The 65,305-nt window shown below is 37.0% G+C and overlaps 2 pseudogenes; one reads left to right on the forward strand and one right to left on the reverse strand.

Moving 5' to 3' along the window:
- Positions 1-15,659: 15,659 nt before the first annotated feature.
- On the reverse strand, positions 15,660-48,844 carry LOC117978681 (glucoside xylosyltransferase 1-like; annotated as a pseudogene).
- A 1,251-nt stretch (positions 48,845-50,095) lies between these two features.
- Positions 50,096-51,965, forward strand: LOC100970372 (calponin-2-like; annotated as a pseudogene).
- The last annotated feature ends 13,340 nt before the right edge of the window (positions 51,966-65,305 follow it).

Below are 65,305 nucleotides of genomic sequence, written 5' to 3' on the forward strand. Positions count from 1 at the left end.
TTGGCTTCAAGCCATCTGCCATCTTTCATTGCTCATGTGGATCATTTCCGATCGGGGCTAAAAGGTAATGCATTCATGGGCCCTGAAATCCAGAAAGTGAAACCCCGGGTCAGCTACTTAATTTGCAGGATCCCTTTTACAAACAAAAGAAAATATAATAGAATTTTTCTTCCTATGGTTTCTTTCTTGACCTGTCATGATGTTTTTTCTTTGCTCTTAATTTCACTCTGCCTTAGAAACAGGGATGCTCACAGAGCGCTCAAAATTACTCAGGATATGACCCTGAGTCTCCTTGTATTTGGCCTCAGACCCCTGCTGGGTAAGAGGGGGTGTAGTGGTCTCTAGGTATCAGTGGGGGAGCAAGATGGCAAAAGGTGAGATCACATGTGAGCTGAGGCCCCATGCTCCCGGCTCATGCTCCATTGTCCCAACAGAGTTCACTTACAAAACACAAATTCAAAGATAAAAAATTATTAAGGATTTCAAGACAGTAACAGTAAAGTTTTGAAGGATCCACTGAATGTGGGTTCTTATACAACTACAGTGGTCACAAACCCATGAAATTGACAATCTAAATGTATTAGCAGCTGTTCTTTAATTTACCAGCAAAACAGCTTATCAGCCTTTGTCTTTTACTCTTACAATTCTGGAAAATAATTAATTAAACATCAGACTCCTGTGCCACTCCTAAATTTTGGAGATATTCATCGAGCTTTATAAATACTCTCTCCTCACCTGAGTGGAGAAACATTGCTACCCTCCCATCCGATGTGGCTATTCTAGAACACCTTTCCCAACTAAACTTTTCATAAGAAAGAAAATTCTTATTTTCCTCAATTCTGGCAATTATTTGTGGTGTTTTGCGTTGTGTCATCTTGAGTAGGCAAAAAAGTACATTTTTTTTTCAAGATGTCCTTCTCTGTATTATCCAAAAGAGGAACTTGTACATAACTGGGAAGAAGGAAGTAAGGTGGTGGCCCTTATTCTCTGAAGGTCATCATAATCAAATGCAGTATCCGATCAATGCAGAGGTTCCAGCCAGCTTGCAACCTGTCCTAAATCTGCTCTATTCCACGTTCAACACCTTTGCCAACTGTTGCCTCTGTCCATCAACAGCAGCCCAAGACTCACCAAAAGATTCTTAGATGTGAATCCACAGAGGTTGTAGCTACACAAAATCACAGCCTCTCAAAGGGCATCCCAGGAGCAACCCTTACATAAAGAGATATGTTTGGTATTTCATATTGACTTGTTAGTGAAAGGTCCTCTGATTCTTGAACTTCCCTTTCAGACCTTGAGTTTCCCAGCTACTTGTACAGCTCTACACATCTACTTCCTTTAATAAGTCCTTTATCCCATAAAACACATTATTAACTTTGCTCCCCTGTCTGACTCCTGTCTGATATATCATTTTGTACTTGTATTTTGAGTTAAGCAAGTTCTTACCAAGTAATTTTAAAATCTACATCTTGTAATTCTATTGATTTATTTCCTATGGTCTTAGTCAAATTTTTGATTTTATAATCTAACTATACTGGCACTAATTCTTTATGCTGTGGTCATTGTATCGGGGACAAAATCAAAGTGTCATTCATTAAAAAAGCAATGTGGAAAGGAGTAAAGAAGTCCCTGGAAATACTAGGTGCTCATATTGTAAAAATTTACCTTGGGCAGTTATCCCTAGGCTTTCTATAAAAAACAGGTTGACATTAGATCTAGCAGTTTAATCTGTATTGTCTTTGATTTGTCACAAACGTGTGTCATGCCTATAATTCCCAGAAATTACACTGCTTCAGCCTCACTGATAGTAAACCTGTGTGCTCATAGCTCTTATGATATATATCTAATTAGTGCCTGCAGGGAAAATACCCCTAAAGGTTCTGTCCTATGTTCTGATAACGGATTCTTTCACTGTTACTTCCATGAAAGACGTTTTCTTCTCTTACAATAAGAAGACCAGGATATTCTGCCTCACTATCAGTTTGTGTAGAGGTTGATCTGTTCTCCATTTTAGAAAATCAGCAGTTGGACCAATATTGCTTCTGAAACTGTGATATATGCACTTTGCATTTTATAATTTTATTCATTCTGAGAACATCAGACATAAAGATTTTGCTTCATCTTATATCCCCTGACTTTCTCCCCATTTTTTTTATTCCTTCCTTCAGCTTGACTCAAGCTATGCACACTCTGGGCTTTGAAGACATGGCCCAACTTTGGTCTCTGGGGACTGGTTGTGCTGTGCCAAACATTTCTTGTGCCATGGTCCCTCTTTCCAGAATAACTTGTTTTTTACTTTTATTATTGGAAGTGATTGTGCAGAATCAATATAATTTCCTGATTAAATGTTTGGTAAGATTTAGCAGTGAACTTATCTAGCCCTGGTGCTTTCTGTTTAGCAGGGTATTAATTATTAATTCAGTTTCTTTAATAGATAAAGGCCTGTTCAGATTATCTATTTCTCCTCATGTGAGTTTTGGTTGATTGTGTCCTTCAAGGAATTGGTACATTTCACCCTCGTCATTAAATTTTTGTGCATAAAGTTGTTCATAATATTCCTTTACTATCCTTTAATGTACATGGGATCACTAATGATGTCCTCTCTTTCATTTCTGGTATTAATAATTTATGTCATCTCTATTTGTTTTAGTTAATCTTGATAGAAGTTTATCAATATTATTGATGTTTTCAAATAACTAGCTTTTTTCTTTCATCAGTTTTTTTTCTATTTATTTTTTGGTTTTAATTTTATTGATTTCTAATTCAACACAATTTTGAAAATGCATAAAGGAAAGCACAGTATTATAAAAGGTACCAATTCTATTGAAACATACTTAAATATTTTTAAATAATTTTTATAATTATACTAAAAGGTTTTTTCTAATGCATTAATAAGACAACATGTATGAACTATAAGCAATAAATTTTATTTGTTAAAGGCAGATTAGTGTTAAGGTATTCTCTTTAATTTGAAGAAATTATTAAACCATGAGGTAAAATTTGATAAATCCTCATATATATCATGTTAGATATCTAAATGATTTATTTTTGTTGTTTCTTTATAATTTAATTTTATTGCTTGTCTGTTTACCAATGTTAAATATATTGATTTGTAAGGATTTACTCTTCCAAGTGTAACTAAGGTTTTCATAATTCACACTAGATGAAGGCAGGTGTCTCTCAAGAAAACTTCAAATTTTACAAGATTTTTTGGTGAAACTCCAACTAGAGTAATTTTTTTCTGCTAAGTTTTAAAACGGAAATTCTTAATATTTTGCACCTTGGAAGAGTCATTTCTAAAACCTCAGTGTGATTTTCAGCTTCCGATTAGGATGTAGAAAGGTGAAAAGAATGATGCTCCCACCCTTAAGGTGGGAAATATTTGAATTATCTACAAAGTCATAAGTTGTTTTCAGCCCATCAGAGATGAAGTTGCATGGCAACCAAGTAAACTGATTCCAGAGAGGGACAAGCCCTCAAGGATGGAAAGGACACACACAAGTTTCATCTTTGACCAATCAAAAAATGAAGAGGAAGTCACCATATAATCATATAAGAAATCAGCTAAACTTTAATAAATTCTTAAAGGCTAAATGTGGGTAAATTGTAAGTTTAGAATAGCAGGAGGCCTCAGGCACAAGAAATGGTCATTTCTTAAACTCTTTTACACGGACCTTTGTCTGTTGAAGGGAAAGACTGGGAACTGGGCAGAAGATGAGAGAGACCCTGCTGCGTAGTGCAGGCTTCGGGTAATAATCAGTTGCTGCTGGGGGACAGGCAAAAAGCCTTGCCCACTACCCCAGAACATTCTTTCTTAGGAAGCAAAAGCTTTAAGCCACTATAGAAGAGACAGCACAACTGTCATTTCCACTAATCACAGGCAAAGATGCACTGAGGCTTGGCAACAAGTGGAAGAATGCATCCTATATCTTTGGAAGAGTGCTAGGAAACAGTTGTGGCTAAGATTCTATACCAATAACAAGAAGAAGCCTTTAACTACTATAGAGTGGTAAATATTTCCACCCAAAACCAACCACAGATCCAAGACAGAGTTTTATTGTCGTAGATGAGTTGGACACAAGGCAAGAACACTAAGAATGCCCCATTTTGAGAAAAAAAAAATTCAGCTTAATTCAATGACAGTAGTCTAAAACCAACACAACAAAAAGACAGAAAAAGGAATGAAAACTTGGACTTTTTTCACACAGGACATACCTAAGATTGAATGAGGCTGAGCCAGGGCAACATAAAACACCCCACTTTTTACCCCTATGCCAAGCCTGATACCAAATAATAAGCACCAGCTGTCTACGTATTGAGTAAGGGAAAGAAGAAAGACAGAGAACACCTCGGCGGTGCAGGAAGGTAAGGATGCTGAAAGCTGAGAGGGGAACAGAGGTACTAAACAAAATCCTCCAGCACCCCAGGACCCACCTTAAACCCAGCCAACATCAGCCATTCCTGTGGGAATTTGAAACCTGTGTGGACTGAAGGTAATGATAATCACAATAGAATCTATATCTAGCTCAAACCCCTTACTCTCGCTCTCTCATACAAATCATCGGACAAAATGATGTGCTCTTTTGCTGGCATAAATATTATTTTACAAATAATTACTGCTACCTACTTGATTTTGGAATAAAACATATGCTAGCCTTAGCTAGGCAATTTGTTTTTCTATATTCAGAAGTAGCATAATAAATAACAGATTCTTAAAATTCTGATAGAATTTACTTATCTGAGGATTTGAAGGAATGATCTTTAATAGACTAAGAAATAATTATTGAAATGATTGTTAGATACTGCCTGTAAAATCCTATATTCTTTATCTTTAGTTCCTATTATTAATATTTCTTAGTTGTTACAGTCCTTACATCTTTCTGTCTCTAGCATTCACATTTATTACAATGAAGCTATTTTAATACTTAAAATTTTTTAATTGTGCATATTACACAGTCTCTCTTATTGTCTTGATTAACCTTCCACAGGTTTCTGTATCCTAAATGTTTTCTCAAAAACTAACTTTTGGTTAGATTAACATTCTTTGTTGTTGCTTTAAAGATTTTTGTTCATTAACTATTTCTATTGGGTTTCCTCCACTGCTCTTTCTCCAATTTTTAATTGAAAAATAGAGCTCATATAATTTTAATCTTTAATAATAAATATATTTCAATGTACATATTTTTACCTTAAATTATATTATGTCATGTTGTCATGTAAATATTGCCCCTCTAGTTTTTTAGTATTTAAGCCTGGTGTGTTATAAAATAATTTTAATGTTAGTAGTTATATACATATATATCTTCTTTTAAATTTTTACTTATGTCAACAACATCTTTTGGCTCTTAATTATTAAAAAATTTATAAAAGTCAGGATCTTTTAATTACTGCTTTTAACTCATTTGCATTTATTGTCATTATTGTTACATTTAACTTAGGCCAATTTATATCATATTATACATTTACTCACATTTTTTGTTTGTTTCCTTTCCCCATTTCTTCTATTTTTTGTCTATAGAATAGCTCACTATATTAGTTTAACAAGTATTTAAATTTATCTCTGTGGTAATTATCTTAACATTTTAAATAAGAAAATAAATATTACTTTCTTAAACTATTCATATCTGCATATTGTATCTAAAGATACATTTGCTTTGTCATAGTCATGTGTTTCTTAGATTTCAATTTCATCTTTCTCATTATATAGATAATTTCTATAATTTCAATTCTGAATTGCTTTTGTTTTAAAATTTGCATTCTCTTTACTTTTTTCCTTGTTTTTCTCTTTTCTCTGAACTATAAACTGACTCTCTACTCAGCTCTCTTCTTATGAAAATTGTATAAAATATGCATGGAAGTATCAAAAATATTCCAAGGCATTAAAGATTACAGGGCTAAAATACCGAAGAAAACAGCACTTCAGAGAATTGAGAACAATATTGACTATTCCTTGACCCATGAAAGATTTTCTCACATGTATGTGGCTATTGATAGACCAAAAACCTAAGCAGAAATATTCATAGTCTTATAGTTTTAAGAGAATAAAATATATGGCTCAAGACTTATCAATGAGAAAGGCCGATTTCTACACCCCAGGCTTCATTTGACACTTCAAAGGTTTAGGAATATTAATGGAAATAAATAGATTATCATTCACAATAATTGCAGTTCGGTCTCAAACCAGCTTAATCACTGATTTTATGAATATGATCTGTAACACACCTTGGATAACCCTCCAAAAAACAGAGTTAACCAGAATTAACTATTAGCTGCAATTTCATTAGAATATTAGAAATATTAAGGGCAAAAGCCACATTTAAATAGGTAAACTTAACATTTTTCAAAAATGTTGGAAGCCAGGCATGGTGGCTCATGCCTGTAATCCCAGCACTTTGGGAGGCTGAGGTGGGCGGATCGCCTGAGGTCAGAAGTTCCAGACCAGCCTGACCAACATGGTGAAACCCCGTCTCTACTAAAATACAAAAATTAGCCGAGCGTAGTGGTGGGCACCTGTAATCTCAGCTACTTGGGAGGTTGAGGTGGGAGAATTGCTTGAACCCAGGAGGCGGAGGTTGCAGTGAGCCGAGGTCATGCCACTGCACTCCAGCCTGGGCAACAAGAGTGAGACTCTCTCAAAAATAAATAAATAAATAAATATTTTTTAAAAAGATGGAAAAACTATAAGTCACAGTCTCAGGAAGTGCCAGAGTGAAGCATGATAAATACGGAGACAACTACATAGCTCATATTAGAGAATTAATGACAAAGAGACTATCTCAAAAATAGTTCTAGAAAAAGGCATATTACCTTAAAAAAGGGGCAATATGACTCAGGGATGACTTCTCAAATGGAAGCCAACTGGTAACTAGAATTTTATTCCTAATAAAATATTATGGAATATAAGAAAAAATAAATTCATGTTCAGGAAAACAAAAAATAAGGGAACTATCTATATCATCTATACATTACACCAAATGAAATAATAATGTCAAGCAGAAGAAAAATTATTTTAGATGTAAATGTAGAAATTTAGAAATGAAATCAAGAAAAGGAAGGACAAAACATCTGGATAAATCTAAATAAATAGTGACTATATAAATAAAATCTGTCATATAAAATTTAAAATAAATATCAACAAAACTACCTAAAAAAATATCAAAATTATTATAAGATCTTCATAGTCTAAGAAAAGTAATGAAAATTTTACTTTATACTCAGACACTAATAAGTCAAGGAATCATGAAATAATATCTAGGGCAAAATCAAAAGATACTTAAACTTATAGGAGATTATAAGGGCATATTGGAGAAAAAAATGCTTAATTGCGAAAAAAGGCAAGAAAGAGCAAGTCGAAAATACAACAGATGGAAAAATAGCAAAGTGGTAGACCACAATCAAAATATCTTGAGCTAAATATAAATGATTTTCATACTTCCGCTAATAAAAATATCTAAAATGAATTTTTAAAGTAATTAAATGTTTTTTATTAAAAATAAGAACTGAGGAAGTCTGAAAAAAAAATGTAAAAATGGTCTGTTAGGCTGACATAACCAAAAGAAAGCTGAGATAGATGTACTAATATCAGATGAAATAAATTTAGTGGCAAGAAGCAGTACTAAGACAAAAGAATACCTTTCAAAATGATAAAATGAGCAGTATTCCATGATGTGACAATTTAAAATTTGTATGCATGTAACAATGGGAGAAATATATGCATCCATATCATACTGGGGACCTCTGCCCACTTTTCTTACACTGTTGGAAGAAGTAGAAAAAAATGTAACTACGAATAATAAAGAATTAGATATCTCTGTTAGCAAATTTGATCTAATTGATATATATAGCATAATATTAAACTCGATAAACTTAAAATTGAATGTAATGTGAATGAACATTTAATATTTATTCAAATGCTCTATGTTGTGTCATAGATCAAGCCGTGACAAATTTTCATAATTAGAAATAATACATTTTCTGACATCAGTTAAACTGTTAGAAATCATTTACAAAAGGACAACTTAATCCACAAATATTTTAAAATCAAGCAACATATTCCTAAATAATTCACAAGTCACAAAATTAGTCTCAATGGAAATTAGAAAATATTTTAAGAAAATGAGAAGAAGCCGGGCACGGTGGCTCACGCCTGTAATCCCAGCACTTTGGGAGGCCGAGGCGGGTGATCACGGGGTCAGGAGATCAAGACCATCCTGGCTAACAGGGTGAAACCCCGTCTCTACTAAAAATACAAAAAATTAGCTGGGTGTGGTGGCGGGCGCTTGTAGTCCCAGCTACTCGGGAGGCTGAGGCAGGAGAATGGCGTGAACCCAGCGGGGCGGAGCTTGCAGTGAGCCGAGATCGCGCCACTGCACTCCAGCCTGGGGGACGGAGTGAGACTCCGTCTTCAAAAAAAAAAAAAAGAAAGAAAAAGAAAGAAAATGAGAATAAATGTATGACATATTGAAACTCAAGAAAATGGATATCCTTGGTTACACAAAGTCATACAGATGGTAAAATGGTCATTGGAGACTCAGAGCGGGGAGGGTGACAGGGGAGTGAGGGATGGAAACTTGCCTAGTGGGTACAGGGTACACTATTCAGGTGATGACTATATTAAAAGCCCAGACTTCACCACAATACAATAAACCATGTAACCAAAAACCCTTTAGCCCTAAAGCTATTGATTTTTTTTAAAAAACTATAGCCTTAATGGTGATATTGCAAAGAATAAAAGATTAAATGCCAGTAGTCCAAATACCCACAGGTTGAAAACAGAACATGCTTAAAAATGGTACATTTAAAGAAGCTGAAAACCAAACAGTAAACCAAATCCAATGAAAATAGAAGTCATACAAGAGATATTAATGGAAAATAATACATTTATAGAAGCTGAAAACCAAACAGTAAACCAAATCCAATGAAAATAGAAGTCATACAAGAGATATTAATGGAAAATAATACATTCAAAAAGAATCACATAATCAAGGGGATCAAAAAAAAGCCAAAAGTTTTTCCTTGTAATAATGTTAAAATAATCTTTTACAAAATTCAGAGACCAAAAAAAATTGTGAGAGAGAGAGAGAGGGAGGGAGGGAGCACAGTAATATAAAAAGAAAAGGTATTACTACTGATCCTACAGAAGAAAGAAATTCAAAGTTGCGAGCTACATTATTGCAGTACATATTTGACAGTTTAAATAAAATTTGTAAAAAACTTGAAAAAGTCACTTACCAAAACTGACATGAGAAGACATAAAAATCGGAATATTCCTGTAACTATTTTTAAAATCCATAATAAATAACTTTTTCTCATATATGTACAAAAGTTCTAGGTCCAGATGTTTCACTAGAGAATTCTCCAAAACATATTAACAGGAAAGAAAACTAACATTACTTACATATTTCCCCTATTGAAAAATTTCTCAGCTTGTTTTATAAGGTTACCGATAATTTTAACATAGTAATGTGACAAGGACATCAGAAGAAAAGACAGTAACAGTCCAGTCTCTCTTACAACCTAGCTAAAAATAATTTAAATATTATACATAAAACTCCGCAATATGTAAACCACAAACATAGGTTGGGCTTGTTACAGGAATGAACGTGTTTTAATATTCAAAATTTTAAAACTGCAGTGTGTTTTTCTTAACAGAATAAAAGCCAAAAATCATATGACATTCTATATAACTAAAAAAAAAAAACTCCAAAGTCTATGAGTGACAAAACCTATTACCTAAGTTGCAATGATGAAAAAATATTTAAATTATTAAAGGCTACCTCCAAAATGACTTGGATGAACACCTCTGTAATGGCAAAGTGTTGAACATTTTCCTACTGACATTGGGAATGAGAAAATGATACTGACTATGATCAACTTTGTTCAACCTTACACCTGAAAAAATTGCTAGTGAGAAAGTGAAGAAGAAATAAAAAGGATATAAGAACTTGAGGAGAAGTAATTAAGATAATTTTTCACCAACAAAATGAACAATTTACAGATAAACTCTTATATGAATACATTTACAAGGTATGTGCCTGTAAGATCATATTTGAAATCAATTGCATTTCTTTTTTAAGGAAAGAAGAACTTCTAAAATTGAAATTTGAAAAAAAAGATACCTCTAACAATAACATCAGAAACATCAATTATACAGGAATTAATTTACTAACTAGAATACAAAATCTGAAAATGAAAACCCAGAAAGCATTATGAGAAAATTGTTGAAAGTCGGGACATTAGTTACCTGGAAAAGGTAGGCAAGTATTATCCTAGGAATGAGTTTAGGAGAATTCTGGGTTGTCAGTAATAGCTAATTCCCTAACCTGCATGGTTATTTATGTTTATTGCAAAATAGTAGCTTACTTTTTTTAATTTTATAATATCCATTGAATGTTTATTATGATATACTCATTGAGATCTACGTTTATGATTTGTATATTTTTTAGGGGTGTGAAACAACAATAAAACATTTATTTAAAAGAAAATTAATGAATAACAGTAAATTTTATTATGACATCAGATGATTTGTACATCCGATAGTTCTTGACATATCATCTATATTTGACTTTCTTGTTTGAATAATTTCTCTAAAAATGTTTTTAGTACCCTGCTTTGGGTAGCAAACCACTTGAGGGAGGATGAGTCTGGGAATATTTTTTAAAATGCTCTCAATGTTCAACAGCATTTTATTTGGATATAAAATTCTACATTATAGCTGTTTTCCTTCTATAATTTTTTTATAAAATATATTTCCATAGGTTATTGGGGAACAGGTGGTGTTTGGTTACATGAGTAAGTTCTTTAGTGGTGATTTGTGAGATTTTGGTGCACCCATCACCCGAGCAGTATACGCTGCACCCAATTTGTAGTCTTTTATCCCTCACCCCCTTCCCACCTTTTCCCCTTGAGTCCCTAAAGTCCATTGTATAATTCTTATGCATTTTCATCCTCATAGCTTAGCTCCCATTTATGAGTGAAAACATACAATGTTTGATTTTCCATTCCTGAGTTACTTCACTTAGAATAATAGTCTCCAATCTCATCCAGGTTGCTGCAAATGCCATGAATTCATTCCTTTTTATGGCTGATTAATATTCTATTGTGTGTGTATACACACACACACACACCACAGTGTCTTTATGCACTTGTTGATTTATGGTCATTTGGGTAGGTTCCAGGTTTTTGTAATTGCGAATTGTGCTGCTGTAAACACACATGTGCAAGTATCTTTTTCTTGTAATGACTTATTTTCCTCTGGGTAGATATCCAGGAGTAGGATTTCTGGATCAAACGGTAGTTCTACTTTTAGTTCTTTAAGGAATTTCCGCATTGTTTTCCATAGTGGCTGTACTAGTTTACATTCTCACCAGCACTGTAGAAGTGTTCCTTGATCACCGCATCCATGTCAACATCTGCTGTTTTTTGATTTTTTGCTTAGGGCTATTTTTGCAGGAGTAAGGTGGTATCGCATTGTGGTTTTGATTTGCATTTCCCTGATCATTAGTGATGTTGAGCATTTTTTCATGTTTATTGGCCATTATGTATATCTTCTTTGGAGAATTGTCTATTCATGTCCTTAGTTCACTTTTGATGAGATTATTTTTTTTCTTACTGATTTCTTTGAGTTCCTTGTAGGTTTTGGATATTAGTCTTTTGTCAGATGTATAGATTGTGAAGATTTTCTCTCACTCTGTGGGTTGCCTTTTTACACTGCTGACCATTCCTTCAGCCTTGCAAAGGCTTTTTAGTTTAATTATTTCCCACCTATTTATCTTTGTTTTTATTGCATTTGCTTTTGGGTTCTTGTCATGAAATCCTTGCCTAAGTCAATGTCTAGAAGTGTGTTTCCAATGTTCTCTTCTACAATTTTTACAGTTTCAGGTCTTAGATTCATTTATTTATTCATTTATTTATTTTTGAGATAGAGTCTTAGAGTCTTGCTGTAGCCCCAGGCTGGAGTGCAGTGGTGCAATCTCAGCTCACTGTAACCTCTGCCTCCTGGGTTCAAGCGAGTCTCCTGCCTCAGCCTCCCAAGCTGGGATTACAGGCACATGCCACCACACCTGGTTTACTTCTGTATTTTTTTAGCAGAGATGGGGTTTTGCCATGTTGGCCAGGCAGGTCTTGAACTCTTGACCTTAGGTGATCCGCATGTCTCAGCCTCCCGAAGTGCTGAGATTACAGGCGTGAGCCACAGCGCCCAGCCAGATTTAATTTCTTAATCCATTTTGAGTTGATTTTTGCAGAAGGTGAGAGACGAGGATCCAGTTTCATTTCCTACGTGTAGCTAGCCAACTATTCCAGCACAATTTGTTGAATAGGGTGTCTTTTCCCCACTTTGTGTTATTGTTTGCTTAGTCAAAGATCAGTTGGCTGTTAGGTATTTGGGTTTATTTCTGGGTTCTTTGTTAATATGCCATTACCTTCTTGCAATCCAGTTGCAGTAAAAGTTTGATAGAATGCTTTGGTCCTCTGCAGGTGACTATTTATTCTCGGTTATTATTATCTTATAGTTAGAATTTTGTTTTGACTTAACCGAATTGGCTTAGAAACAGAAGGCACATTCTTTTCAAGAGCATATAGGATATTTTACAAAATAAAACAACCATATGCTGGCTGTATAGCAAGTCACAGTCAATTTCAAGGAATTTAAATCATTCAGATTATGTCCTCTGGCCAAAACATCTGGAGAAAAGCACCATATTTTGTTTCTTTGTTTAAAATTCTGTAGCGCATATATGTATAATTTCTGTTATTTCTGATAAATGTAAGATAGTGTTAAAGTGGTTTAGTACTTCTTTTCTGTCCTCCTTGCACAGTCACCCTTACTGTTTTTGGATTTCTTGTGGTTTGTGTTGTGACACAAGCCTAATTTTTCCTCAGGTTTTAAAGCCTGCTACTTGTTTCTGAAGTACTGAGTCATTGCTCAAGTGAATATTTTAATATATATATCCATATCTTATCATTTCACCAAATTTAGATAGTTAAAAATTTTCAAAGATGACATTGATACATTTCTTCCAGTAGTTACATTTATTATGCCTTAGAAAGTAATAAGACAAGGACTAAAAAACAGACTGGGATTTGGCAATTCAGGAATCAAATAATTATGTTTTAAAAATATATTGTCGATTCTCCTGCCTCAGCCTCCTGAGTAGCTGGGACTACAGGTGCCTGCCACCACGCCTGGCTAATTTTTTGTATTTTTAGTAGAGATGGGGTTTCACCGTGTTAGCCAGGATGGTCTCGATCTCCTGACCTCATGATCCGCCCGCCTCAGCTTCCCAAAGTGCTGGGATTACAGGCATGAGCCACTGTACCTAGCAGAGCTTACAGTGAGCCAAGATCGCGCCACTGCACTCCAACCTGGGCAATAGAGCGAGACTCCATCTCAAAAAAAAAAAAAAAGAAAGAAAAATAAATAAAAAGATATTGTCTAAAGAAATGTAGACAAGCATGACATTTGTCACTACAATGCTTATTCTTCACAATTTAGACATTGATTAGGTAAGGGTTATGAGAGCAGGAATGAAATAGAGACAAATTAAAATAATATGAATGTAAACTTAAGGTTGACTGTAGATTTCCAAACCAAAGAAACTGTTATTTATTATAATGAAAAATGAAGAAAAGGTGCAAATTGTGAGTGAAGTGAATTTACAATAGACGAAAACACTGAGCCAAGGGAATGTCTCCCAGACTCAAAATAATGAAATAAAATGAGCCAGTGAATATAACAGTGAAAACTTCAAAAATTTGAAGCAGAGCTGTAAACCTGCAATGTCACAGAAGACAAAGGCTTCCATGAGTATTGGCTATAGCAAATAAGCAATTACTTATGAACATAAAGAATAACTGACTTGGGAAAGTAATGACTATTATTTCCTAGTTCCTGAATATTTCTGACAAGAAAAGCAATAATTTGGATCAACCGTTATATTTTGATAAATACTTTACTTTCTAATTCTACATATTTCTGCATTTCAATTTAGGTGGGATGGCTATAGTAATTTTTAAATTACCTATTATTTCCTTTCTATCTAGTTGAATTGTTTTTGAAGTCAAAGTCAAACCTCTTTTCACTTTATGTATGCCATCTAGTTCTTACTGAGGAGCATCAGCATGCTGCTGAAACCTCTATTTAAATTACCTATTTTTAAAGTTTTTCTAAAATCCTTTCATGAATATTATTTCTTTTACTAGAAGTAAAAGAAATATATAGAAGTGTAGAAGTGTTACTACATCACACTTATGTAGAAGTGTTACTACATCACACTTCTCAAAAAATTATATACCAAGAAATACAGCTGGGCACATGCACAAAGCAATGCAGTAGTATCAAGGAAGGAAATTGAGGAAGAAATACATATATCTAAAACAATCCTTCATTAAACCAAGATAATTAAAAGATAGACTAAATTTAATGAAATTTTAAAATCACATATTACTAGATGATGACTGGAAAAGAAAACCTTTTGAAAAATAAAGACTCATAATTTTGAACTACTTTATATTGAATTAGAAGTTCGGTTAACAATAACCAACCAAGTAAATTTTAGTAATTGAAATGAAGTACCAGAAGGAATAAGTCAAGAAGGAAAGCAGAGAAAATTTAGGATAATTAAAGAAAATTATGATTCAAAGTTAAATAAAATTTAGGCATTGAGTCTATGTAAATGGAATAGAATTAAATAGTAAAGAGAATAGAATGTAAGCAATAACAGGTAAAACAGGCACAAGGCCGGTCGCGATGGCTCACGCCTGTAATCCCAGCACTTTGGGAGGCCAAGGCGGGCATATCACGAGGTTGGGAGTTCGAGACCAGCCTGGCCAACATGGTGAAACCCCATCTCAACTAAAAATACAAAAATTAGTCGGGCACGGTGGCATGAGCCTGTAATCCCCACTACTGTGGAGGCTGAAGCAGGAGAATCATTTGAACTAGGGAGTGGAGTCTGAGGTTGCAGTGAGCCGAGATTGTGCCACTGCACCCCAGCCTGGATACAGAGTGAGATTTCATCTAAAAAAAAAAAAGTAGCTTAATGTTATATTTTAATATCAAATGGAAGATACAGAAAAGAAGGATTTTTTTAAAGAAAAAATAGTTTTATGAGACCTCTTTATAGCCCACTTACAGAGTAAATATGTCAAAGAAATGTTTGCCATTTGGTTGTTTTTATGTTTTGGTCCTATTGTTCAACACGAAAAAGGAAAATAACATTTGCACAAAACAATTGTACAAGTCATTTTACATGAAAATTCAAATTATAGTTACCAATTGGTTTTTACTTACAGAAAAAGAAGTTTAGAGTAGTATAAAGTTTTGATAATATGGGAATATAACTGTAAGTAAATGTGTTGGTTAAGCTCTATAGAAGTGGTTCATCCTTTGAGAATGTCAATAAATGCTCCAGGAAGAACTTTTTTATTTAGGGAGATAAAATATAAATAAACTAAAATACTAAAATATGAACTAAAAACAAAAGTGTGAAACAACTGAAAAGTTGAAAGGAGTAGATTAGTAAGTGGAGAGGGAGGCAATTTGATGGGGATATTTGAAAAAGTTGGAGGATACATGGATTGAGAGAAAGAAAATCCAGGTTGGAGGAAAACTTTAAAACACTTGAAAACCACATAGAAAACACGCAAGAAAAATACGAAAGAAAATATAAAACCACAACTGAGAACTATAACTGAAATTATAATCATTTTTCACAATATAATAATTATGTTTTTACCAACCCTTGGAATAAAGTTTTTTAAAATTTGAATTTATTTATATAGAGAATAATACACAACCTTACAACAAAATATATAATTTAAAAATCCTACCTATTTGATTTGAAAGACTTGTAGAAATTAACAAAATTATTACATAGGTTTGATTTCTCATATTTTTTACTTAACATTAAACTCAATTATTTTCTAACAGTTTTGTACATCAAAAGTCCAGGCAGACTCCACCGGTTTTTTTACTTAGGAACTCACAGGGTGATACTGAAGATATGGCTAACTTTAAGTTTTTATCTGGAAACTAGGGGAAAAGTCACCTCTAAGCTCATTCACGTTGTTGGAAGAATTCAGTTTCTTGTGATTGTAGCACTGAGGCTCACATTTCCTCTGGATGTCCACTTGGGATTGCACAAGCTGCTAGAAGACACCCTTTGGTTCTTGCATGTGGCCCCTTTCTGTCTTCAAAGGCAGCAACAATACACTGAACCCTTCTTGTGATTCAAATCACTTTGACTTCTCGGGCTGCAAGCCAGGTAAGACTCCTTTTTTCCTTCTTTTAACTTTTATTTCAGGTTCAGTGGTACATGTGCAGATTTGTTATATAGGTAAACTCGTGTCACGAGGCTGTGGTATACAGAACATTTCATCACCCAGGTACTAAGCATAGTACCCAGTATGTATTCTTTCTAAATCCTCTCTCTCCTTCTGCCTTCCACCTTCTAGTAGGCCCCAGTGTTGGTTGTTTCTGTCCACGTGTTCTCCTTATTTAGCTCCCACTTATAAGTGAGAACATGCAGTCTTTGGTTTTCTGTTCCCGCATTAGTTTGCTAAGAATAATGGTCTCCAGTTCCATCCATCTTGCTGCAAAGGACATGATTCCATTCTTTTTATGGCTGCATATATTCCATGGTGTATATGTACCACATTTTCCTTATCCAATATACTGTTGATGGGCCTTTAGGTTGATCCATGTATTTGTTATTTTGAATAGTGCTGCAATGGACATATGTGTGCATGTATCTTTATGGTAGAACAATTTGTTTTCTTTTGAATATATATCCAGTAATGGTGTTGGGTCAAATGGTAATTGTGTTTTTAGTTCTTTGAGGAATCACTACACTGCGTTCCACAATAGCTGAACTAATTTACACACCCACCAGCAGTAAGTGTTCCCTTTTCTCCACCACCTTGCCAAAATCTGTTGCTTTCTGATTTTTTAATAATAGCCATTCTGACTGGTGTGAAATGGTATCTTGCTGTGGTTTTGATTTGCATTTATCTAATGAGTGGATGTTAAGGTTTTTACATATGCTCATTGGCAGCATGTATGTCTTCTTTTGAAAAGTGTCTGTGCATGTCCTTTATCCACTTTTTAATTAGGTTGTTTTTATTTTTATTTTTTGGCTTGTTAATTGTTTTAAGTTCCTTATAGATTCTAGATATTAGACTTTTTTCAGAAGGCTACTTCGCAAAAATTTTCCCCCATTCTTTAGCTTGTCTGTTTACTCTGCTGACAATTTCTTTTGCAGTGCAGAAACTCTTTAGTTTCATTAGATCCCATTTGTCAGTTTTTGCTTTTGTTGCGATTGCTTTTAGCATGTTCATCATGGAATCTTTGCCAGTTCCTATATCCAGAATGGCATTTCCTAGGATATCTTCCAGAGTTTTTATAGTTTTGGGTTTCACATTTAAGTATGTAATTCATGATGAGTTGATTTTTATATATGGTATATGGAAGGAGTCCAGTTTCAATCTTCTTGCATATGACTAATCAGATATCCCATCACCACTTATTGAATGGGAAGTTCTTTCTTTATTGCTTGTTTTTGTTGGTTTTGTTGAAAATTAGATGGCTGTAGATGTGTGGCATTATTTCTGGGCTCTCTATTCTGTTCCATTGTTCTATGTGTCTGTTTTTGTACTAGTGTTATGCTACTTGGGTTACTGTGGCCCTGTAGAAGAGTTTGAAGTCATATAATGTGATGGCTTCAGTTTGGTTCTTTTTGCTTAAGATTGCCTTGGCTATCCAGGGTCTTTTTTGAGGGCTAGGTGAATTTTAAAAATAGTTTTTTTCTAGTTCTGTGAAAAATGTTGTTGGTAGTTCTATAGTAATAGCGTTGAATCTGTAAATTGCTTTGGGCAGTATGGTCATTTGAATGCCTAAATTTATTGAAGGTTATTTAACATGTAGCAGTGTTGAATGCATCTATTGTGATAATCATGTGGTTTTTGCTTTTTTGCATCTATTGAGATAATCATGTGGTTTTTGTCTTTAGTTTACATGATTAATCACATTTATTGATTTGCATATATTGAACCAACCTTTCGTCTTTGGGATAAGGTCTACTTGACCATGATGAATTAGCTTTTTGATGTCCTGCTGCATTCTGTTCACTAGCATTTTATTGAGGATTGTTGCATCTATGTTCATCAAGGATATTGGCCTGAAGTTTTTTTTATTTTTTTATTTTATTTTTTATTTTGCTGTTTCTCTGCCAGGTTTTCATATGAAGATGATGCTGGTCTCATAGAGGATGATGCTAGTCTCATAGAATGAGATGGAGAGGAGTCCCTCTTCTTCAATTTTTTGGAATAGTTTCGGTAGGATTTGTACCAGCTATTCTTTGAATATCTACTAGAATTCAGCTGTGAATCCATCTAGTCCTTGGCATTTTTTTTTTGGTAGGCTATTTATTACTGATTCAGTTTTGAAGCTCATTATTGGTCTATTCAAGGATCAATTTCTTCCTGCTTCCATCTTGGGTGGATGTATGTGTCCAGGAATTTATCAATTTTTCCTACATTTTCTAGTTTGTGTACATAGAGGTGTTTAAAGTAGTTTACGGTGGTTATTTTTTTTTTCCTGTGGGATCAGTGGTAACATCTTCTTTGTCATTTCTGATAGTGTTTATTTGGAGCTTCTCCTTTTCTTAAAAGTCTAGGTATCCATATATCTATTTATTGATTTTTTCAATGATCCAACTCTTGGATTTGTTCATCTTTTTATTTTTTTTTTAATGTCTCAAACTCCTTCATATCAGCTCTGATTCTTGTTATTTCTTTTCTTCTGCTAGCTTTGAGGTTTGTTTCCTTTTGCTTCTCTGGTACTTCTAGTTGTAATGCTGGGTTTTTAGTTTGATATCTATCATTTTGATGTGAGCATTTAGGACTACAAATATCCCTCTGAATACCACTTTAGCTGTGTCCCAGAGATTCTTGCTTGTTTTATCTTTTTGTTATTTTCAAAGAATGTCTTGATTTCTTCCTTAATTTTATTGTTCACCCAAAAGTCACTTAGGAGCAGGTTGTTTAATTTCCATGTAATTGTATGGTTTTGAGTGATTTTCTTTGTACTGAATTCTGTTTTTATTGCACTGTTTTTTTTTGTTTTTTTTATTATTATTACACTTTAAGTTTTAGGGTACATGTGCACAATGTGCAGGTTAGTTACATATGTATACATGTGCCATGCTGGTGTGCTGCACCCATTAACTCGTCATTTAGCATTAGGTATATCTCCTAATGCTATACCTGCCCCCTCCCCCCACCCCACAACAGGCCCCAGTGCGTGATGTTCCCCTTACTGTGTCCATGAGTTCTCATTGTTCAATTCCCATCTATGAGTGAGAACATGCGGTGTTTGGGTTTTTGTCCTTGCAATAGTTTACTGAGAATGACGATTTCCAATTTCATCCATGTCCCTACAAAGGACATGACCTCGTGATTTTTTATGACTGCATAGTATTCCATGGTGTATATGTGCTACATTTTTTATTGCACTGTTGTCTGAGAGTGTCGTTTGTATGATTTCAGTGTTTTTTTTTTAATTTGCTGAAGATTGGTTTATGTCTGATTGTGTGTTCCATTTTACAGTATGTGTCATGTGGTAATGAGAAGAAAGTATATTTTGTCATTTTTGGATAGAGCGTTCTGTAGAAGTCTATTAGGTCCATTTGATCAAGTATTGAGTTCAAGTTCTGAATATCTTCATTAATTTTCTTCCTTAATGATCTGTCTAATACTGTTAGTAGGGTGTTGAAGTCTTCCACTATTATTTTGTAGAAATCTAAGTCTCTTTGTAGGTCTCTAAGAACTTGTTTTATGAATCTATGTGCTCCTGTGTTGGGTGCATGTATATTTAGGATAATTAGGTCTTTTTGTTTAATTCAACCTTTTACCATTATGTAATGACCTTCCTTGTGTTTGTTGAGTTTTGTTGGTTCAAAGTCTGTTTTGTCTGAAATTAGGATTGCCACCTCTGCTTTTTTATGTTCTCCTTTCACATGGTAGATTTTTTTTCCATCCATTCATTTTGAGCCTATGGGTGTCATTGCATGTAGGATGGGGCTCTTAAATTCAGTATACCATTGGGTCTTTTTCTTTATCCAGCTTGCCACTCTGCCTTTTCATTGAGGCATTTAGGCCGTTTACATTCAAAGTTATTATTGATATATGTGGATTTGATCCTCTCATCCTGTTAGCTGATTATTATGCAGACTGGTTTGTGTGGTTGCTTTATAGTGTCACTGGTCTGTGTACTTAAAGGTGTTTTTGTAGTGGCTGATAACAGTCTTTCCTTTCCATATTTACTACTCCTTTCAGGAACTCTTGTAAGGCAGTCTGGTGGTAATGAATTCCCTCTGAATGTGTTTGTTTGAAAAGATCTTATTTCTCCTTCACTTACGAAGCTTAGTTTGGCTCCATCTGAAATTCTTGGATGAAGATTTTTTTTCTTTAATAATGTTGAATATAGACCCCCAATCTCTTCTGGCTTGTAGGATTTCTGCTGAAATTTCTGCTTTTAGCCTGATGGGGTGCCCCTTGTAGGTGATCTGCCTTTTTTCGTTAGCTTACTTTATCACTTTTTCATTCATTTTGGCCTTGGAGAATCTGATGATTGTGTGTCTTGGGGATGGACTTCTGTTTTAGCATCCTGTAAAGGTTCTCTATATTCTTTGAATTTGAATGTTGGCCTTTCTAGAGAGGTTGAGGAAGTTTTCATAGATGATATCCTGAAATATGTTTTCTAAGTTGGTTGCTTTCTCCCCATGCGTACAGCACACCACAGCCACCATTTAGAGAAAAGCCCCATTTCTTGCTGCTATGGGCCCTTGACCCCCTGTTCCCCAACAAGCAGAGCCTCTAGCTCAGGCAAGCAGTGCAGCTGCTTCACCCTCTGGCTGAACACTCCCAGTAGCAGCAGCTCCACATTTCTCAGAGATGGAGCTCCCAGGGGCAACCAAAAGTCCCTCTGCCACTGCCTCTCCAGTTTAACTTCCCTGTTTACCCTTGAACTAGGGAAGGAGCAAAGACTCCGAGTGCTTTATCCAGCAAGTTGTAGTTGCTCTAAGGAGAGGAGGCCAGTCTGTCTCCCACGGGTCCTACCCACATTCTCTGCTAGTCACCAGACAGGATCCCCCCAGCGTGGGCTCACAGTGCAGCTGCCCCATGCCAGGCTGATCATGATAATTGATTGCAGTTCTGCATCTTTCTGCAATGGAGCCCCAAGTGACAAGAAAAGACGTTGAGCCACAGGGTCTCCTCTGCTGCTTCCAAGCTGGGGAAGTAACATAAAGCCTATGATCATTTCAGAACTATGGTGTGCAGCCTGGATGCACCAAGCCAAGATCTGCAGTGGGCACTCAAGTGGGAGAGGAGACTACACTGACTTTCAAAACATTGAGAGGAAGCATAGCTGCAACCCATGAGGAAATACGGAGGAGCCACATGACTGAGCAGGAGCCTACACAGTGACCATTACACTTCAGCACCAGCTACTAGATCACACCCCAAAACTTCAACACCAATAATACTTTGCTATCATACCCCGCTGTGAAAAGAAAGACAAGAATTTAGCTACAAATAAAGGCCCTACACAAAGCCTTAGGACTCTGAAAACTTGGAAAGAAGTCTACTGACTGTACTCAATTTACACTGCAATTAAAGGAACACCCACACACACACACACACACACAGATGAGAAAGAACCTATGCAAGATCTCTGGCAACTCAAAAGGCTAGCATGTCTTCTTTCCTCCCAAAGATCACACTAGTTCCCCAGCAAGGGTTCTTAACTAGGCTGAGATGGCTGAAATGACATAAATTGATTTCAGAATATAGATAGGAACAAAGATCATTGAAATTCAGGGGAACATCGAAACTTAATTCAAGGAAGCTAAGTGTATTAGTCTGTTATCACCCTGCTATAAAGAACTTCTGAGACTGGGTAATTTATAAAGGAAAAAGATTTAATTGACTCATCGTTCTGAATTGCTGGGGAGGCCTCAGAAAACTTATAATCATAGCTGAAGGTGAAGGAGAAGCAAGTAACTTCTTCACAGGGTGGCAGAAGAGAGAGAGAGTGAAGGGGGACGGTCACTTTTAAACCATCAGATCTCATGAGAACTCACTCACTATCATGAGAACAGCACGGGGGAACCACCCCCATGATCCAATCACCTCCCACCAGGTTCCTCTCTCAACACATGGGGATTACACTTCCAGATAAGATTTGAATGGGAACACAGAGCCAAACCATATCACTAAGGAACAAACACAAAAAATAATTCAGGTGCTGATCGGTGAAATAGCCAGTATAAAACAGAACCAAATTGACTGGCTAGAGTTGGAAAACACACCACAAGAATTTCATAATGCAATCACAAGTATTAACAGCAGAATGGACCAAGTTGAGGAAAGGACTTCAGAGCTTGAAAACTGGCTCTCAGAAATAAGACAGTCGGGCAAAAATAAATAAAATTTTACAGAGCTCATTGTATTAGATTAGGTACACTTGGATAATCTTCCTGTCTTCACATCAACTGATTATTAACATTAATTACATCTGTGCAATCCATTTTGCCATGTAATACAATATAATCATCAAAGTAACACTGGGAGGCTAAGGTCATGACCATCTAATATTCTGTATACCACACAATCGTATTGCTTTCTGAGGTCATTGAACACTTTCAGAATTCATGAAAGTTGGATATTCACTATAAATAAGATAGATATGGCTAGCAAGAAGAAAAATGTAGGGATTCTATACTTAAAAGATACAGCTATTTCCATTTATATAATTGTCACAATAAAAATTTAAATGTGAATAAGTGAATAGCAAGTATAGAAAGTTTAGCAAAATAATGAGAATTAGATATATAAAAGAATTTTTAAGATAGTCTCAGAAAAAGTGTAATATTTGTCATTTATCCTGAAATGTCAAAAATTTTCCTAAGCAGAACTACTCACCACCAATTTCTCAGTTTCATCCCTGAAAAAAAAATCATTCAAGTGGATTTATTTTGGCAAAGTGAAACTGTGAATTGCTTGGCTCCAGAACAGCTGCCCATACTCAGCAGGACTGCATTCCCACACTCCATTCACCCTTACCCCATCCCTTCCAGGAACACTTGGACTAGGATCCAGCTCTAGACCTGCAAGAAGTTGTGTTCCAGCTCTTAAATCATTAGTAGGACCAGATTTTACTCAAAAAACTATTCTAGCATTTGAAATTATTTCCACTGCTTTGTTGCTTACACTGAAATCGTCCCTCAAAAAATATAAGAAATAGAATATGAGCCCTGCTTATTCTTTAGGACAAAATTTAGGATGGTGTATCTAATAAATGGATTGTGATTATGAAGATGGTTTTACATTTGTCCCTAGATTCTTCTGTTTTTCTCAGGCCTCTATGAATCTTTCTCTCTGAGAGATCCCGACTTGCTGAGAGCAAGAACTATTGAAAGGAAATGAAGTAAATAACTGATGGTTGCCCATGGCAATTAGGAAAATAAAGAGCAAACTTCCCTCTTTGAATATTACTTAGTGTCAAGACTTAATTATACTCATTGACTATACAAGTCTAAATATTTGGGCACTTATATTTTTGTATTTGGGCATATGATATTACAAAATAATTTTGAGAGCTAAGAGACATACGTATATATTTTAGAACTCCAATAGCAGTAACTTTCTCAGTAGCATATAGTTTTCCAATCTGTTGGAAAAAGCTTGGCTTCAACTAGGAAAGATAAGTAATAGAGCTAGAGTTTCAATTCTGTTCAATAGGAATAATAATATTTCACCAGTAAAAATTAAATATGTATAATCATGTGACAGTAATACTGATATGATCTGAGAAATGCATTATTAGGCAATTTTGTCATTATGCAAACATCATAGATGTTTACAAAACCTTGACGACATAGTCTGCTACATATCTAGGCTATATGAGATATAGCCTATTGCTCCTAGGCTACACACCTGTACAGCGTGTGACTATACTGAACATGTAGGCAATTGTAACATAACGGCAAGTATTTGTGTATTTAAACGTATCTAAACATAGAATAGGTATAGTAAAAGTACAGCGTAAAAGATGGAAAATGTTACGTCTATATTGGGAATTTACCATAAATGGAGCTTGAAGACTAAAAGTTACTCTGGAGAAGTCAGTGAGTGAATGGCGAGTGAATGTGAAACCCTAGGACATTACCGTATATGACTGTGGATTTTATAAAAATGATACACTTAAGGACCATGAAATTAACATTATCTTACTATACCTTTTAATCTAATATATTTTAACGCTTTTATATGTTTCAACGCTTTGATTTTTTATAATAACATTTAGCTTAAAACACAAACACATTGTGCAGCTATACAAAAATATCATCTTTTATAGCTCTGTTTTATAAGATTTTTTCCTTTTTCAGCTTTGTACACCTTTTTGTTAAAAAGTAAAATGCAAACACACACTAGCCTAGGCCTACACACGATCAGGATCATCGATATAATTGTGTTTTACCTTCACACCTCGTCCCACTGGAAGGTCTTCAGGGGCAATAACATGCATGGACCTGTAGTCTGCTGTGATAACAATGCCTTCTTCTAAAATATCTCCTGAAGGACCTGCCTGAGACAGTCTTACAGATAATTTTTTTTAATAAATAAGAGTATACCCTAAGATAACATTAAATAGTAAAGTATATACATAAATGAGTAACATAGTAATTCATTATCATTATCAAGTATTATGTGTTGTACATAATTATATGCACTATTCTTGTCTATGATTGGCAGCACGATAGGTTTGTTTATATCAGCATCACCAAATGCACTTGAGTAATGCATTGAGCTTTGAAGTTATAATGGCTATTATGTCACTACATGGAAGATATTTTTCAGCTCCATTAGAATCTTATGGGACCACTATTTTAAATGCAGTCTGTCATTGACCAAAGTATTATTATGTGGGGCATGACTGTAAACGTTTCAAAGAAATTGGTTTTCCCTTTCATTCTATTACTGTTCCACCACTAGCTGTTTTGTACGTTTCTCTTTCTGTGCTGTTCCTTAAATGTAGAACTCCTCTAAATGTATTTCTTTTATTTATCCTGTCCCAGAACAATCTCATTAACATTCCTTGGAAATGTTTCCTCTCATCAGGAATGCTCTTCTGAGGCCTGTACCTGAATGACCATTTGTCCCCATTAAGACTCATTTGGGGGCAAGTAACATAAATGGAAAAAAAAAGTAGACTAAAGTAACTAAGCCCAAGGGTAGTATGATTTAAGCTAAAGGTGATTTCAGGCTCCAAGTAAAGTAATCAGTGTTCAGCTTATCTCCATTTGTTATCTCTTCTTCTAGTGGGTTGGACCCATTTTCAAAGAATCCCTTCCCTTACATAGCAGTCCATATAGAATCTCACTTCAAATACAGTTTAAAGAAAAAAAATTTTTATCTTCAAAGGCAAAAGCAAAGTCTGGAACCAGATTTGCATTGACCCAGCCTGGATGCTGGTATTGGATGCTCTATTACGCTTAAGTGAGATAAATAGCCATTTCTGGCCCTCTTTTTATTTGTTTACAATGCCCCACTTTGGAGAAATACTGGAGTGCATTCAAGAAGGTTCTATTCATGAATAGAAGAATCTCAGTTGTATAGAAAATGATTTATTTGAAATTACCTGCTATAAAAACTTCCCAGGCTCATTGCTTTTTGGATCACCTCTGTCTCTTCTACTTCCTTGTATTGCTGTCTGGAAGAACCATGGCTCACAATGGTGCAGAACTTTTTATCCTGATATCTGAAGTAAATTGATCTGAGTTTATATTAGGTTGGATCTTAGTGCCCATATTATCTACTGGGAGTTTCCCAGCCTGGTATGATGGAGCTTAGAAGAGAGTAAATTAGCTTTTACAAGTCAGTCTCTCAATATTTATTTAGTGAGTGAGTGGACAAATGAATGAATATTTCTTGGAGGTATTATTCATTTTGTGTTCCCTTCATACTTCAAATTATTTTTTACCTTTAGTAAGAAATGGATACTGACATGGCTTTAATGAATCTCCTCCAAAATTCAAGTGTTGCCAATGTGATAGTCCTAAGAGGTCAGGCCTTTAAGAGGTGTTTAGGCCATGAGAGATCCTCCCTCATGAATGGGATGAGGTGATCTTATAAAGGGTCTTGACAGAGAGAGTTGGTTCTCTCTTGCCCCTTCCACCTTCCACCATGTGAGGATGCATCAAGAAGACCTCAGAGCCTGGTATCTTGATCTTGGACTTCCTAGCCACCAGAATGGTAAGAAGTAAATTTCTGTCCTTTATAAATTACTCAATCTATGGTATTCTGTTTTAGAAGCACAAAATGGTCTAAGACACATAATTTTACCCTTTCTAAATCCAAATTGAATGCAATTTTATCATAAAGTTTTATCATTTCTCTAATAAAAATGTTTTTAAATTTTTTGAAAGTCCACAAATGCATATATATTTACATGCATATCTATATGAAGGTCCAACTTTGATTCTGCTTTGTTTTGGCTTTCTTTTTTGTATTACTTTTCTCCAAAGAGTAAAATACACACTTGTTTTATTCTCTTATTCCTACAGCACCTAACATAATTCTTACTAAAAATATTATTTAATGAAGAAAATTATTATATAATACTTTTTGTTGATACATTATTTTCTACATATTATGTGTCAGTTTTGTTCCTTACTATCCTCAGCTGGAATCCATTTGAAGAGACAGAACTGTATTGTGTAGATTCAAGCAATACATAGTAGGATACCATACATACTGTAGGGTTTGGCTCTGTGTCCCCACCCAAATATCACCTTGAATTGTAATCTCCATAATCCTCGTGTGTTAAGAGCAGGACCAGATGGAAGTAAGTAGATCATGAAGGTGGTTTCCCCCATGCTGTTCTCATTATAGTGAGTGAGTTATCTTGAGATTTGATGGTTTTATAAGCATCTGACATTTCCCCTGGTTGCACTCATTGAGTCTTGCCACCTTGTGAAGAAGGTACCTGCTTCTCTTGCATTCTGCCATGATTGTAAGTTTTCTGAGGCCTCCCCAGAACTGTGAGTCAATTAAACCTATTTTCTTTATAGATTACTCAGTCTCCAGTCTTGGGTATGTCTTCATGGCAGTGTGAGAATGAACTAATACTCATATAATGGATACTAACAAGTAAATCTTTATTTACCACTTATTAGAAGCTTGACTTAACCAATTATCAAATTTTATATAAGCTTTAATGTTATTGGGAAATATCCTTTTCCTGTAAAAATAAATGAGATTACCTACCTGAAGTACCTTAGGCCTTTCTAATATTTTCAATTTTCATTAAATGTTTATTTTTATGTATCTATAGATATCTTGAATATGTATTGTAAATATTATATGTATGTAGAATATATGTATTCTAGTATTTCTTCCAGATAGCACTTAAAAACCAGTGTTTGCATTTTTGCATGTGAGCAAGCAATTCCTACTTACAATGATGGAAGAAATAGATACCCTGGAAGAAGGAAAATTAAATTCATGCTTTCAAAGCATCCTTCCCAACAAATCCAATTCATCTTTTGCACAGAAGGAATAATTAGATGAAGATATATTTTAAGTCAGATTGTTAGTATTTTGGCCACATGGCTACATCAGAAGTGTAGTTTAGAATTCTGTTCATTTTTATTTTTTTAAATCAAAACACTCATTGAACTGTACTTAATTTTTAAATGCAAAATACATAAAACTCTTGCATTTCTTGGAAACAAATTCTCTTTATTCTACTAATAAATAAACATTGTTACCACCATTGAGGCAAATGACAGAAATTCTTACAATTGATTATCCTATATGGGTATGAAAACTTTAACATGCTCCTCTAAGTAACTGAATACTACAGAGTGATTTTGGATCAATGTGGCCTTATTTTGAATATAACATACAACATCATTGAGTGTTTTATGATTTATCTTCATTTTAACTCAAGCTTTGGGATATATGAAGACAGAAGATAAATCAAAATGTGTCATGTATTATATTTTCTGAAGTTATTAATATATATTTAGCAAAAGGTAAAATAGCACAGATATACCAACCAAATTTTCATGTCAAGAAAATATTTTATATAAATAATATTTCTTCTTTTATATGAAATCACTGCAAAAATGAGAAAGCTACTTTTTATATTCCCCAATGAATATTCCCCAGTCCTGTGATTCCAAGTTCAGTAAAATTTAGAAAATTATGGCCAAGAAATTTAGTAGACCGAATGTACCTTCACTTTCTGGAATGTACTTGTAACCCTACATTCACAGTTAGAAATTTGCTTGAATGAAAAAGTGTTCAAAGTAATTATTATCTTGTATTTGGCTTCTCTGGGTACCTGTTTGGCTTTTATTTCTAAATGAAGAAACAAAACATGCACAATGTAAATATTTTTAGTTTGTAAAATTTTCTTTCCAATTACATATTTTGAGATGTTGTATATACTGTAAACATTTTGAAGTAATTTTGCCCAAATTAAGAAAAAAAATTCATTCATCTTTTTATCTTCTTTTTATTTTGGTTCACTTTTCACCTGGGTATTAATATGGATGTTGCAGAAAGAATAGCTCCTATAAATGATAGGTTGCTGTATGGATATGCAACAAAACCATCTTTATTTTACAGAAAGGTCTCATTACTCTAAAAGAAGGCCAGTGAAGAAATTTATATTGACCTTTTGGCATGACCTTTCTAAACCAACTGTTCCCTAGTACATAAACTAGTGAGTTTACTGCATAGAGACACCCAAAGGAGTAAAACATGAAGTGGGAGACTTTGGCCCTATTAGAAACCTTAGGGCCAGGTTCTGTTCCTTATCACCTATGAGATTTCCCTTGTTAATGATGCTGAGTTGGGCATATTTATTTTTTAGCCATTTCATCAACAACTTTTGCTTATGACTAAGGATGTCATTTCTTGTTCCCATCACATGGTGTTTTAGTACATTCCTGCTGCTTTAACAAAATATCTTACTTACAGTAATTCATAATTTATAAAAATTCCTTATACATTCTTTATAGATTCTGACAATTCCATAAGTGTCATGAATTTCAGTAGGGAGGTGACTTTTCAAAGTGAGCTCTGGACAGGTAGCCATAAGTAAGACTACGGTGGCATGGATATGCTGTGCTTTGATCAGTTGTGTGGTATGCAATTTTTATTATAAATATCACTGAACTCCATATGACAAAAATTACTCATCAACTTTTCTTTTTTTTTTCTGAGACGGAGTCTCGCTTTGTTGCCCAGGCTGGAGTGCAGTGGCGCGATCTCGGCTCACTGAAACCTCCGTCTCCTGGGTTCACGCCATTCTCCTGTCTCAGCCTCTCCGAGTAGCTGGGACTACATGTGCCCGCCACCACGCCCGGCTAATTTTTTTGTATTTTTAGTAGAGACGGGGTTTCACCGTGTTAGCCAGGATGGTCTCGATCTCCTGACCTCGTGATCTGCCCGCCTCCGCCTCCCAAAGTGCTGGGATTAAATTAGATGTAAAATGTTGTTCAGGTTTATTAAATAAAGAAAGAAAAAGATTGTTAACTAGATGTCTTATTTTGTTTTTCTCTGACAACAGCTGTCTTGTGAATTGGTATATTTAGATCATGCACATTTAAAGTAATTATTGGGTGGTAAAAAAGTTGGGCTGGTATTTATTATAACTATTTTCTATTCATATCATTTATTCTTTGCCTCCCAACAATCACTCTTTTTCTTATTTCTATTGTTTCAATTGACACTTAAAATAATCCCATTACATTTCCTCTCCTAGCATGTCAGTTATACTTTAGAACAGTTTTAGTGATTTATGTGAGTTTGCAATACACATTTTTAACTAATCTCAATCTACCTTTAAATAAGACTTTGAATAACTCAACACAAATATCACTTTACAAGAGTGTTACAGACTCAATATTTGCATTCCCCTATTCCCCCAAAATGTGTATGTTGAAACCTAATCCCTATGGTAAGAGTATTTGGAGATGGGTCTGTGGGAAGTGATTAGGTCATGAGGGCAAACTGTTATGGATAGAATTAGTGCCTTTACAAAAGATACCCTAGAGAGCTAATTTGCTCTTCTGCCATGTGAAAACCCAGTGACCCATCCTCTATGAACAAGCCCTTGCCAGACACTTAATATGCACATGGCTTGACCTTGGACTTCCCAGTCTCAGAACTGAAAACTGCATTTTTGTTGATTATAAGCCACCTAGTGTATGGTATCCTGTTATAAAAGCCTGAGCAAACTAAGATACAAGTAATCCCAATTCCTACCATTATTTATGACACTACTGCCATTTATTGTATTCATTTATATACTATATTCATTCAATATATTGTTACAGTTATTACTTTTAAACAAAATATTATCTTTTAGGTCAATTAAGAATAAGAAAATAAAACATTTTATTTTAGTTTCATTCATTCCTTCTATGATATTCTTCCTTTCTTTATATAGACCAATTTCTGACCTATACCCTTTTTCTTCTCCCTAGGAACTTCTTTGAACATTCCTTGCAAGGCATGTCTACTGACCATAAACTTTCTCAGTTTTTGTTTGTCTGAGAAGGTCTTTATTTCTTCTACACTATTGCAGGATAATTCTATTAGATATAGAAATGTAGGCCAGATGCGATGGTTCACACCTGTAATCCCAGCACTTTGGGAGGCCGAGGCGAGCAGATCACGAGGTCAGGAGATTGAGACCATCCTGGCTAATACAGTGAAATGCTGTCTCTACTAAAAATGCAAAAATAATTAGCCAGGTTTGATGGCATGCGCCTGTAGTCCTAGCTACTCAGGAGGCTGAGGCAGGAGAAATTGCTTGCCCAGGAGGTGGGGGTTGCAGTGAGCTGAGATTACACCACTGCACTCCAGTCTCCAAAAAAAAGAAAAGAAAAGATGTAGATGGTGTGTGTGTCTCTGTGTGTTTCACTTTCAACAGTTTAAGTATTTCCCCCCACTCTCTTCTTGCTTTCATCTAATGAAAAACCAACTGTAATTCTTAGCCTTATTTATTTACAGGTAAGTTTTCTTGTTTACCCTTGGCTCCTTTCAGTATGTCTCTCTGTCTTTGATTTTCTTTGGTTTAAAAAATACATACCTAAGTACAGATTTTTGACATTTATTCTGCTTGGTATTCTCTGCACTTCTTGAATCTGTATTCAGTATCTGCTGTTAATTTTGGAAAATTCTTAGCCATTATTAGTTTAAATATTTATTTGGATCTGTTCTTCCTTTCTTTACATTCTGGTATTCAGATGTACCAGCTAATATTCTACTAGAAAGAAAATAAAATATAAAATTGAGTAAAATAAAACAAAATAAAATAAGGAGTAGTAACACAATGCATTAAATTCAATGCAACGGATTAAATATGTTTTGATCTGTTAAAAAAATCAATCTGAACAATGATGTGGTTTACAGTTAGTATGCAATATAGAACTCTGAATTTAATTGAGTTTTTATTTTTCTACAGTGGTTTTACAGTAAAAATAATTTGAGTTTAAGTTTGGGTTGTTACTTTTAAAAACAGAGCTAATTAGCATTGTTTATTACTTTCTCACCTTAATTTTCTTATATATATATGTGTGTGTGTGTGTATATATATAAAGAGATTATAGATCTGTAATGCTTAGCATAAGTCCTGGTAAATTGCATCTATTCAATGAACATTTGTTCTCCCTTTAATTCCTGCAATCTAGATGGTGGTTCATGGATATAGTTGCTCTCTAATTTTTTGAGCATATTAAGGACTTAAAAGCTAATGATGGTGTATTGTTATGTCAAGGCCAGCAGAGCATATCACTTTAAAAAACTGGCAATAGAAACTTGTCTTTAAAAATTGTAAAAGTAAGTACAGTTTAGAAACCAACCAAGTATGAGCAATGCAATGTTAGCATCTCATTGGTTCACACCAGTGAAAAGTATTTAAGAACAAAGAAATAGTATACTGTACCACACAGAAACTTGCATGCAAATGTTTATTGCATGTGCAGCTATATTCTTACTTACTAAAACTTAGAAGCACCCAGCTTATCCTTTAATAGGTAATCATTCCTTAATTAGATAAACAAACTCTGCTATATCCATACAATGATGTAATTATCAGGGGTAAAAAAATAAGCCATCCAGTCATGATTAGACATGGAGGAAATTTGAATGCATATTTCTATGTGAAAGAAGCCAGTCTGAAAAGTCTACATATTGTATGAGTCCAAGTATATAATCTTCTAGAAAAGGTGAAACTATAGAGCTAGTGCAAAGTTTAGTCATTACCAGGAGTTGGGCATGTGGGGGATAAGTAGGTGGAGCACAGGGAATTTTTAGGGCAGTGAAATTATTATCTATGATTCTGTAATGGTGGATACATGACATCATGCATTTAGCAAAACCCATAGAACTGTATAATACAAAGAGTGAACCCTAATGTAAACTCTGGTCTTTAGTCAATAAATGCATCAATGTTGGCTTCTTAATGCAATTTCATTTTAAAATATAAATTTTCTTATTTTTTCCACATATTTCTTAGGGGAAAATTTTAAATAATTTCTAGCTTCACTGTTTTCTAATGGATAAAAGCATAAATTAAATATGCTTTTATTACTGAGAGGATATGACATTGTAGTAACAGATTTATTAATAATCAAGAATGTATTAACATATTTATATAAGGTAACATTCTGTGGATTTTTGTTTCCAAATAACTCAGAATTGACAAAATAAAAATATAATTATTCAATGATGAATATCACAATGAGCAATATTGATCTATTTCATAAACATTTCATCCTGTCAATCACAGTGATACTCTGTTCAAATACATCAAAAGAAAACATTCTTCAGGTAAATTGAAATTACAATAGTTTCAATTTTTACAAAAGTTTAGATGTTGATAACAGTTTCAGAGCCACTTCTCTGTATAGAAAAGCTTTCTGGGGATGTCATGGTTGTAACTAAAAACAAAAATACAGATTTATAGATAACAAAATGAAGAGAAATCTGTTATAAATATTGATTGTATGATTATGAGGTCTTTAGAAATTACAAATTATTTTATCAGTATATTTTAAGTGTAGGATATACTTAATTTGAATACTAATATTTATTACATATGAGCTTAATTGTGTCTCTTCAAAAGATACAATGAAGTGCTAAACTCCAGTACCTTAAAATGTGAACTTATTTGATAATAGAGCTATTGCAGATGTCACTAGTTAAGATGAGGTCAGGTGACTGCTGTCCTTATAAGAACTGGGCACAGAGATACATACATATAGGGAGAATGTCCTGTGATGACAGAGTCACAAAGTGATGCATTTGCATGCCAAAAAATGTGCCAAGAATTGATAACTGGCACCTGAAGACAAGAGGTAAAGAAAGATTCTCTCCTTCAGGTTTCAGAGGGAGCATGGTATTGCTAACATCTTGATTTTGAATTTCTGACCTCCAACACTGAGAGAATAAGCTTTTGATGTTTTAAGCTACCCAGTTTGTGGTATTTTGTATGACAGTCCTAGAAAATGAATACAAATAGTAAACCATAAGCAAAACTACAAGCATGGAAATTTACCCTAATTCACTTTCTGCGTAACACTTATGATTCAAAAATTGATATTATATTTTGTATTTTTAATTATCTTTCTCACATAGGAGAACATAAACATCCTGAGGGCAAAATCTTTATCCAGTTTTTATTTTACTCATAACACTTAGAACATCGAGTGGCAATTGATGTGTTTGCTAGTCAGGATATTATTCTGGTGAATACTGTTCATTCTATGTAACAAGAAACCACTGATGTATCAGTAGTTTATGAAAGGTTTAGTTTAACTGATGCTACCTATCCAAAACAGGCAAAGCAGTGGGACTTCCCCTTCCTGCGAGTCAGGTAAAATATTTGATACATGTTTTCATAGCCACGGAGATGGGGGGAAACAGAACATGGCAAAGAATGACTGGACTCTAAAAAGTTTTATATTCTGGATTAGTCAGAATTTCAACAGAAAACAGTTGGTAAATACAACTAAGAATAATTTGAGGAATGCTTCCATACAAAGGAAGGAGCATGAAAGAATTGTAAGCAATAAATCTGGAACTGGCGTTCAGTGAGGATAAAAACAAAACCTGGAAAAAGAAGGAGTAGAAGATCAGACCACCTGGAGAACAAAAGTGACCTTCTGTAAAGAGACACATGTAGGGAAGACAGCCTCATGGGGAAGAGACCAACAGAATAAACACCATGACCCTTTTCTCCTCTTCCTTTCTGCCTTCTTACAGGATTCTCCACAGGCTGAACCTAACCTGAAGCCAGAGGGTGAGGGAGCCTCCTAATGTATTCGTGAGAAGTCAAAAAAAAAAAAAAAAAGGCCAATGAGAGTCAGGAAGAGTGGAAAGGGTTGCATTAGAAGATATTTTACACATTACTTTCCTTTTTTTATGTTACCATTATAAAGTGATATATCTAGAAGCAATCTTGCACGTCAATCTTTATCTACATCTCAGATTGTGTAAACTTTATAGCTTACTGTTTCCCTCATGAAAAGGAAAGTATCCCATTGTAAGAGTAAGACTATATACAACTATGTTATATAGTGTTAACTTCTGTTAATTGTTTGTAAGACAAATTATTGGGGTGATTACATGAAATAAGGAGGTCTAAATTAAACTTTCAATGGCAGAAAACCAGCAATATATAAGAAACAGAACAAACATTCTTAATGTATTTAATGTATTTCAATCTGTGTATTTAGCATCTACTTATAATTTTTTAAACAATTTAACTCTAGGTTTTAATATAGAGACCATTACAGCATTTCTTCTTATATTTTTTAAATTATATTTTATATCATCTTTATCATTAGGATAAGCAGGGGAGAAATGTTGAATATATTGATTGATGTATCTGATATATACACTCATGTGCCACATAATTATGTTTTGGTCAATGACAGACCATATATGTATGATGTTGGCCTCATAAGATTCTAATGGCCCTGAAAAATTTCTATCATCCAGTGATATTGTAAGCCACCCAACATTGTAGAAAAATGTATTGCTAGTGTTTGTGGTGATGATGGTGTAAACAAATTTGCTCTTCTTTCAGTGATACTAAAATACACATGCAATTGTGTGCAGTACATAGTATTAGATAATGATAAACTCTGTTACTGGTTTATGTGTTTTATATACTACAATTTTTATCATTAGAATTACCCCTTCTACTTATGGAAAAAAAGTTAAATCTGTGCAATAGCCTCAAGCAAATCTTTCAGGAAGTATTACAGAAAGAAGCATCATTACCATAGGAAATAACAACTCCATGAGTGTAATTACCTCTGAAGCCTTTTCAGTGGGACAAGATGTGGAGGTTCAGACAGTAATATTGATTATCCTGACCTCATGTTGACATAGTCTAATGTGTTTGTCTTTTTTTTGGTTTTTTTGTTTATTTTTACAAGAAAGGTTTACAACATAAAAGAAAAAAAAGAAATACCAAAGTGGTTCCCCAAGACACCAATTTAAAGTGTATATGTGCAGTGCAGGGTTACTGGACCAAGGCACAGTGTAAACAGCGAAATTTTATTTTTTGTTTTCTTTTTCCTAAGATGTTCCTTACTCCCAGTTACATAAAAATGTGTATTACAAGCAAACAAAAATTAACAGGAATAGAAATAACTATAAAGTATATTCACATTAAAATCAGCTTTGCTTTATCTATTAAAGGATGTAACACAGTTGTGGCTTTCAGGAGTTGTGTTTAATGCATTATTTAAATAGTGTCCAACCACTAGTTAGATAGCTTAGCACTCAAATAGCTTTTGAAATCTCTGCAGACTCACCTCAATTCAAGAGTCCTGATAATTTACAGAAGTGTGCAGTGCACTAAGAGATCCCTGCTGTACGATGTCTGCCTGTGGAGTGTTTTATGTGTTGATCCACTGGAGTGTGTGTGTGTGTCTGTGTGTACGTGGGTGAGTATGGGTGGGCGTGATTGTGTGTGTGTGTATGTGTTTACATTGTGGTATGTGTCTGTTGGGGTGCCGCCATTAGGGATTTGGAAGAGTGAGGATCATAAACTTGTCAACATTCCTACATGCCTGCTTCATAACAAGTGTAATGAACATGGCCAAAATAACTAAACCAAGTAAACAAATTAGACATTAATTAAATTTAATCCTGGGCAGGAAAGAAGTATTCAAGGCCAGGTAAAATGAAGAAATATAACCAAATGAATGCAATTTTTAGATTGATTCGTAGAATGAGACATGAATATTTTTTAAAATTTGTAATTTCTAATGACTATCAGTATATAAAACTAAGAATTATATGGGTGTCAATTGATTAAAAACTGTACATAAGATTTGAGCTAGTGAAACAACCATATATGAACTTCTATTTCCACTTTCCTGTCTCAAGAATGACTTGTGAAAATGATGTTTTTTTTGAAATTTTACATTCTCATTTTGAAAGAGCTTCACAAAACTTACATGAGAATCTGGATGCTCATAAGAGGTCTGATTTTTTAATGGTATGTTTGTATTTTTGTTATGTACATCAATGTCAAGCATTCGTTTCCTGAGCTGTTCTCTACAACACAATTTAACTTGTAATGGACACTCAATAAATGGTCGGTTGGATATTCAAATCAACACCTTAGTTCCATCAATTTTCACTTCATATAAAAATGCCTGATCTTCTGTACTCATCAATGAAACAGAGAGAGATGAAGGAGGGAGAGCAGTTGAGACTGAGAGGATGACAAGCAGACCTCATTCTGCAGTGGATTTCCTACACTCTCCACTTCTGAATGCTTGGGAACACTTGCCATGCTCAAAAAATATTGGTATTTCCTAGGCAGCAAATGGGAGTTAAAGAAAGTCCATATTTCTATATTACAATAACTTACACTATAATACACAGACAACATACATTTCTAAGCTATTTCAATTCATAGAAAATGTAGATAAATTTAGGTGAGCAAGGTGTAGGAGCAGGGTTAGTAATCAAGCTGAGTGTGATTGTGAGATTAAATCTAATATTATGAAATTATTGTATAATTGTATCAGTTGACATATCTGTTGAAACAGAAGGTGGGAGAGTTTTGCATGCGCTTCCGAAATGTACTGGATGATGTTAGGAGAGAGGCGGGTCAACGTGGCTAGGCCAGAAGTGTTTACTAATTGAGGCTTAGGAAAGTTAAGTTCCTAACCAGAGACTGGGAGATAGAGGCGCTAAAGTGTATAACATTTATATTTAATATATATTTAATAATATATAGTAAAGTCTTAAAATGCCAGTTTTAAGTCTTTTCATTTTCTTCTTAAAAACAGAGGTTTTATTGCGTTTGGTCCACAGTCGGTATTTCACATTATCTCATAGCACAGGGCCCCTGGCGGGAGGGCTCTGTGCAGTACTTGGCGTGGCCTGGGGCCGGGGGAGATAGAGCAGTAGACCTGGTCAGGCCCAGAAGGGGAGAAGGAGGGCCGGGGCTCCTTAAGACCTACTGAGGGGCTGGGCGCGGTGACTCACGCCTGACATCCCAACACTTTGGGAGGACGAAACAGGCAGATCACATGAGGGCAAGAGTTCCAAACCAGCCTGGCCAACATGGTGAAATCCCGTCTCTACTAAAAATACAAAAAATTAGGCAGGCGTGGTGGTGGTGGGCGCCTGTAGTCCCAGCTATTCTGGAGGCTGAAGCAGGAGAATCGCTTGAGCCCAGTAGGCCGAGGTGCAGTGAGGCGAGATTACTCCAGTGCGCTTCAGCCTGGGCGACAGAGTGAGACTACATCTCAAAAAAAACAAAAACAAACAAAAAACCCTACTGAGGGCCACGGAGGTGGGGGAGCTAGGATGGAGATGGGTCAGGCTTAACCCTGACAACTCAAAATTCCACTACCTTGTACGGGCCTCAGTTTCCTCACGGGGTCCCAGCGTAGGTCTGAGGTCTGTTGGTCTGAGGGTCCTAGGGAAATCCAGCCACTCAGAAGCCTGAGATATTTTAGCATCGTGGCTGGGCCCCCTCTCCCAAGGGACTCATTTCCTAGCACCCTCTCCACTGTCCCCGCCCCATTCCTCGGGGAAAAAAATTTTTTTTTTATTTTGTTAATACTTCCTGAAACTTTTGCGGGTACAGAAACCACTTACTGATAGGCTGAGAAAAGGGGAAGAGGAGAGGCAACCAGAAACCTTCAGGGACCTGTTCCCTCCATGTCCAGGTCTCTTCTCTCCAGCACAGCTCAGCCCACAGCCTGGAAGTGCCAGCGGGGACCTTCACCCTACATGCATCAGGATACGGCCTTGATCCCTTCCCCCACAGCCCGGTGGCTCAGTCCTGAGAAGGAACCAAAGCAAGGGGAGGTGGGGGAAAAATCCCTGCTGCCTGATCCCACGCTGCCACTCACAGACCCTCGGTTGACTGGCAGCACTGAACAGGTTAAAAAAAAAGATGAAAACACAGAAAAACCCAAACACCCAGAGGGGAGATCATGTGTGGAGAGAGCGTGCTGGGAGCCTCAGTAGCCGGTCTCCTCCTGGTAGTAAGGGAGATATTCAGGGGCCTCCCCTGGCCCCGGGCAGTCACCGGAGCCCGAGGGAGCACCGTGGGCCACTGGGCCTCCCCAGTAGTACTTGGGGTCGTATATCTGCGGGCCCAGGCCAAAGGCCTGGCCGCTCTGATGAGCGCCCTGCGTGTATCCCATCTTCAGGGACGTGGAGGAGTTGTCACACTTGTCGATTCCCAGCTAGGTGTCATAGGTGTGCTCATTCCTCCTATCTAGCTGTAAGTTTGTATTTGTTAACCAACCTCTCCCTGTCCTCTCCTCCCTGTTGCTCTCCCCAGCCTGTAATAACCAGAATTCTACTCTCCACTTCCATGAGTTCAGTTCATTTTTTTTTAGCTCCCACATATGAGTGAGAACATGCAAGATTTATAATTCTGTGCCTAGGTTATTTCACTTAATATAGTGTTCCAGGCTGATCCATGTTGCCAAGGACAGGATTTCATTATTTTTACGGCTAAATAGTACTCCACTGTGAATAGATACTACATTTTTAATCTGTTATGTTTTTGGACATTTAGGTTGATTCTAATCTTGGCTACTGTGAATAGTGGCTGCTATAAACATGAGGGTGCAGGTATCTCCTAAATATGCTGATTTCCTTTCCTGTAGATAAATGCCCCATAGTGGGACTGCTGGAAAAAGAAAAAATTCTTTTTCGTTAAACCTGATCATGTCTGTCCTCATAAATGCATGTTACACCCATCTCTCGCCATCAATGCAACCCCACCCCGAGCAGTTGTTCACTCTTCTCTTCCCTCGTTCTCTGCACAGCGTGTGCCTCCATACCCCAGCCTCAGGCCTTTCTATACTACTTCCCATTTGAGGCACTGTGTTTTTATTCAACTTTGGTACTGTCCTTTGAGAATCTTCAACGTGACTTGGATATGGCACTTTTTATCAGGATGTTACGTCAGAGTTGATAAATTCAAAGTAATATCGTTCTTTTTCCTGCCAAAGTCAGCTCCTCCTTTCCACTGCACTTTCCTGCCGATGCCACCACTCTTTCTCCTGTTGTGTAGGGAGAACACAGGTCACCTCCCTGGCATGAAATGTGCAGGTGCTCAATAAAGATTTTTTGAATACATGAATGAATGTTATTAGAGGACACCCTTGTACCTGGACTGGTCATTACATAGGTGTAAGTTTTATTCTCTAAAAGGGGTGAGTGAGAGTTTATACTAAGGTTGTAAGCAACCCTCAGGGCAGACTCTGGATGTATATTACAGAACTGCTGAACTTGTGGAATGTGCATGTTTAATACTGAAAATCTTTAATGCCACATGTGTAAGACTTTTGCCAACTGGAATCTGAACATCAACAACTTTGAAGGGCTTATTCTACCTTCTCAGCACAAAAATACTTTCTACGAATGCACATATTTATGTGCAAACGTATAGAAAATTGACTTTAAAGTGTACAACAAATTTATTTTAGCAATTGGGCCTGGGGGACCTAGAAGGAGAATGAGATTGGAGTGGTAGGGGTGGAACATTAGCTAATAATGCTTTATTTTATTAAAAGTAATTACTGAAAACCAATGCAATAAAATATTAACATGTTAATTGAAGGGGTTGGGAGTATAGTGCTTATATTCTTCTTTACATGTTTTAATATCTTTAAAATTCCTTTTTTTGCTTTTGGTAAGGAAGTCACAGTTTAATTGGCAGTATATCTCTAATGGTACATGAAATAATGTCTGATTTCTAAACATTGACATTCTACATTAGATGAAATATATTAACTATTAAGCTTTGATATTACACTATAAAATTAATTGAAGAAAGCCACCCCTCTTTGTTTCTTTTTTTTTTAGTTATTATGTGCCCCATATGATCTGCAGGAGTTTTTTTTCTAGGCTTTGATCATTTTAAATAAAATCAGAATTTGTTCAAGTTCAGTTAACACTCAACTGTGAACCCTATGGTACTGGGGTCTTTTTCAATGGGAGATCTCTAAGCATTATTCCAAACTATTCTATGCTAATTGATCTATTGATAATTTATAATTTATTATGAAATACATTAAATTTCTTAAAAAGAAAAAGGAAAGAAGTAAAGGGAAACATTTATTACAATTTAAATAAAGGAATTAGCAGTTGAAAACAAGAAAACCTATTCTGAGCATCCATACTTCTCGGCAACCAAAACAATCAATGAAATCAATGCATTGGGTTAAACAGTTCCCAATTACCCACTATGTTACCAGGAGAAAAAAAACCTTTATCATAGGGTTAAACTTTGGGAAGGATTTTCCATAAGGATCTTAATATAAAGGTTCTTGAATGACATAATGTATAAGGTCTTTGATAGCAACGCTACCCACAGTGCAAAGATGTTTTACTAGTCCTGTTGGTGTCTCAAATTGGCTCTCGGTAAGTAATCTGGACATATCGTGAAATTATAATTCTGTGTAGACAATTCGACTTACCAGGTTAGAGTGATGCAATCCAAATAGATGGCTTTCTTCTGATCTCGCTTAACAGAAATCTTGAAAAATCTGGAGGAGTAAATGTTTAATATACCCTCAGTTCTCAACCATTCTTCTTCCCCTGAAAGAGAACATCACAGGCAGGACATCCTCCCAAGGGTACACACAATATTAGAAAGCACATCATAATCTTAGTGAGAATGATGTTCTCATAAGGTCAGTTATACTCAGTGTGCATAGTTGTCCAAGTGTGAGTATGAAACCAAGTCATCCGCAAGTACCACTAGTCTGATTATTAGTAATAATAATCCACTTGTGACATAGTTTTTCTTTGCTGAAATAAAATATTGTTTTGACACCATGGTTGAAATGTTGGTCTTAGGTCAATGCTATTATCTGTTGTTGTTGCCAAGCCTCTGAGAGGTGTTTTATGTGGGGCAAAATGTCCCTTCCTGTGTCTTTGGTCAAAGCAAAGGAGGAGTACAGATGACTGAGAGAGTGATCACGGTGCTGTGACCACCTATGCGGTAGACCTTGTTCCTGGGTTGGGAGATGTTTTATGATCAGGGTGCAGTAGAAAGAGCACACTAGTAGCAGTAAAGAGAGGTGACCCTGGCTGCAGTTCTGCCTCTAACTTCCTGAGTGACCTCAGGCTAGTCACACAGTGACTGCTCCCCACATTTCTTTTTGTAAGCTGCAAGGATTGAATCAGACAATAGCCTCTAAGTTTCTTCTGAACTCTCATACTCAGGGATGCCAACGATGTTGGTAATAAAATAGTATGAACATGCCAAAAAAATAAAAATAAGGAAGAGAAATAGGTATGTAACTTTACTCTGGGACTCCTGTGGTATCTTACAACACCACGCTTCATGAACCCCAAAGAAAGCAAAAAATCCAGCTAGTGTTATAAATCCTGATCAGCTGAATTCTTTCACATGTTGCAGCCTGACTCAAGTTACTCATCGCAGAGGCTAGCAGCTCCCTGATGCACCCTTCCTTGTCTCTGGACAGGGTAAAAATAAGAAATTGGCCATTGTGAGACACTCTGAGTTTCGTGGGATTGAGCAGAGCATATTTTATATTCTTCTCTTGGAACTGCCTCTTGTTGGTAGTAAATGGTTGCCAGCACTGTTATTTCTCAATAGACAAGTCCTAGAAATAAAGATAATTCAATTTTCATTCACTCTTAGCTCTTCTGCTACCAGTGTTCTTCTTTGACACTGACAGGGCTGCACCTGTCTTCCTGGCCTGACATAGCACTTGTGTGGTTTGCCACTTGCCAGAAAATCCACGAGTCATTCTAAAGACCTTTTGCCCAGCAGAGACCACTCCAGTGAGCACAAATTGTCTAGTGGTTTTTTTTAGATGGTCTTCCTCCTTGGCTCATTTCTCTCCAAGAACGAAGATATCAAGGTGTTCATTTAACAGCAGCTCCTGAAAGACAATCCAGCTTGGTTTAAATCTTTAAAGGTTTTCATTATAATAGAAAATATAATAGCAAGAGTAGCATCCTCTGTTACATTGAAATTAAATTACAATTCTTTCACTGTTGGGGTGGCAAGTATAATTCCTATCACTTCTTTGGAAAGCAATACAACTTACTAAAGATCACCAAAATGTTTATACTTTTTGGAACCAAAAACCTCACTGAAAAAAATTTATTCCAAGAGTATGATTCAACAGAAAAAAAAAAACCAAGTAATAGACATGTGCATGTTTCTCCCTGTGAAAACAACAGCACAGAATTTACTAGACAAGTTTTGAAACAGTTGGCTATGTGGTAACATGGAACAACATTCTCCTATAATGTTGAAGGATAAAAGCTTAGAGAATAGAATATATTCTATGACTGCAACTATGAAAGAAAACATAGATCTACATAGGGACAAAGATGATAAACATGCGAAAACAGGTGTTAGATTCATGGATTATGTGTATTTTTCCTGCATTCAGATTTATCTTTATTATTGCTTTTTTATGTTCCCCTCTCCTCCCCCCAAAAAATCCTAAAGATCTTGAATGTGCCCCTATCAGTATTTAACATTTATTCTGAAACTGAGTCTAGATACTCATTCTGCTCCAGTTTTTTGAACAAGATGAGTAGCAAAGTTATTCTTTCCATTTTTTTGTTTGTTTGTGTTTTTTGTTTGTTTTTTGTTTTTTTTACAGCCAGACACAGGTCTTGAATTGTACAGCTGACTTCTTTGTTTGGGATACGTTACTTTCAATCATTTTCCTGATCCTCTGCATGATTTACAGAAGCCGAGTGGGAGGCTTTAGCATTTCCATGGTCCTCCTTCTCCACTATCATGAGATTCTTAGGTGAATTTTTTTTAGAGCCATTATTCTGCATTTATAAAGGCAGGATGCAGTGGCAGGAGCTGGGACTCTGGGAAACCAACAGCCAAGAATTCTAACTACAGCATACTATGAAACACTCAGATAAGATGTCCCCATCATATTCTATTAGGGGGCAAAATAAAATGTAAACCATGTGCTCAAAACAGCAAATATTGTGGGTGACAGTGACACTGGTATTCGGAAAGATGAAGAAATGCAATTAAGAAACCTGGCAAAGAAGTAAACATGCCATGTAGCTTACAAAAGACCAGCCACATTGTGTGTATTTTAATATTGTTTAACAGTAACACCTAATAAAGAGAGCATCATGATTGTGTGAACTACATTTTCAGTCATAATGAATGCTACAAAATTAACCTCCCGAGTTTAAATAGGCTACAACATCTTGGGAAATATGCAAGAAGAATTATTTGATAAAGGTGACAGTTTTTCACACCTGAAAATAATGTTTTTCTCCCAGCCTATCTTGATCAACAGCCAGCAGCAACACATTGCAGATATAATCTCAAGACCTTCTGGCATGTACTTCTCACTACATGCATAACTTACTATGGACAGAGGATCATGGAGATTTTGAATATAATTTCCCACATGACAGGAGATTAAATAGACCACATTGGAAGAAGCTAGGTCTCTGGAGAACCAAAAAGTAAACTTCAGCCAGTTCTGGAAGCAGACAAACAGCAAGAAATATACTTTCAGATGGGCTACTTTCTCAATAGTTCTTTCTTGCAAGAGCCCTAGGGAAAGTATGAGTTACTGGGTAAGAATGTAATAGAAAAGGGGCCAGCCTTGGAAAACTTTGCAATGTAAGAAAATCAGTGTCTCCTCATTTACATCTTTCTTTCTCCTCTTCCTTTGTAATGCCACCTTTCTTGGGATATTCCTTCCCCTAGAATACCCTGCCTGTCACCCCACGAGAACCTGCTCTTGAGACTGCATTTCTAATACCTATAATGAGATGTTATGTCAATGCCTTATCTCTCAGTGTGTGTATATACATATTAAGCTTTCTGCCTATGTTGTGCTTTCTCATGCAGAAATATCAGACATTAATGAACCAGTAAAGAAGATACTGAGGTGCAAAAGAGCTTTCCCAGTGTCCCAGGAGCCATTCTACACAGCATCCTACAGAATGACTGTGGATCTGCTGTGCTTAGTTTCTTTACTTGTGAAAACAGAGTAATAGTAGCACCTACCTCACAGGGTTGTTCTGAAGATCAGAGGGGTTCTTTCATGGGAAGCTCTAGAGCAGTGCTTGAGACATGGTAAGTGCTCAACATGTGTTCATTATTATTATCATTATCAATATTTGATGTAAAAGCCTTTCTGAAAGAAATCACACAAGAACATGATCAGTTAAAAGATATATATGAATGAAAGTATGTTTGGCGCTGTCACAACACAGAGTGGCATAATGGTTAGGAACATAGGCTTTGGAAGTCAACCATCTGTGCTCAAAGCCTAGTGTCACCACACAGCCATTGTGGGACACTGGGCCTCAGATTTCTAGCCTGAAAAATGGGGGAACAATGTCTGTCATATAAAGTTGCTGTAAAGATCAAACTAGATAAGAAATGTAAAATACTCAACAGTGCCTGACACAAAATAAACACCAATTAATGGTAGCAGGAAGAAAAGAGCACTCTTCACCAACATTTTACCTTCAGAAATTGGTTAAGAAGAAATGAGTGCTTAGGAACCTTCCTGTTAGAGCTGGGAACACAAATAACCCCAAGATATGACCCAACTGAGAAATGAGACACGAGAGTCAGCAGGTCTCAGGACTCGAGAACATATCATAGATCTGGGGCCAAGGGGACCTCCCAATACCCCAGTCTTGAATTAGCCAGATGTGCCTTTCAGTCCTTGGCTGAGGTGGACTGAGGCCTCCTCCAAAGGGAGAAATAAATGTGCATCCTGAAGAGAGCTGACTCTGAAAGAGAGAGAAACCCACAGAGGCTGAGTTTCACCAGTACAGCTACTTTCAAGCACATTCCTCAGTTAAGTCATTTCTCTTCCCAAGAGGAGGACTGAATGAGCTTATGGTGAGAGGCCGAAAGCTTTTCTCCTTTATTTTTCCCTCATGGGAGAGGATGGAAGTGCTATCCTTTCTGTGGGAACCTGCAGACTATGGACGTTTCCCCCAGCAGTTGGCATTGACTGATTTATCTGCATGTTTCTCGGTTCACATCCTCTATATGAAGAATCGAAGTGGGAATAGCCCCCCAAGTAATCTGATAGTACCAAAGCACTATTCTAGTTTTGTATAATTTCTAAGTCTCTTCTTTAAATTTTTTTTTTTTGCAGACTCCATCCCAGACACAGCATACCAGAGTCTCCAAAGGGCTAAGCTCAGCAATCTATTCTCAAGCTCCCAACAGGAGTCTTATATAGTCAGGCGGGCAATGATCATATATGGGGACCATTAGAAATAATCTAATGCATACCCTCTGAACTTCAAATTTTTAGTATTCTCATTTTCTGCTCAAGCTCAATTTCAACACAGTTCACAGTTTCTCATATCCACCATGGCATTCTGCCAAGGAACTACAACTCGTGTTCTCTAAACCCATCTGTTCTAAGAATGCTGGGCTGGTTATCAATTTCTAATGTACCTGCTTAAACTTTCCTCTCTCAATATGTCCCTGACTGAACTGCAGAAGACAGAACAACTGTACTAGCCATCTCTTTCTGCATATCCCATGTCCCCACAGAGGCCACTGTGTCTTCATAAAGCTAACTGCCACGATTTTCACAAGTGATATTTTTCCTTCATGATTTTCCGTTTTCTACTTGAGCATTAAAATACCAGGGAGAAAAGGAAGATAATCGTTTAGCAGCTGGGAAAACAAGATATGTGCCCCAGCACAGTACATGCTAAGTATTCAGAATGTATAGTTATAGTAGATAACTATAAATTAGATAACTATTAAAATAGTTATATTAGATAAGTAATATTTTTCTCATCTTCAAGACTTAAAAAGTTAATTGTTTTAAGTGGTATTCAAAAAAGGAAGGTACTCACTCACATCAACGCAATTAAAACCACATTTCTATAGCTGGATGTAACAATCTTAATCCAAATCATTCACCAAAGTTGTTTAACTTTCTTAAAGTAAGGCTCTAGACATTTGCTTCTTTACAAGTATCTTGCAAAGCCATTATGAGGTAGAAGAAAAGTTTAAATGCGCCACATTTTCCTACTCCATTTTAACTAAAATTACTACTCACAGGACGTGTATAGCTTCTGCATTTTGGTCCATCACATTTTCCGCCATCAAATGAGTGTACTCTTAAGGTTCTCACTTTATCATCAGCATAACATATTTTGCTTCCAGAATGCCCAGTAAAGCTGAAATTTTTCATTTAAAGTGATAAAAAAGTTCCCCAAATATCTACTTAACAATCTTAGATCTGAGTTTTAGCAAGACAGTTTAATGCATACACAATGAAAACACTATATTTCTCACTCTCTCTCACACGCACAGATTAAAACCCCAAAGTTTTCACTATATTTCCTCTTTCTTATACAGCTCAATTTTTAACATGCAGCTTCCTTATAATCTAAAAACAATTTTAAATATGATTATCGTAAAAATATTTTAAAACAGAGATGAAACGTATAAAGGCAGATATAGATCATCCGTGGTTACATTGGTTACATCACATTTCTTTAGAAACAGAACTGTTTCTACTCCTGTAGACAAACTTTTCTCTCACACATTTAAAGTGAGGTTAGTGCTGACATAAAATTATTGCTCTACTCACTGCCTGAGTGTTTGCACTGTGTCTGAGGTACATTTTCTTCATTTTCACAGCCCCACCACTCTTGAGAGTATGAGTCAACAGAAGTTTGCAGGCTAAAACCATTCAATAATATTTTCATCAATACTGGAATGATAGTAAGTAACATTACACAACATCAGAGGCCAAAAATTTTTCTTTGTTGAAGCCCAAGATTTTAACTTATTCTTCATTACCTGAAAATACTGCTCATTTAACCTCTTTAGGAAAAAAAAAATTCTGTAGATGAATAATTCCTGCCTTAACGCTTCACCCAAGACAGTTCCTTCATACTTATCCTCCGATGCTTTGTTCTTTTCATCCATTTGATGTAGCAGGCAACAAGAATCACCTTTCCTTTGGTGATCTGACATAGCGATCTCTTATGATTTTGCTAATTGTTTGATAAATATTTAGTAAATTTTTCCATGGTATGTATGCACTGTTTTTTGTAGTTCCAATTCTAAAGGTTTTATTAATGAATAAACATTGTCATCTTAAAAGAACAATTTCTCAGTGCTTCATAAACAGCTCTAAATGCTGGTTGCTTATCATCATGGTAAACACCTCTGTTCCCGTGAAAAATAAAGATTCCTTCTTCTGCTTCTTGGCAACTGCTTCCATACAGACAATGATCTGGACGACACTTCCATTGACACGGAAAGACAAAAAGGCTTTCTGGATTATGAAAAAACAGGATATCCAACAGATCTTGATCGCCCATGTAATGTTTAACTTGTATATTTTAAGCCATGTCATATCTTCTCATTGTAGTCACACAGTTGTCATATTATTCTTGAAATACTTCCTTCTCATTCAAGTCATGTTGTCAACATAACTCCAGAGTTTGCTCCAGCTTTTCCACAGTATGGATGCCTAGCAAAGCGACTATACCATCCTATTTGACATTCCTTGTGTTCTGGGGCCATTGCAGAATTTGTGTGGAATTAAATTTCTTTAGTAAAGACCAAATATTATCAGCTGGTCTTTTAAAAAGGCTATCAGTATGAGAGTCAACTTCTTTCAGGAATAACGGCAAGGACAATCTCTGCAAACCACATGGTTTAAAGAGTTTTTCCACTCTGCTGCATTCTCACTTGGAAAGGTTATGGAGTATATTGTATAATTAAATATTTGTAGAAATGACCCCTGTCAAGCCTTCCTTTAAAGCTATGATGTAGTTGATCTTCAGCAAAAATCTGGAATTGAAGAGGTTTGATCCTGAAAATAATAGCTGACTTCAACATGGTCATAGTTTCTTCCAGTCTTTCACCTAGATGCATTTTCTCAACAGGCTGTATTTTCAGACTACACCTGTCCCACCTGCCGGGATGCGCAGCGGGACAAGCGCTGCTCGCGCCTCTCACCGCACCGCATCCGCCTCCCGCCAGCCAGGAAGCCACTGCGGCCTGCGGCTTCCCGCCACCACCGCCCGCTCCTTCCTCCGGGGACATGGGGAGCTGGCTGAAGGCGTAAAGGAGCGAGCAGAAGCCTCAGGCCAGACACAGCGCCACCACGCGCGGTAGCGCCGCATGGCCCCAGCCGCGTTCCTCGGTCTCCGTCTCCGCCGCGCCCGCCTGGCGAACTGGAGCACAGGGACCATAGTTCTGGAAATGTATCCTTTTTCTCTCCATGGATTCAGCAGCAGTGTCTAAAAGAAAAAAAATCATCAATCAATCATTTATATATGTTTTAATATAAAGATAAAACACTGTGAACCAGTGGAACTGGATAGAAAGTAATTCAGTTTTACAGAACACATCTGTTTTTCAGGCTCTTACTTTTCTTAAACATAAAAGAGCCATATATATTTCTATGGAATTCCCCTTTTACTTAAGAATTCATTATCAGCGAATTAGTGTAACGAGGCTGTTTTGTTAGAGGCTGTGGTTGCATTCAAAAATTAGAATAGGAACAACGACTTGTAAAAATTCAACACTTTATTTTATTTTTGAGACAGTCTCACTGTGTTGTCCAGGCTGGAGTGCAGTGGCTTGATCTCAGCTCACTGCAACCTCCCCCTCCAGGGTTCAAGCCATTCTCCTGCCTCAGCCTCCCGAGTAGCTGGGATTACAGATTAACCATACCTGGCTAATTTTTGTATTTTTAGTAGACAAGGGGTTTCACCATGTTGGCCAGGCTGGTCTTGAACTGCCAACCTCAAGGCGATCCTCCCCCCTCAGCCTCCCAAAGTGCTGGGAGTACAGGCGTGATTTAACATTTTAACATTTTAAAATACCACTTACTACATTCACTGTGTCTGTGATTTAATATATCTTTTTCAGTGGCCACAAAATTATAAAACGGATACAGAATAGTCTCTTCAAAAAATTAAGGAAGTTCTTTCTTTTTTCTTTTTCTTTTTCTTTTCTTTTTTTTTTTTTTTTTTTTTTTTTTTTTTTTTTTTTTTTTTTGGTTTGAGACGGAGTCTTGCTCTGTCGCCCAGGTTAGAGTGCAGTGGCACAATCTTGGCTCACTGCAACCTCCGCCTCCCGGGTTTAAGGAATTCTCTGCTTCAGCCTCCCGAGTAGCTGGGATTACAGGCGCCCGCCACCACACCCAGCTAATTTTTTTGTATTTTTAGTAGAGACGAAGTTTCACCATGTTGGCCAGACTGGTCTTGAATTCCTGACCGCAGCCCGCCTCGGCCTCCCAAAGTGCTGGGATTACAGGCGTGAGCCACAGCGCCCGGCCGGAAGTTCTTTCTTCTTGAAGTGATTATAAATATAATTCATACTGGCATGACACTTTTACTAATATAGATTGACTTTTCGCTTCAAATAACCCATTCGTACATCGAAATTAATTTTGGTCAGTATGTGTGTGTGTGGATGTATGTGTGTGTGGATGTGTGGATGTATGTGTGTGTGGATGTGTGGATGTAAATGGCAGTAAAGGGTAAAAGGGAAGGTGGAGAAAAGGGAGATGGTCTAACATTTTCCACACATTTTTAAATACACAAAATGTGTATTTAACACAATACACATACAATAAAATATGTAGTAAAACAATGGTGTGGTGAAAACAAAACATTGCGAACTAGAAAAAAGACTTAGCCGCTGGTCCTGTCGGATCCGCCCCGCGGCGGCGCCCTCCAGCCGTAAGCTCCACGCAGTTCAACAAGGGCCCCTCCTACAGGCTCTTGGCGGAGGTCCAGAACAGGCTTCTGCCCAAATATGACTCCCAGAAGGAGGCAGAGCTCCGCAGCTGGATCAAGGGATTTACTGGCCTCTCCATCCGCCCCGACTTCCAGAAGGGCCTGAAGGACGGGATTATCTTATGCACACTCGTGAACAAACTGCAGCCGGGCTCAGTCCCCAAGATCAACGGCTTCCGTGTAGAACTGGCACTAGCTAGAAAACCTCTCCAACTTCCTCAAGGCCATGGTCAGCTACGGCATGATCCTGTGGACCTATTTGAGGCCAACGACCTGTTTGAGAGTGGCAACAATATGCAGGTGCGGGTGTCTCTTCTCGCCCTGGCAGGGAAGGCCAAGACTAAGGGGCTGCAGAGCGGGGTGGACATCCGTGACAAGTACTCAGAGAAGCAGAACTTCGACTGGCCCATGAAGGCCAGCCAGTGCGTCATCCAGCTGCAGATTACCAACAAATGTGCCAGCCAGTCAGGCATGACCGCATATGGCACGAAGAGGCATCTCTACACCCCAAGAACCGCATCCTGTCCCCCATGGACAACTCGACCATCAGCATCCAGATGGGTACAAACAAGTGCGCCAGCCAGGTGGGCATGAGGGCTCCCGGGACCCAGCGGCACATCTATGACACCAAGTTGGGAATCGACAAGTGTGAGAACTCCTCCATGTCCCTGAAGATGGGCTACACGCAGGTTGCCAATCACAGCGGCCAGGTCTTTGGCCTAGGCCGACAAATATACGAACCCAAGTACTAGCCTGGTGGCCCAGTGGCCCACGGGGCTCCCTCGGCCGGCAACAGCCCAGGGCCAGGGGAGGCCCCTTACTACCAGGAGGAGACCGGCTACTGAGGCTCCCAGCACGCTCTCTCCACACATGGTCTCCCCGTCTGGGTGTTGGGTTTTTCTGTGTTCTCATCTTTTTTTTTTTTTAACCTGTTCAGTGCTGCCAGTCAACCGAGGGTCTGTGAGTGGCAGCGTGGGATCAGGCAGCAGGGTTTTTTCCCCCACCTCCCCTTGCTTTGGTTCCTTCGCAGGACTGAGCCACCGGGCTGTGGGGGAAGGGATCAAGGCCGTATCCTGATGCATGTAGGGTGAAGGTCCCCGCTGGCACTTCCAGGCTGTGGGCTGAGCTGTGCTGGGGAAAAGAGACCTGGGCATGGAGGGAACCAGTCCGCGAAGGTTTCTGGTTGCCTCTCCTCTTCCCCTTTTTGTCAGCCGATCAGTTTGTGGTTTCTGTACCTGCAAAAGTTTCAGGAAGTATTAACAAAAGAAAGAAAATTTTTTTCTTCTCCGAGGAATGGGGCGGAGACAGTGGAGAGGGTGCTGGGAAATGAGTCGCCTGGGAGAGGGGGCCCAGCCATGATGCTAAAATATCTCAGGCTCCTGAGTGGCTGGATTTCCCTAGGACCCTCAGACCAACAGACCTCAGACCCTCAGACCTATGCTGGGGCCCGGTGAGGAAACTGAGACCCGTACAAGTTAGTGGAATTCTGAGTTGCCAGGATTAAGTCTGACCCCTCTCCATCCTAGCTCCCCCACCCCCATGGCCCTCAGTAGGGTTTTTTGTTTGTTTTTGTTTTTGTTTTTGTTTTTGAGATGCAGTCTCCCCCACCCCCATGGCCCTCAGTAGGGTTTTTTGTTTGTTTTTGTTTTTGTTTTTGTTTTTGAGATGCAGTCTCACTCTGTTGCCCAGGCTGAAGCACAGTGGAGTAATCTCGCCTCACTGCACCTCGGCCTCCCAGCTTAAGCGATTCTCCTGCCTCAGCCTCCAGAGTAGCTGGGACTACAGGCGCCCGCCACCACGCCTGCCACCACGCCTGCCTAATTTTTTGTATTTTTAGTAGAGACGGGATTTCACCATGTTGGCCAGGCTGGTCAGGAACTCTTTCCCTCATGTCATCCGCCTGTTTCGTCCTCCCAAAGTGTTGGGATGACAGGCATGAACCACCGCGTCCAGGCCCTCAGTAGGTCTTAAGGAGCCCCGGCCCTCCTTCTCCCCTTCTGGGCCTGACCAGGTCTACTGCTCTATCTCCCCCGGCCCCAGGCCACGCCAAGTACTGCACAGAGCCCTCCACCCAGGGGCCCTGCGCTATGAGATAATGTGAAATACCGACTGTGGACCAAACGCAATAAAACCTCTGTTTTTAAGAAGAAAATGAAAAGACTTAAAATTGGCATTTTAAGACTTTATTATATGTTATTAAATATATATTAAATATAAATGTTACACACTTTAGCGCCTCTATCTCCCAGTCTCTGATTAGGAGCTTCTTTGCTAAGCCTCAATTAGTAAACACTTCTGGCCTAGCCACGTTGACCCGCCTCTCTCCTAACATCATCCAGTACATTTCGGAAGCACATGCAAAACTCTCCCACCTTCTGTTTCAACAGATATGTCAACTGATACAATTATACAATAATTGCATAATATTAGATTTAATCTCACAATCACACTCAGCTTGATTACTAACCCTTCTCTTACATCTTGCTCACCTAAATTTATCTACATTTTCTGTGAATTGAAATAGCTTAGAAATGTATGCCATCTGTGTATTACAGTGTAAGTTATTGTAATATAGAAATATGGACTTTCTTTAACTCCCATTTGCTGCCTAGGAAATACCAATATTTTTTGAGCATGGCAAGTGTTTCCAAGCATTCAGAAGTGGAGAGTGTAGGAAATCCACTGCAGAATGAGGTCTGCTTGTCATCCTCTCAGTCTCAACTGCTCTCCCTCCTTCATCTCTCTCTGTTTCATTGATGAGTACAGAAGATCAGGCATTTTTATATGAAGTGAAAATTGATGGAACTAAGGTGTTGATTTGAATATCCAACCGACCGTTTACTGAGTGTCCATTACAAGTTAAATTGTGTTGTAGAGAACAGCTCAGGAAATGAATGCTTGACATTGATGTACATAACAAAAATACAAACATACCATTAAAAAATCAGACCTCTTATGAGCATCCAGATTCTCATGTAAGTTTTGTGAAGCTCTTTCAAAATGAGAATGTAAAATTTCAAAAAAAAATCATTTTAACAGGTCATTCTTGAGACAGAAAAGTGGAATTAGAAGATCATATATGGTTGTTTCACTAGCTCAAATCTTAAGTACAGTTTTTAGTCCATTGACAGCCATATGATTCTTATTTTATATGCTGTTATTCATTAGAAACTACAAATTTTAAAAAATATTCATGTCTCATTCTACAAATCAATCTAAAAATTGCATTCATTTGGTTATATTTCTTCATTTTACCTGGCCTTGAATACTTCTTTCCTGCCCAGCATTAAATTTAATTAATGTCTAATTTGTTTACTTGGTTTAGTTACTTTTGGCCACGTTCAGTACACTTGTTATGAAGCAGGCATGCAGGAATGTTGACAAGTTTATGGTCCTCACTCTTCCAAATCCCAAATGGCGGCACCCCAACAGACACATACCACAATGTAAACACATACACACACACACAATCCACACCCACCCATACTCACCCACCTACACACAGACACACACACACACACACACACACACTCCAGTGGCTCAACACATAAAACACTCCAAAGGCAAAGACATTATCCATCAGGGACCTCTTAGTGCGCTACACACTTCTGTAAATTATCAGGACTCCTCAATTGAGGTGAGTCTACAGAGATTTCAAAGGCTATTTGAGTGCTAAGCTATCTAACTAGTGGTTGGACACTATTTAAATAATGCATTAAACACAACTCTTGAGGCTCTGAAGAATTTCTGCGCTTTCCAATGAACCAGGAGTTACAAGGTCCTGAAAAGCACAAGTGTGTTACATCCTTTAATAGATAAAGCAAAGCAGATTTTAATGTGAATATACTTTATATTTACTTCTATTTGTGTTAATTTTTCTTTGCCTGTAATATACATTTTTATATAATGGGGAATAAGAAACATCTTAGGAAAAAGAAAACAAAAAATAAAATTTCGCTGTTTACACTGTGCCTTGGTCCAGTAACCCTGCACTGCACATATACACTTTAAATTGGTGTCTTGGGGAACCACTTCGGTATTTCATTTTAATAGCGCATCCTGGAGAATATATTTGAGTGGATCACATATTACAAATGATTTAAATTTTGACCCATATAGAAATAAGTTTTCAAAAATATGTCTGAAGCCTGGATACTGTAAAAATGTTTATCATCATAGAATAATAAAAGGCTAGCCATTAGTTACTCAGAAATTGTTCAGTAAATCTAAGACAACTTAGACATAAACACTTATGAGTCAATATAGTTCATCATTAATGTTTGTAAAAATTAATACTGTCTTTTATGGTTGAGAAAAACTAGTAATGTAAATTTGATAGAGATAAATGACATAAACTTTACATAAAGCAAGAGAATAATAGATGTGTAAAAATGTTTTATAGATAAGATTTTAAGATGAAATTGTGCTGAACAACATGAATCAAATGTTTTGCATACTACATCTGCAGCTACAACATCACAGCCTTTTAAGTATTTCATTAACTTCAAAATGTAACTTATTGCTGAAACAATCTGATTTAATGAATTGGGATAATGGGTAATGATTGGTGTCAGCTGAAAGCAATGCTACACTTTTAAAGTTAGATTTCTTTGTGTATTAATACAAACACCAGAGAAGATGGTCAGTAAAGTAATTACTGTACAATGCCTATCATAATACTTAAACCTGGAAGAAAATCAGTAAATGTTAAGTGAATAGAATTGGTGAATTGCTTCCATTTTATACAATTTTTTGTTCATTTTAGGGCTTACCAAAACTTGCAGCTCTGAATAAGGCCCAATTATTTACTCCTTCAAATAAAACAAGACTGCAAGAATAAGTGTGAATGCTTTGTTTTGTTTTGTTTTTCACTGAAATATTCCAGTCTGTAGCTGCTCCAAATCACACTGATCTTTCTAGAGTCTGATACAAGTCCTGGTCTCAAGGCCAGTGTTACCATAATCACCATCTTTTGTGCTTCAAGGTTGAGCCCTCCTAATTTACCTGCATGAAATTGGAAAAGTCCCATTTCATACTTTAAGCAACCTAGATGTCTCTTTCACTGAAAGTGATACTCTTCTTGTGTTTTTTGTTTTTTTTTTTTTTTTGCAGCAAATGATGTCAACTTCTACCTACACCTGACATCTCAATTAATTTTTGACATTTTCTTCTCCACATTTCCATTTCAAATCACCAAGTATTGTCAGATTTTACCTTCTATTTCTTGAATGAATTTTTCTCTTTCTATCTTCATTGCCATCATGGATTCCAGCCCATCACTCTCTCACCTGGGCTACGGTGAGCACCTCTAAAGTGCTCTCCCTGATTCTCTCTCCAAAAATGGTTCTGGGATATATCTGGAATGATTACTTGAAATGTAAATACAATTTGCATTGTAAATTGCTTTGCTTAAAAACTCCCAAAGACTTCACATTAGTACTAGGATAAATAGCAAGAGTCCAAAAATGGGTTCAAGCAGTACAAAATTTGTTTCCTTTCTCTTTCCCCCCTCTTGTGGCACGAACATTGTTGAAATAAATGATTCAGATGTGTTTCTTCTTTTCTCCTGGACTTTGGTCTTCTTACTCATATGCTTTTCCCACTACCATCCCAGATTTATATAATTAGCTCTTACTGGGTTTTTTTTGTTTGTTTTTTTTTGAGATGGAGTCTTGCTCTGTTGCCCAGGCTGGAGTGCAGTGGTGCGATCTCGGCTCACTACAAGCTCCACCTCCCAGGTTCATGCCATTCTCCTGCCTTAGCCTCCAAAGTAGCTGGGACTACAGGCGCCTGCCACCTCACCTGGCTAATTTTTTTTTTTTTTTTTTTTTTTTGTATTTTTAGTAGAGACAGGGTTTCACGGTGTTAGCCAGGATGGTCTCGATCTCCTGACCTCGTGATTCACCTGCCTCAGCCTCCCAAAGTGCTGGGATTACAGGCGTGAGCCACCACACCCAGCCAGCTCTTACTCTTATTTTAGTTTGCTCTTCATCTTCCCCACCAAGGGAAACCTTACCTGATATCCCTAAATATGAAAGGCTTTCATAACAGTGCATAGCTTTTCTCTGTTATTTATAATATTGTTTTTAGGTTTTTATATTTTTATTACTATTTATAATAGATACATCTGAGCATGCTCTTTGATAATAAGTCTAATAAAGTTTTGGTGCATTTAGTAATTCTGTACAAAATTGTTTTCTATAAGCCATGATTCTAGAGATTGAGGGGAAAGTGCAGTGGTAATCTGTCCCAAATGGAAGGACAAATAGCCAAGCAATGTTGACCTACCCATTCATCTCTCAAAAACAGGGCTAAGATATTGATTCTCCTGTTTTCAGGATGAAGCAGGGACAGGGAGTTTCTTGTTATCCTCTGAACTCACTCTTTTTATGGAAAAAGTAATTAATCTGATAAATGACACAAAAGAGTTTGATGTTCATTAACAAGGTGGTGATTCCAAGAAGTTGAAATAAAAAGACTTCAGAGCCCGTCTCTCTTAATCACTATCTTTGGTCTCTTGAGGATGCTTGTGCACAAAATAGGGAGCACCCATGTAAGAGCTGCATAGGCAGGCTCAGTCCAGTGACTGGTTTCATAAATCCAACTTTTCCAAGCATGATGGAATGTCAGAATCCCGTGAGCCAAAAGTTTTATGATGAGAGAGGAAGAATGATATTTTACTCCCCAATCTAATTTTAAAATTAAATTTTAAACAATAAAGTTAACAAACCTGAATACACACACACACATGCATATACCCACGCACATGCACGCAGGCTTCTTGCATTCTTTTTTTTTGTTTAATCATTCAGGAGAAATGGTTGGATTTTGTATTTTCTATCTACCAATACTTGCACAAACTCTGGCTGCAAAACTTTTGTTGGTCAAACATTAGCATTTGGGAAACCACATCCCTGCTGAGAGATAGAAGATCTTGATACAGCCTTAACTACATCATCATAGACATGGGACTGTTTTTAACCAGAAGGAGGCAAATGTCTTCCAGATGGTTGTGTAGCTGGTTTTAACAGTAGCCTGCAGTGGCTTTTTGACAGACATAAACCTTACTAGTTATTATTAGGCTTCAGAGCATTAGTATGAAGTTTTAATTTGCTTATGTTAGGGATGAGAAGGTAGCACTATCCTAGATGCCCTAAATATTGCTCCTTGTCACTTTTTCCACACTGAATTCAGAGGTAATCTGGGGACTGTGTCTAAAATGGTCTTATATTCATGTGTTTGCCATGGGTTTCTGAAGCTTTCATTCTGAACATGGTCTCAAGTTGGCTCTTGAGGGCTAATTTCATTACACATGATCATAGGCATAAATTTAAATTTGTGGAGGATTGTTTTGTACATCCCACATGAAGGGGTGACCTGCCCCTCCACACCTGTGGGTGTTTCTCATTGGGTGGGATGAGAGACTGTGAAAATAAAGAGACACAGAGACAAAGTATAGAGAAAGAAACATGGGCCCAGGGTACCGGCACTCAGCATATGGAGGATCCACGCTGGCACCAGTCTCTGAGTTCCCTCAGTATTTATTGATCATTATCTCTACCATCTCAGAGAGGGGGATGTGGCAGGGCAATAGGGTAATAGTGGGGAGAGGGTCAGCAGGAAAACATGTGAACAAATGTCTGTGTGCCATAAACAAGGTTAGAAAAGGTGCTGTGCTTTGAGGTGCACATACATAAACATCTCGGTGCATTAAAGGGCAGTATTGCGGCCAGCATGTCTCACCTCCAGCCTTAAGGCGGTTTTCTCCTTATCTCAGTTGATGGAACATACAATCGGGTTTTACACCGAGACATTCCATTGCCCAGGGATGAGCAGGAGACAGATGCCTTCCTCTTATCTCAACTGCAAAGAGGCCTTCCTCTTTTACTAATCCTCCTCAGCACAGACCCTTTATGGGTGTCTGGCTGGGGGATGGTCAGGTCTTTCTCTTCCAACAAGGCCATATCTCAGACTATCACTTGGGGAGAAACCTTGGACAATACCTGGCTTTCCTAGGCAGAGGTCCCTGCAGCCTTCCGTAGTGTGTAGTGTATTGTGTCCCTGGGTACTTGAGATTAGAGAATGGTGATGACTTTTAACAAGCAAACTGCCTTCAAGCACTTGTTTAACAAAGCACATCCTGCATAGCCCTAAATCCATTAAACCTTGAGTCAACACAGTGCATGTCTCTGCCAGCACAGGGTTGGGGGTAGGGTTACAGATTAACAGCATCTCAAGGCAGAAGAATTTTTCTTAGTACAGAACAAAATGGAGTCTCTTATGTCTACTTCTTTCTACATAGACACAGTAACAGTCTGATCTCTCTTTCTTTTCCCCACACCACAGAATCTGGATTCACTACCAAGAGACTGTAGCATTTATCAAAAAGAAGATAAAGAGAAATAAGGGTTCTTGTTGTCTAGGGAATATATCATCTTCTTTAGGTAATGCTTATTAATGCTCCTCAAAATAGCTAGAGCATTCAAGCTTTGTAACGAGTTCACAATGAGAGAAGTAGCTTCTACTAGAAATTAAATATGTTACTTCTTTCATTGAGTAACTATTGCTACAAGAATATGTTTGCTGAATAAATTAGCACATTTATTGACATAATTGATTTGCATATAGTGGCAGCACTTCATGGACCAAACCCTAAGTCCCATGAAAAATTGAATAGAATTATTTGACAGTTAAGTATCATCGGAAAAGCCTGGCTCTAGTTCTCAGGAAGCAATCTGGTTGATTATGTGTTTTTGGTGTGTAGTCATAAAACAACTGTATATCACTGGTGTACATTAGACACTTTGTGCACTCTACATATATTTTCTCATTTGATCCTTCAATACATGCATAAGAGAAGAAATATACGTGGATTTAATTGCTCCACTAGGGTCAAAGACCAAAAACCTAATTACAATGCCAATGTTAGAAATTCTTCTTCCAATTAAAATAAAGCTACCAAAGACAATTGCTCCTGCCATAATGAGAAAATATTGGATGAACTTAAAAAAATTATTATTTTGTTGTTTAAAGCCATCAAAAAACTGTGTGCCTAAAGTTTCAATGAACTAAATTTCAGAGAAAAACAAGCCCTTCCTTGGTGATCACAGATTAGCAACAGAGCCCATCTCTGGGACATTTGCTGGATCTGGGGCCTTGAGTAGGTAGAAGAACAAGCCTACAATGTGCAGAAACAGCTGGAACATTGGGAATAAGCAAAATAATCTACAGGGAATTGCAAGAGGGACTGAAAACTAGAAAGATCATGTGTTCTCCTCGCACTTACTTATTTTCACTTAAGAGACAGGGTCTCATTCTGTCACCCAAGCTATGGTGCAGTGGAATAACCATTGCTCACTGCAGCCTCAAACTCCTCCCTCAGGTGATCCTCCTGCTTCAACCTCTCCAGTACATGGAACTACAGGTGCACAACATCATGCTTGGCTAATTTGTAATTTTTTGTGTGTGGACACAAAAACCAACTAGGTTGCCCAGGCTGGTCTAGAACTCTTGGCCTCAAGTGTTCTTCCTGCCTTGACCCCCACCCACTCCAACCAAGCACTGGGATTACAGGTGTGAGTCACCACATCTGGCCTCCCCTGGCATTTAGATACTAAACTGTTGGAAAAATGAGTAAAAAATAAATATAAGTAGCATTTTGAGTATTTTCTTCCCGTACACCCATGGATTGTTTAGTGTATCTTACTACTTCACATAGGAGACCATTCCTGCATCAAACTATGTAAACTAAGTATTTAAATTTGATTTTTGCCCTACAATAGGCTCTATGCTAAAGCTCATTATATTTGATTTTGCCAATCTGTTTTTATACCACAGTTGCAAAAAATTAATCACATTCTTTACTTCATGAGACATTATCATTATTGTTTCCTACAAGTTTCTCTGGTTTTACTTGTTTCATTTTTTTATTCCTTATCCCGTGTCACAGACAGGCATGCTAATGTGTTTGATATAGGTTCTTTACTCTTAAAGAATTCTTACAAGATAAGAAGGTTATATTCTGAGTGTGTGTATGTGTATATACATGAGTGTATACATTTTGCTTAAAGAGTATTGTGCTATAAATCTAATTTTATTTCTAATTTTTTCACAGAGCATAACATCCTTCATACATTCCCACATTGCTGTAGGTTATTTTTGGTTGTTTATTCCCCTGTAGCTGCTGCATAGTTTTCAATAAAATGAATCAACCACATTTTCCCTACCCAGTCTTGTAGTAGAATTCACACTGATATCCTGCTACTGAAATATTCACTTCCTTATGGTATCCTTATGAAAACACTTTTTGGTCACGTGTCACAATTTGTCAGGGGCTGTGTTAGTCTCTTTGTATTGCTATGAAGACATACCCAATCCTGGGTTATTTATTTATTTTTTAATAAAAGAGGTTTATCTTGGTTCAGAGTTCTGCAGACTGCACAGGAAGCAATGGTATCTGCTCTGGGTGAGGCCTCAAGAAGCTTACAATCATGGCAGAAGGTGAAGGGGAGCCAGTGTGTCACATGGTCAGACAGGGAGTAAGAGAGAGAAGGGGGCAGTCCCAGGCTGTTTCTAACAATCAGATCTCTCATGAACTCACTGAGAACAACTCACTCAAGTGGACTGTGCTAAACCAAGCTTGTCCAACCCACAGCTTGTGGGCTGAATGCAGGTCAGAACAGCTTTGAATGTGGCCCAAATTTGTCAACTTTGTTAAAACAAAAGAGAGTTTGTGTATGTGTGTGTGTGTTGGGGGGGGGGTTCTTTATTTATTTATTTATTTATTTATTTATTTTAGCTCATCAGCTATTTTTAGTGTATTTTATGTGTGGCTCAAGAAAATTCTTCTTCCAATGTGGTCCAGGGAAGCCAAAAGGTTGGACATTCCTGTGCTAAACTATTCATAAGGCATCCACCCCATGATCCAATACCTCTCACTGGGCCCCACCTCCAACATGGGGGATCACATTTCAGCATGAGATTTGGAGGGGACACACATCCAAACTGTATCAGGTATATGTACCCATCATCAAGACAGGTTGTAGAGTATGCATACTTTCAAATGGGTCCTGTCATGTTATTTTCTGAAATGGTTAAAACCATTTAATTTCCCATCCATTGCCCATAAAGGTTGTTTCCCTCATATCCTCATCACTCAATGTTATCTAGGATTCTTATACTTTCTAAGCAAGTGGTGAAAATACAGATCTCATTTTATTTGTGTACATTTGCATTTGTCAGATTGTTAACAATGTATTGAATTTTTTGGCCCATTTTTTCTATTGAGTTTACTATCTTCTTTGTTCATCTGAATATCAATCATATTCACTTTGCCCTAAGCAGTGTCAACATTTTCTATTACTCTGTCATATATCTGATAACTTCGTATGCCAACCTTTACTGAAACGAGTCTTTATGATTTTTATATTTCCTCTAGAGTTTATGTATTTAATTAAATTTGTTGGTTTAGTATATATTTTATTAAACTGTAACAACAGTCCCAAATCTATGTTTTGCTGGGCTCATTCAGATTTAGAACTCAGATAACGTTTTGGAGGATAAATTCTTTTTATCATAATGAAGAATGGCTATCATAATGCAATATGATTACTTCTGCCAATGTTTATTGTTTTATAGTCTACTTTGTTTCTGTGGTCAGGAGGACAAGACCTGAATGGCCTTGACCAACTCAGCTTTCTGTACCTCCTAGTTCTCAGAATAATTTTAGAATGTTCCAAGAAGACAATATCCTGAGATGAGTAGAAACTGTCTGGGACAGTCTGGGCTCTGTCCTTATTGTTACTAGAACAGGATATTACTGCAGCCCTTAAACTCAAAGAGCCAAGGTGCATGTGGGGTGTGAAACCTAGGGTGGAGCACTCATGGGTTCCTCAGTGCAGTACACAGTGGGGCATGTGCAGAGCAGACTCCGTCAACCCTGGGCAACTTTTCTGACCTCAAGGGTCAGGCTTGCCATAGAACTTAACGGTTTTGCTGATTCTTCCTGCTCCTCTGTGAGTAATAAATTTGGTTTGCCTGACTTACTGTGTGAGCATTCTTCTGTTTCTGGCAGCTTGGTTTATATAAAAAACCTCCTACTAGACCTATGAATCTATGCAATGTGGAAGTGTCATAGAGGTAAATAAGAAGCAACTTAACTGAGCTAAAAACTAACATACATAACATGGGGCCACTGCACCAAGGGGCAAAATGATCCTGCCAAAAAGTCACATGTGACCATTCCAGACATACTGTGGAAGAAGGAGGATGCTGAAACTCACAGGGATCTGAAGATCTTATCCAAGCCAACAGGAGGCTAATAAAGCAAGAGAATTCCACTGTACTTTGATTCGAGAATACAAGCTTCATCTCAGAGAAGAGCAATGCAATGGCCCCAGCGATCAGACCAGAGAGACCCTCTGCCACAGAGAAAGCAGAGGTCTAGAGAACAGCATGAAGACAATAAGAGACTTCAGATTCACTTTCCCTTTGCCTTGAGGCCACAGAAAGCCCAAAGCATCTGAACATCTTCCTGGAGGCATTTAACTAAAAGAGAGCTATTGAAAGTTGAAGAAAAATGTGAATCAAGAAGCTAAATTTAAAGATATGTTACTTTCTCCAACCCTCCCCCACCAATTAACCATAGGATGAGTCTAGTGAGATAAAGCATATCATTTATACAAAATACAAAAGTTATATGTTCTTTATGTGAGCAGAAATATGTTCAAGCTTTACTCAATAAAGGTATTTTGTTTTACTACTAGAAATAGTAATTTTCACTTGGTCATTACTTTATTTTATAATTATCTCTATTTAAATTAGTATCAGCTCACTCCTGGGTATCCCCCTAGAGGAAAAGAAGTCATATGAAAAAGACACATGTATGCACATTCATAGCAGCACAATTCACAGTTGCAAAAATGTGTAACAAGGTTAAATGTCTATCAGCCAATGAGTGGACAAAGAAAATGTGTTATAGATACACCATGGAATACTACTCAGCCCTAAAAAGGAATCAAATAATGACACTTGCAGCAACCTGGATGGAGTTAGAGATGATTATTCTAAGTGAAGTAACTCAGGAATAAAAAACAAATATTGTATGTTCTCACTTATAAGTGGGAGCTAAGCTATGAGAGAGTGAAGGCATAAGAATGATTTAATAGACTTTGGAGACTCAGAGGGAAGGTTAGGGGGGTGAGGGATAAAAGACTACACATTGGGTACAATGTACACTACTTGAGTAATGCGTACACCAAAATCTCAGAAATCACCACTAAGTAACTTTTCCATGTAACCAAAAACCACCTGTTTCCCAAAAACTATTGCAATAAAGTAATATATATGAAAACAATCAACATGATAGTCTTGAAGTGCAACATTCACTGGGTTTCATATGGGAGAAAAACAGCTAAAATCAAACACATGGACAGGCAGTCAGAACAATGTCCATCATATACATAGTAAAATTAATACAAGGACAAACATTCATGAGTGGAGTCCATTTGAATTAGCCTGTAGTGAAGACATGTGCCTTAGGGCACACACAACTCATGTTAGGGAGAAAATGTATAATTTTACTCAATGTGAAAACATCTTCAGAAATAACTCAGTCCATGCTGTCCAGATGCAGTCCTGTTCTGTAGAGATGAAGAATAAGAATCATCAAAGTGGAAAAACCTCTGTCCCTGCTCCAAATTCTTGTCCACACAGGAGTAGTACTACTGGAGAGAAAAGCCATACATGTCCCAAATGAAGGAAAGCCTTTACATTATCAGTCATTTCTTATGAGACATATGAAACTTCACACTGGAGAGAAACCTTATGAATGTAACAAAAGTGAGAAAGGCTTTAGATATTCCCTACACCTTAATAAACATTTAAGAAAGAACATTCTGGAGAAGCCCTATGGATGTAAGGAATGTGGGAAAGCCTTCAGCAAGGCTCAAAACATGCACATATAAGGAGTCACACTGGGAGAAACCCTATAAATGTGATAAATGTGAAAAAGACTTTGCAAAGTCACCAGAATTAAAAGTCATCTTAAGATTCACAATAGTGAGACGCCCTGTGAGTGAAAGGCAGGGAAATCATCATTAATTTTTCACCGTACTGAACATGTGAGGAGGACATACTGGAAGGGAGCTCAATGAGTTAACACGCTTGAGAACACCTTTCCTGAACTCTCCTATCTTACAGAAGTGTGAAAAGAAACCCTCTGAAGGTAAAGTCTATGGAAAGCCTTTCATCTTCATTCATTGTGAGTAGATATTTGTTCTCACACTGGAGAGAAGCTATGAAAGTAAGGAATATGAAAAAAGCCTCAGTGTTGTCTCAGACTCATAGTTCATACAAGAACTCACACAGCAGAGACTGCTTATGGAAGTAAAAAATGCAGAAAATACCTCTTTAAACACTATCCCTCCTTTATACATGATTCCACACCCTGGAGGGAGACTACAATTGAATAAATATAAGAAAGCTTTCAGTTCCAGCTCTTCACTTATTGGGCATGAATGAGCACAGGGTAGGACTGAAGCACAGTAAACGTTAACAATTATTGCCTTTATCATTGTCTTATTCCTCAATTAGAACTCAAATTCATAATTTTGTAGTTTTTCCTTTCTTAAAAAATGTTATAAGATGACAGATATCTGTCTTAGCAACCTTTCCGCTCTGCCACCTTAATGTTGCTATGTAGTAGCTTTGTTACAATTCATTTACATACACATGGTTTCATTTTCAATGGGAAGCCCTTCTGAGCTCCATTCAATTTAGATTTAGAATTCGTATGCTCCATGATACCTTTTTTGTCAGTTTGTTTTTGTTGGTCACAATTTGACTGCATTATGGTCACATTATGTGGTTTTAATGGTACTGATTTGGGGTACCTGTTATGACTTTCATTTTGGTCTAATGTGGCCAATGCTGTCCATTT

The sequence above is a fragment of the Pan paniscus genome, chromosome 11 (assembly GCF_029289425.2).
Source record: "Pan paniscus chromosome 11, NHGRI_mPanPan1-v2.0_pri, whole genome shotgun sequence".
NCBI classification, from domain to species: domain Eukaryota; kingdom Metazoa; phylum Chordata; class Mammalia; order Primates; family Hominidae; genus Pan; species Pan paniscus.